Below are 64,369 nucleotides of genomic sequence, written 5' to 3' on the forward strand. Positions count from 1 at the left end.
AAAAAAAAAAAAACAAACAAAAAAAAAAACAAGCCTGTGTTTGATGCTCTGGGTCCCATAAAAACAAGTGTATAGGAACATGATTTTAACCCATGCTCTTGGGAAACAGACTCTGTGAGTTTGAGGTCAGCCTGGTCTACAAGCAAGTTCTAGGACAGCCAGGGCTGATACACAGAGAAACCCTGTCTTAAAAACCAAAACAAACAAACAGGTCAGAAGTTCAAGATCACCCTTGACAACATAATGAGTTCAAGGCCAGCTTAGGTCACGTGAAACTCTGCCTCAAACTAAATGGCCAAGGTGAGAGTCATTACGTAAAATCTATCCTGAGGTCATGGTTTAACCACGCATTCTGATCATTCTTGGTGCGCTGGGAGCGAAGCTTGAGAGAGAAAATTAAACAGAAGTATGCATACAGTGTGATCCCTAGTGTGTGTGAGAGAGTATATGTTTTTGTAATCTTACTGTCAGAAGAAGCAGGAAGAGCTCGGTGGCAGTGACACGCACCTCTGACCCCAGCACTACAGCAGAGGCAGGTCAATCTCTTGAGTTTGAGGCCTTGGTCTACCAGAGGTCTACAGAGGTCTACAGAGGTCTACCAGAGGTCTACAAGAGGCCTTCTCTGGCCTACAGAGCAAGTTCCAGGACAGCCAGGTATACCTGTCTTGAGCTGCTTTTTGGGGTCTTTTCCCACCCTTGTCCACCCCTTCCTGCCCTTTCAACTCCCTAGCCCTAGATAAGAGAGAAAAAAGGATAGAGAGGAAAGGGAAGAGATCCCTGAACAAAGTCAGGGGTGGGAAAGGGGCGACATTATGATTGCACTACTCCCTGCTGATTAGGGGCACCGAGTTCCTTGGGACGCGTTTGATAGTCATCATCAGGATATGTAATCTCTTCTTGTTTCTTTCTTTGTGCACAACTACTTAACAAATGAGGACCAACAGCAAACAACAATAAATAACAACCAAACCACAGCCTGTCAACCTCTCCGGGGCCCTAGCATTTATCTTCTCTCTAAACAGTCCAGACTGCAGGAGAGCTATCTGCAGCTGACAAAAGCTCGCCCCTGCTAGAGCTAAGTCATCGTCAGCTGCTGGGGACAATCCGAGGCAGCCCATTTCCTCACACCTGGGATTAAAATGAAAATATATTCTTACAAGATTTGTTTTGGAAGAAACCAAAATTCCGAAATTGTCACTTCAGCCAGGGCTACACAGAGAAACCCTGTCTCAAAAAACAAACAAACAAACAAAGAAAGCAAAAGACAAAACAAAACAAAAAAGAAGCAGGAAATGTAAAGATCAGTGTATACCTCTGACCACACAATGTACACAGAGTATATGTGTGTGTGTGTGTGTGTGTATGTGTGTGTGTATGTGTATGCATATACATATAAGTTTAAAGAAAAAAATAGTAGCTACTTGTGGACTGGGGTGTGTGTATGTGTTAGTTAAGTATGCAAATAAAATAAGTCACTGAGTAGTTTGTTTGTGTATCTGCAAAGGGAAAAAAATTGGAATTTTTTTTTCCAGATTTTGACAGGAACATGAGTATAATTTTCTTCTTCACACTTTATTTTGCAAAATTTCCAAAACTTGGAAATACCTGTTTTTAATAATTAGGAAGTTAGTTTCACTTTCATAAAATGGGGAAGTTCCTAGACCCATGAAGAAGGGAGAGTGGAATATGAAATACTATGAGGAAATATTTCTGGGTCACATGGACCCTGAGCCTTCACTGCTGGCCAAAGCCACAGACAGGGTAAATGTTGACCTCATCCTGCAGGTTGTCTCCCAGCCCTTCGTTGGGATACAGGACAAGCACCCTGCCCTCTACTCCCCAAAGTCTTACTCAGGACTCTGGATGGTTGTGACTACATCCTGAATCAGGTTGGATATTGCATCTGGGGAATTCCTACCAAAGTCAGAGTGCATTCTGAATGTCCAGAGGGGCATCAAATGCTTGCAAGGTATTTGTTAGAACTTATTTTTATTATTTCAATAAGAAAGAGAGAGTGTGGGGCTGGAGAGATGGCTCAGTGGTTAAGAGCACTGACTGCTCTTCCGAAGGTCCTGAGTTCAAGTCCCAGCAACCACATGGTGGCTCACAACCATCCATAATGAGATCTGACACCTTCTGGTGCATCTGAAGACAGCTACAGTGTACTTAGATATAATAATAAATAAATCTTAAAAAAGAAAGAAAGAAAGAAAGAAAGAAAGAAAGAAAGAAAGAAAGAAAGTGTGTGTGTATGTGTATATATGTATATATGTGTATGTGCATGTGTATGTATATGTATGTGTGTGTGCATATATGTGTATATGAATGTGTTTGCATGTGTATGTATACGTACGTATGTGTGTGCAGGTGTATGTGTGCATGTGTATGTGTGTGTAAGTGTGACTGGGTGAATGTGTGTATAGGTATGTACACATGAGCCCAGGTGTCAACAGAAGCCACAATTGGATCCTGCTGCAGTCTTAGTTGCAGACAGTTGTGAGCCACCTGTCCTGCTGAGGATCAAACTTCAGTCCTCTGAAAGAATAGTCCATTGGTCTTAACTCCCGAACCTATATACAGCCCGACAGGGTATTTTTATGGCAAAGACTGTTTTTAATATATGACATGTAGGTTAGAGTACGGCCGGTTTGGCACAACCTATAAGCTATTTCACCTTAACTACTCTGCAATGAAGCATATAATTCTATTTACACAGAGGACAATTAGGGGACAAAGTGGCATATAATTCCAGTTGGAGTAAACAGACAGTCCCTGTGGTTTTTCAGACAACTCAGAAAGACTAGGGATGTACTTAATTAGCTGCACAGTGTGGTGGATAGGACAGAGTAAACTTTGAAAACAAGAAACGAATGTTCGAGTCTTACGTAGTTCACTGGCTGTTTGATCTTGGGTAAATTACCTGACCTCCCTGAACCCCACTGTTTTCTGCCCTTGAAATGAGGATTCCCCAGAAGTAAGCTCCTGGTTAAATGGGAGCCCTCCCAAAGGCGACTTCAGCCATGGACAGCTTTCTTTGGCTGAAGTCTTGGGTAGGCTCGGATGAGCACATCCCAGGGAGACGACTAGGACCAGGAGCCAGCATCCTGCCCACTGCCTTTGCCTAAACTACAACTCAGAGAGAGCAGTCACATTCCAAGGAAACGGCTGGTAATCAACTTCCTCCTGGTTAAGGTTATAAATATCTTCTGATGTATGCTGACCCTGCCCAGGCTGGCTAAAGGTCTGCCCCACCCAGGCTAGAACTGGAGAAGATGTTTATTAAAATAATGCCAATCCATTTTGAATCTTATCAGTCGTGGAAAAATGTCCTGAAGATAAACTTGCTTAAACCTGTGACTGTTTTTATTTTTTAATTTTTTTTATAAGAAGGGGTGGGGGACAACTTTTGGAATGTAAATAAATAAAATAATTTAATAAGAAACAGAAGAAAAGGAAATGAAAAGCATAAATGTTCTTCTCAAACAAATAAAAATGATATGATGTCTTCTTAAGGTTGTAAACTTTATTTTGATTTGTGTGTTTTGATGTTGCTTTTCAGCAGGCATCATTGGTATCATGTATAACCAGGGACTGTACCCTCACACCAGCCTCCTTTTAATGTATTCCAGCTAGTCAGTGGGTTTTGCCGCAACGCCAGTATGAACCTATCAGCCCGCTCTTTTTCTACATCAGGGGCTCACACTCCTAAACCCAAACACTGAGGTTCTGAGAAGAGTTATCTCACAAGGCCCGAGGACCTGCCAACGGCGACATGCCATGCCGTGCCATTTTTAAAGTAGAGCACACCTGTGTGCATACCTGATAACTCAGGCAACATGTCCCCAGCTTCCAAGATTTACAAACTCAGATTTACATCAGGTTCTGCCTTAGGTGTTAATGGTTTAGTAGCAGCGTGGGTCTCAAGCATCTGTTTGTGGGAACAGACCCTTCATATTAGGCACTAATTTTAACATTGGGCATATAGCGCCCTGCGGTAGGATATACTATCTCTACAGTTTGAGGTCCCACGTAGTGACATCTCTTTATTTATTTACTTTTTTTTTTTTTTTGCCAGATTGCCATCAAATGACGACCCTCTGTTCTCATAAATCATCTGCCCACCTTAAACCAGGCAGATTGGGACTTTCAATCCCTGTGTATGGGCAAAGGTCTGTGCCTCTACTCACCCTGAAGAAGTTGTAGGTGCCAAATCTTCAGCTTCCATAAAGTCTTTAAATTGCGTGATCACAGTCTCAGAAAGGCAGATACCAACAGTTTAAAAGTCAGGAAAGTACAGAGACACGGGGAAGGGAAGGAGCCCTTTAATCCAGAGTGTGCTTGAAGCCTTATGAAGTCAAATAAGGTAGAAAATATCAATTATTAGATACCGATTGCTGATTTATTTAGTGATTTACTTAAAGCACTGTTTGCACTGCCATTTGCCAAGCATGGCTTCCCTTGCTACCTGAGAGAAATAGATGAAACAACGAGCCATTGCCCTTAACGACCTGCGGACCGCCACAGACGCTGCCGTAAAACCTCCCTTGATGGCTCGCTCCACTTTATGGTTTTAATGTACAGAACGAGAATGAAAACTGCACCCGTACTGAAGCTGTCCTGGCTTCGGCCCACCAGTGACATCTCCTCCCTTCCGCTCACTCACATGGGTGTCCAGAACGATTCCCACACTTTCACCAGCTAGTAACGAAAGCCACACCGTAATTAACAGCGTCTGCCTACGCTTTCCTCCCGTGCTAGCCGCAAACCTACATCACCAAAACCTCCACGTGCTGGTTAGTTTGTGGAAGGAACATCAACTGAGGAACCGCGTCTGTCCTATTGGCCAGTGGTCCTGACTGCATGTCATGTTCTTGAGTGTTGATTGAGGTAAGAGGCTCCAGCCCACTGTGGTGCCGCCGCCCCTGGGCCGGTGGTCCTGGGAAATACAAGGAAGAAGACTGAGGGAGCCCTAAGCAGCAAGCAATATTCTTCCATGACTTCTGCTTCAGTTCCCACCTACAGGTCTCTGCTTGAGTTCCTGCCATGATTTTCCTCAGCGATGGACTGTGATGTAGACGCATCACCCAAATAAGCCTTTTTTGTCGCCAGTTGGTGAGTGGTTTGTCACTTCAACAGAAATCAAACTAGAACACCCATAAACACGGACAGTGAGAATTAACTTCACAACATTGTCCTCTGATGTCTATACCAGCGAGGTGGTGTGTGTGTCCTACATAGATATCATGTGTGTGCACACAACAACAACAACAACAACAACAAAACAACAACATAATGTTAAGTATTTCTAAAGCTACTAAAACGTGATCTAACCGGTGGTACCCAATCTTTTTATTTTTTAAAACCTATCTTTGCATATACTACATGCATATACATGATTTACATGGGATAGCTCTTATGTGGCTTAAATGGGGGAAATTATAAGTAAATGATTTCATTGATTATCCAAACATAACCAAATGCTGTTTAATTCAGTGTATGTAAAGCTTATGAAAAAAGGCAAGCAGTCCTCCCTCTGCAGGCAAGCAGTCCTCCCTCTGCAGGCAAGCAGTCTTCCCTCTGCCTCCTACTTGCCCATCCACATGCGAGCTCTAGGCTATGCCTGTGGCCGTGCCTTCGCTCCGTCATTAGTGAACTCTAACTCTCTGTAACCAGAAGTCCAAATATATGCTGCTTTCTTTTATAAGTGTTCTTCGTCACTGTGTTGTCACAGCAACAGAAAAGTAACTGATGAGTGCTGTCTTAGGGTTTTACTGCTGTGAACAGACACCATGACCACTGCAAGTCTTACAAAGGACAACATTTAATTTTGGCTGGCTTACAAGTTCAGAGGTTTAGTCCATCATCATCAAGGTGGGAACATGGCAGCATCCAGGCAGGCATGGTGCAGGCAGAGCTGAGAGTTCTACATTTTCATCTGAAGGCTGCTAGAAAACTGGCTTCCAGGCAGCTAGAGTAAGGGTCTAAAGCCCATGCCCACAGTGACACAATTCCTCCAACAAGGCCACACCTCCAAATAGTGCCACTCCCTGGGACAAGCATATACAAACCATAACAAGTACAGTACAAGATATCTCTCAAAAGGGCCTATAGAAAGTCACCTATCCTCTTGAATAGGGGGAGTCATGGAGACCCACCAGGGACCTCTCACCAGTGTCTATCACAGAGGAAAATGCTCTCACTGCTTCTAAGGGAAGTCAGGGTCAGTGAGGTCTTGACTAATGTCACAGAGGCTAAGTGAGCCTTCTTCTGCTCCCAGGTGACATCTACTGGCCTTGACAGTAAAAACAAGTGGAAAAAATAGATCACTTTGGTCCCCTATTTGAAACACTAATTTTATTCTACAATCAGGTTTCTTTAAAGAGTTCTTTGTATCTTATTACAGTCTTCATAAAGTCACCAGTATTTTTTTTAAACAATCTAAGAGATCATACCCCAAAAGCAAGCTGTGAAGGATGACTGTCCTGAAACCAACAGGGCACAGTTTTTCTGGCTCTTGTCCTTTCTGAAGTTATCGACTGGCATAATATAATCATGTCACTCTGACTTGTACCCTATACAACAATCTTATCCGATTTATGTCTCGTAAAATCTCTAACAAGTTCAAAGTAAACTTCCCTCTGACACAGGGTTTCAAGCCAGCCCCTGTGACTGGAATCCAGTAAATAAAATAAGGGGAGAACTGGGCGTGGTGGCGCTCACCCTTAGTCCCAGCACTCAGAAGCTCCTCACGAGCTTTAGGCCAGCCTGATCTACAAAATGAGTTCCAGGACAGCCAGGGTTGGGTTAGTTTGTGTTAGGATTAGGTTATGTGTAGTTACCCACCATACCTGGCTGTCAATTCTCAACTATTCAACTTCTGACTCACACATCACACAGTAAACACGTCTGCCTATCTATGTACATACATGTGGTTTTTAGAATGAGTACAAGTCAAAAAGGCTACAGCACAGTTCAGAAGGTTCCAGAAGCAGGTGATGAGACAGAACCTCCACTGATAATGAACCGGCCCAGAGGGAGCTGCTGGGTCAGGCTTTGAGAGCCAATCTGTAGAGTCTGACAGGACGGAAAAGGCTGAACTACAGTTGACAACAGGAAGCAGCAGATTCAGGTCTGTGAGCGAACAGGTGGGTCAGCAGACAGGTCCAGTTGGCTGCGTCAATGGCAGGGAGCCAAGATGAGCTGAAGTTCCAGGGACATCAGGGTAGCCACTGCTTGCCATACACACCAGGTGTCAGATGGTAGATAAATGTGAAGCTAGGGCCATATCAATCTTGAGTGTCCATCATTTCATGGGGTAAAGGCAGGGGACTTTTAAGGTTTCCTTGATCCAGTTTGTCTGGTGTCTGTGCAGAAAAGAGCTCCCTACTCAAAGGGAACAGCAAATACATAATTCTGGAGCCAAAACAAACTAAAAAACAAGCAAAACAAAACCAAACCCAGAAGTAACTATGACCCGGAAACATAGATTTCATTCTCACCTAAATACAATGTTCCAACGTGAGAGCAGTTTAAGAGTTTTTAAGGTAACAGAACAAAGAAAGCAATCAAGGCATCCATGTTACAACCCAATACCAGCTCTCCCTCCTCTCCCAGTGCCCTTCATGCAAGTCCTTCCCCCCATTCCACCCCTCTGGGTGTCATCGCCCCAAAAAACACCCCCCAGGCATTCTGAAAATATATTGATTGGGAATAACAGGAAGGTGGGTACTGCAGGTGGAGGGAACCTCAATTCTGGGCTCCGATATTACCTCATAGTCTTTTTAGCCCTTCCAATTGGTAGAAGACAGGGTTTTTGTTAAATTGATACACTGGAGAGGTTTTTAATCTGTGTATCAAGATGTGAAATCTGGCACTGGCACATGGCTCTTTCTGGAGCCAAAGATAGCCCAAGAGAATTTTTACTCAGGCTTCTAGACCTAGAACTAACTGTGGCGTTCCAAATACTGCAGTCATCGAAGTTAGTTATAGACACAGCTTCTTTTCAGGGATTCTCATTCATACTGCTAAGTTCTTAGGCCTGATTTCCCTGATGTGATTTCAACGCACCCGAGTGTTCCTACTGTCTCAGTATACCCCCGTCGGGCCACGGGGCCTCGGAGCTGTGGGGCCATAGAGTTGTGGGGCCAGGGAGCTGTGGGAACAGGAGGAGCAGGCCTGGAGCAAGAGTGGGGCCGAGGTGTGTCCAAACCCCAGAAATCTCATCCTGAAATCACTCCCCACCTGCCTGCATGTCCTAGCACACATAGCCCTGTGTCCCAACCCTTGCCTCACCAGAGGAAGTCGCAGAGCCTGTAGCCAGGTTAAACTTCCTTTCTCCTTATAAGATCCTGTCCAGCAGCACCTGGAATTCCTCCTCATGCAAATGAGGCATCCCCAGCCCCTGGCACTAGCCAATGATGTACACTCACCCCCCCACCACATCCCCTACTCACCCCCAAGAGGTTTAAATAGCCTGTTACCCCCAATAAAGAAACCAATTCTCGCCTTTTGTGACTGGCAGTGAACGAGCGCGCAGTGCCATGAAGGCCTCGGGCACGCTTCGGGAGTACAAGGTGGTTGGGCGCTGCTTGCCAACCCCAAAATGCCACATGCCACCACTGTACCGGATGCGAATCTTTGCACCCAACCATGTGGTGGCCAAGTCCCGCTTCTGGTACTTTGTGTCACAGCTGAAGAAGATGAAGAAGTCATCCGGGGAGATTGTGTACTGCGGACTGGTGTTTGAGAAGTCACCCCTGCGCGTGAAGAACTTTGGCATCTGGCTGCGCTATGACTCCCGAAGTGGCACGCACAACATGTACCCGAGAGTACCGTGACCTGACCACTGCTGGTGCAGTCACACAGTGCTACCGAGACACGGGTGCCAGACACCGTGCCCGTGCCCACTCCATCCAGATCATGAAGGTGGAAGAGATTGCAGCTGGCAAGTGCCGCCGGCCAGCTGTCAAGCAGTTCCACGACTCCAAGATCAAATTCCCACTGCCCCACCGCGTGTTGCGGCGCCAGTATAAGCCACACTTCACCACCAAGAGGCCCAACACCTTCTTCTAGACACAGAGACCCACTGAATAAAAACTTGAGACTGTCAAAAAAAAAAAAAAAAAGAAAGAAAGAAAGAAAGAAAGAAAGAAAGAAACCAATTCTCTAAATCTATTTCTAGGTGTGTGTGTGTGTTATTTGCCTGTGCACTCACCACAGACCCACACCCACTAAGCTTCTCTCCCTAGTGCAATGAGCCTGGATAGGGGGAGAGTTGGCCATAAACCAGCACACCTCATGTCTTAGGGTTTTACTACTGTGAGCAGACACCATGACCAAGGCAAGTCTTATAAGGACAACATGAACTGGGGCTGGTTCAGAGGTTCTGTCCGGTATCATCAAGGTGGGAGCATGGCAGCATTCAGACAGGCACGGTGCAGGCAGAGCTGAGAGTTCTACATCTTCATCTGAAGGCTGCTAGTGGAATACTGACTTCCAGGCAGCGAGGTTAAAGGTCTTAAAGCCCAGGCCCACAGTGACATACCCACTCCAACAGGGCCCCATCCTCTCACCATGCCACTCCCTGGTCTGAGCATATACAAACCGTCACACCCCAATAGAGTTATATGGTGGCTCCCTCCCTCGCTACTCCCAGGAATAAGTCATTTACCAATCTATGGTGAACGGACTTTGCAGGCGTTTGATAGGTAGTGTCGTTTATGAGTGTACTCAAGAGTTGTCGTCATCCTGTTTCCTCAAAACAGGGTCAGAAGCTGCTTGTAAAACAAGCAAAACAAGCCTAGGGTCAGGCTCAGTTTGAAAAACTATTATCTGGTACAACATGGGTAACAGTCTGATGGTTATGCCAATCACAGCTCTCATGCATGTGAACCCATCTTCTGGCAAAGCTTGTGTTAGAACCGGTAATTTCATGTTAACTCTTACCCCAAACTACTGCCTTCTCCTTAACAGGAGCGCCATCAAATTCTAGGGAGCGAGCTGGGTGTGGTGGCGCACACCTTGAATCCCAAGAGGCAGAGGCAAGCATATCTGTTATAAGAGTCCATGATTTGCTGAAGAATGATACCCAGGACTCAAATAGTATGTAAACACAGAGTGTTTTATTCTGCAGAAGTCCAGCATGCTGGGGTCTCCCATTACCAAGATAGAAAGACAACTGAGCTTCCAGGCCTGATTTAAAGCACGTTAGAGAATTCCGGGGTAGGTGACCTCTGTGTTAATCTGTTGGGTCCATCTCTACAGACATTCCATTACTGGAGAGTGGGGGCTGTAAACTTGCTGAGGAAGTCTCGAAATTGCTGCTGACCCATTGTCCTTGCCTCAGGCCAGGTGGCTGGCAGCTTCTGAGGCCTGGAATTGCCCAGTTTTTGGAAACAGAGATTTAGGCCTAAACTCCTTAACTATCCATTTGAAGCCTGTCACAGAATCAACCTAGCCTTCTCACTGTGAGTCTGGGCCAGCCTGTTCTACACAGTGAATTATAGGCTAGTCAGGGCTACATAATAAAAGTAGGGTAAGTATTTTAGTTAGGGTTTGGTTTTTATTGCTGAAAAGAGACAACATGAACAAGGCAACTCTTATAAATGAAAACATTCAGTTGGGGCTGGCTTCCAGTGCCAGAGGTTCAGTCCATCATCCTCCCGGCAGGAAGCACGGTAGCGGTGCAGGCAGACTTGGTGCTGTACGGGCTGATTTTCCACATCACGATCCAAAGGCAGCCAGGAGACTTTCTTCCTCTGGATGGAACTTGATAACTAGGAGCTCTCAGAGCCCACCCCTATGGTGACACACTTCCTCCAACAAGGCCACACCTCCTAATAGTGCCACTCCCTGGGCCAAGCATATTCAACCCACCGCACTAAGTGAATATTTCCAAGAAAATATAAGAAGAAGAAAAAAGAAAGAAAATAAAGAGAAACGAGAGAGAAAGTCTCAGAAAGTGGAAAAGAATATGGGAGATAAAGTTATGAACACAGAGCCAAGGATTAAGAATGGACAGGAACCCCTAGTTGTGTGTGCTTCTGTTCTTCCTGTCCCCTCTCCTTTCTGCATGTAGGGAATCTGAGGTCTTTAATTCTATAGAAATCACTGGAGCACGTTGAGACTGCAGCCTTACTTAACACAAGAAAAGGACTGAAAAGAGAGGGTTTAAGATCATCCAAATGAGCAAAGATGTCTACTGTAAAATGAGCAAAGATGTCTGCTGTAAGGCTTTTGTGGGAGGGGAGGAGGCCTCTCACAGGATGAGGAAAGAGAGGAAGGAATCCCGTTCATGTGTGACTTAGAGGAGGGGAGGGGAGCTGTGAAGGCAGGGTGCATTTAGTTAAAGCGAATCCACACGTGGTTGGGAGATGTACGTCAGCTCAGTGTCTATGGGGCTGGTGATCTAAGGTCTGCCGACTTCCTTTGCAGAGTAATTAGCTCATCTCCTGGGACCCAGGTACTTACGGAGTCTATCAGAGAGTCACAGGCAGGCTCTTGGTCGTGTGTGTCTGTCTCTGTTCATAGTCATCAGGGGTCTCAGAATCAGCTCTGAGGATGGAGACAGAGAGAGACTGCAGATGGTTTCATCTGATCAGCCATCTGCGCTGGCATTTAGCATCGCTCTACTGAGACCCCAGTTCTTGGGAAGTCTGTTAGAGAGGGTACAGGTACACAGTCAGGGTCCCAGGGTCTTGTCTGGCCAGTAAGGCTGGAGGTGTAGGGGGCGCTGCAGGCAAGTGTGGCCTGGTTGGCCCTTAGCCTAAACCTAACAAAGCAAAGGGAACACCATGAAAACGTCTCATATAGAAGGATCTCGAAAGACTGAGAGGTTCTCAAGAAATCAGGCATGAGGCAGGGTACAGGCCTGTCTGACCCCAGTACTTGGAGCGCAGAGACGGAAGAAATGCAAGCTCAGACACAGCCTGGACTTCAAGGACAGACAGTGAGGTCCTGCCTCAGGATGATGATGAGGATGGTGATGATGGTGATGGTGGTGGTGGTGGTGATGATGACACAGAAACTTTTAATATAGTTTAAGCTTAGGCCTTTTTGGATTTCTGAGTTCCAGGACAGCCAGGGGTATACAGAGAAACCCTGTCTTGGGGAAAGAAAGAAAGAAAGAAAGAAAGAAAGAAAGAAAGAAAGAAAGAAAGAAAGAAAGAAAGAAAGAAAGAAAGAAAGAAAGAAAAAGAGGCCTTTTGCTGGGGCAGTGTCCTGGCTACTTAAACTTAACCAGACTCTTCTAGCTTGTGACCTGCCACGTGACTAGTTCTATGCTCACTGCTCTGCTCCAGTCAGTGCTCACTCCCTTCACCGATTTCTAAGCTGAGTCTGCTTTCTTCCCCCCCCCCCTCCATTTCTCTTCCCTGCTGTCCCTTTCTCTTGGCCCACCATTGTACTTCCTGTCCTAGCTATTGGCTGTGGGCTCTTTATTACAACCAGTCAGTAGCGAGACAACCCCTGTTACCTCTCTCTCTCTCTCTCTCTCTCTCTCTCTCTCTCTCCTTTTTTCTTTTTTCTCCCTGGGAGACACAGTGACTTTGGTAACAGGACATGAAAGTCAGAGTCGGGGAACAGTCCATTCAAACAATAATACCACACACACACACACACACACACACACACCCGCCGGGCGTGGTGGTGCACGCCTTTAGTCCCAGCACTCGGGAGACAGAGGAAACAGGCGGATTTCTGAGTTCGAGGCCAGCCTGGTCTACAAAGTGAGTTCCAGGACACCCAGGCCTATATAGAGAAACCCTGTTTCGAAAAAAACCCAAAATAATAATAATAATAATACCCCTATCTCAAGTCTGAATTGATGAGATAGTGTCAGTTTCTGTTGTCACTCTTGTAGGTATTTTGTGCCAGCTGTGGCATAGCATGGCCCAGAAGAGCAAGAAAGGAGGAGTGTCCATGAGGTGTGTGGAAGAAATAGCATCAGACTTCCTTTTCTTCTTCTTCTTCTTTTTTTTTTTTTTAAATCTTTTCAGAGCTGAGGACCGAACCCTGGGCCTTGGGCTTGCTAGGCAAGCGCTCTACCACTGAGCTAAATCCCCAACCCCGACGTCAAACTTATTTCAGAACACAAGAGAGTAGGAAGGAAGGTCCAGGAGACCTGGCTCTACTGGGAACGAGAGCTTAGCCCAGTCTTCTGGGGGCAGAGGGCTCTTAGCAGCAGCCCGTTCCTTCATAAGCCCAGAATCATTGCTTCCCAAGCTCATGGGCTGCACAGTAACCGCTGGAGCTGACCGTGTAGAGCCAGGGCAACCACAGCATTAGACACAGTAGACGGGCATGAGAAGCCTTGAGCTCAGGGAGATCGAGAGGTAGGTCGCATGGCTTCCTGGTGATCACTAAGAAGGGGTTAGCCTTGGTTCTGCACTTCCTCATCCGGATTACCTGTTAGTCCCCGATCAGCTGCTGCTCGCCCGCCCCGCGGCCAGCTTCTCTTCGGTCGGAGTGGGAACACTAGAACCGCTCCTGTTTTGTCTGTCCCATCAATCTTGCCCGTTTCCCCCACGACATACGTGCCTTCTCTCATCTCCCGAATTTACTGAGCGTTTCCTGTGAGAGTCTGCCAAGGACTTGCCCACCCCGGTGTCTTTGATTCTCTTTTAAGAAAAAGCAAAAAAAATTATGGAAGTAAAACTGGCTTTGACACAGGAACCGTCACAAAAAGTTTCCATTCCTGCCTGAACATAAATCACCGGTCCGCACGCTGCCTCGGGTTTGAACTTCCGCTGCTCTAATTTGGGAGAATACAGGTGTCGGCTCTCAGCGAAAATCTGCCATTCTCACCTGGGTCAGGAGACACCCCGGGTGTAATCAGACCCAGGGAGCAGAAATAGGAGCCGGTGGAAATTTCTTTGGGGAATTTTCATTTCAGCTCAGCTTATTCAACGGGCACCTAACAGGAGAGTTCTTTTAACCCAGGTGTTTACTACAAAATATGAGGAGCAGCTTGATCTTTTCAATTAAACCATAATCCTTGCCTTGGGGCATCACAATGACAGCATCTCAGGCCAGCTGCGCAAGAGGCTTGCTTTGTTCTGCAGCTACTGGGTACCTGGTAGTGACTCTTCAAAAGAGCTAAGTTAGGGAGGCTCTTGCTTTTCAAGGGGTCGCAGCTGGGTTCTGCAAGGATCTGGCTGCTGCAGGCCTCATGTAAGGTGAGCTTCAGTGGACTGACCAAGGACAGGAAGGCTCCTTTGAACAAGTATTAGTTATCTTTTTTCTTGTCCTTTTGACAAAATACCAGACACACACACACACACACACACACACACACACACACACACACACACGACAAAAGAAACCAAACAAACAAAAAAATAAACACACGTGAGCTTTCTTTTCTCCCCCAGTTTCAGGAGACACAGTGCATCTTGACAGAATAGCATAACCTTGTGTGGCAATGGGAAGTCACACTGCTTGGCCACATTGTATCTTATTGGGGTGGGCCATACCCCTCAGAGATCTGCCCCAAGTGAGCCACCTCAGAGCATCATGCTGATGCAAGACAGAAAGATAGGGGAGTGCAGTGCCGAGGGAGAAAAGGCTGAGAGGAAGGAGGTTCTGTGTCCCCCAGCCTGGTCTGTTTTTCCTGCTGACATAGGCAGATTTCAGACTACACTGTCAGGAGCCCACAAACGGGTTGGTGAGGTGGCTCAGCAGACACAGGCACTTGCTGAACCCCAGTTCAGTTTCTTGAACCAGAATGCTGGAAGGAGAGAACTGATCCCTACAGCTGTGTTCAGAGTTTCATGATGCGTGCATGCACTCCCCAGTAAATAAACAAATGTGTGTGTGTGTGTGTGTGTATATATATATATGTGTGTGTGTGTGTGTGTATATATATATATATATATATATAAATATATATATATGAACCTAATGGCCACAGAGACAGAATGTATATTCCAAATACAGCTTGTCAAAGGCAAAAATTATGCTCACCTAGGACCAGATGATTCATTCCCAAAGACACCCCAGCCTAGACTGTCGAGGACAGTAATTAGATAGTACTTATTTATGGCTAAAACGAAGTATAACCTTGAGTTTTTAGGATTCAAGTCTCTCTCCCCTAAATCAACCTTATGATTTTTGCTTACTAAGAAAATTCTTTCATTTTTAACATTGCTCCAAGTTCTCCTCTATGGGCAAATGTCAGAAAACAAAGGTGGAGGGGCCCCAGGGACCATCGGAGATGTAGCCTGAAAGCCCAAAACACCCATTGTAAAGGACTCAACCTCTGGGCCACTGAGGGGCTCAGGGGGTAAAGGGGTTTGCTGCTCTAAGCCTGATGATCTGACATCAACCCCTGGGAGCTACATCTTATAAGAAAACCCACCCACTGAAATTGTCCTCTGACCCCTGTACACAAGTATTGATGTGCAGTGCCATACAGGCACACACCATACACACCACATCACACACACACACACACACATATACACACCACATTATACCATACATACACACCACACACACCACACCATACATACCACTCACTCACACACCATATCACACACACACATACCACATCACACACACACAGACACACACACACATCATACTACTCGCCCCATATACACACACCACATACACACCACACACATAAATAAATGTAACTTAACTTAATTTTGTTGCAAAGCCAAGATATGCTGGCGCAGACCTTTAATCCCAGCACTCAGGAGGCAGAGGCAGGAGGATCTCTGTGAGTCTGAGGCCAGCCTGGTCTACATAGAAAGTCTACAGGACAGCCAGGGCTTCATAAAGAGACCCTATCTCAAACAACAACAACAACAACAACAACAACAACAACAACACATAAAAATTAGTCAACTTGCTTCTTGTTTAAATCTCCCTGAGATCCATTTCTTTGTTGCTTCGATGAATCTCAGTTTGGCCTGGGCAGAGGTCTCTAGAGAACTCCTTGTGCAGCTGCTGCCATGGTGACAGTGTCCCCCTTGGCTGGTGACAGTGTCCCCCTCCAAAGGTCCAATAGCTAGCACCATCTGCGGATCAAGTGTCCAAACACACAGTCTGTGGAGGGCAGTTCAGATCAGACCTTTAAAGGCTTTCGTGGCCTTAGCAGTGTTTGGAATATTTGAAGACGCACCGAAGTCTTTTTTGTTTGTTTTTGTTTTTCTTTTTTTGTTTTTTCGAGACAGGGTTTCTCTGTATAGCCCTGGCTGTCCTGGAACTCACTTTGTAGACCAGGCTGGCCTCGAACTCAGAAATCCACCTATCTCTGCCTCCCAAGTGCTGGGATTAAAGGTGTGCGCCACCACGCCCGACCAGTCTTTTTCCAAGCTACCCTTTGTCATCTCTCTACTCTTCTTTAAATTACTCTGGCTATTCAGAGCCAGAAATGGTAGCCTTGGGCTGGAGAGAGATGGCTCGGCAGTTAAGAGCACTGATTGCTCTTCCAGAGGCCCAGAGTTCAATTCCCAGCAACCACAAGGTGGTTCACAACCATCTGTAATGAGATTGGATGCCTTCTTTTGGTGTGTCTGAAGACAGCTATAGTGTACTCATACACATACAGTAAATAAATCTTTTGAAAAAAGAAATGGTAGCCTTGTAAAATGAGGCCTGGGGTGGGGGAGGTTGGGGGTGGGGGGAGGAGGGGGTCAGGGATTTTTTTTTTCCTCTGCTGGACTGCATTAGCATAGGAAGGCAATGCTATTGCTAGCCGTTGGAGTTCACATGTGGCGTAAAAGCGCTGGCCTGGAAAATGGATAGCAGTGACTTTTCTTATTACCGTGACCAAATTTTATTTGACAAGAAGCAACTTAAAAGGGGGAAGAGGGGTTGTCTGGCTGATGCTTAAAGGATGGATACAGCCCGTCATGGTGGGGCAGGCACAGTGACAGAGCATGGGGTGGCTGGTCACATCCTGTCCACAGCCAGGAAGCTGGGACTGGGCAGGAAGTAGGGTCATGCTACCCGACCTAAGAGCCTATCTCCAGTGGTTCACTTCCTCCAGCAAAGCTCCACCTCCTTAATGTTCCACAATCTTCCAGAACAGCACCGCCAAACAGGGGCAAGGGTTCAAACACACGAACCTACGGGAGACATTTACCATTCAAACGACAGCAGTAAGAAACAAGTTTGAGGAGTGCTGGTTAGAGTCGGGACGTCCCCATAGTCCCAGGCATCTGAATACTTGGTGTTACCCGTGTCAGCAGGTTTAGTTCCTGTGGCCCTTCTGGAGGAAGACTGCCCCCACGGGGCAAGCTGTGAGAATAAAAGACCTTATGTACTTTGGGTCATGCCTGGAGCTGCTGCAGATGTGAGGCCCAAGCGTCTGGTTTCTGCTGCCCGGACTGCTGCCCACAGCCACGCCCCCTCTGCCCCGCCCCCCCTGCCATTGTGGATTCTAACTTTCTGGAGCCAGAAACCAAAACACACTCCTTTTTCTATAAGTTGCCCCGGCAACTTGCTGCATATCCCAAGAGACAGACAAAACCGTCTATCTCTATGTTGTGTGTAACCCAGAAAGTCTTGGAGCTTTGTCAAGTCTGGTGGGACACACTGGCAGAGTCACAGCTGAGGAGGCCAGCCTCTGCTGCAGTGTACAATTGTGTGTGTGTGTGTGTGTGTGTGTGTGTGTTTGTGTGTGAGTGTGTGTGTGTGTGGCACTCCATCCACCGACTGGAGAGTGCTATTCACAGAAAGCACAGTGGTTAATCTCACACCTTGACGGGTAGTTGAGGTGACTATCTGGAGAGCTCTCCTCAGAGCAAATTGCTATCCTGACTCTCCCATTCTGCTTCCAAACGACAATATTCATCTCCAGATCTGGAACCCATCATCCATCTCGGCTACCTGCCTATTTTCGTTTTCGTTTTCTTTTTTTTTCTTTTTTTCTTTTGAGACAGGGTTTCTCTGTGTAGCCCTGGCTGCCTGGAACTCACTCTGTAGACCAGGCTGGCCTCGAACTCAGAAATCCGCCTGCCTCTTCCTCCCGAGTGCTGGGATTAAAGGTGTGCGCCACCAATGCCCGGCCTATTTTTGTTTTCTTTCTTTCTTTCTTTCTTTTTCTTTTCTTTTCTTTTCTTTTCTTCTCTTTTCTTTCTTTTATATTTTATTTATTTTTTTGAGACAGGGTTTCTCTGTGAGCCCTGGGTGTCCTGGAACTCACTCTGGAAACCAGCTGGCCTCAAACTCACAGAGATCTGCCTGCCTCCCTGTGCTGGGATTAAATATGTGACACCTCTCCCTCCCTGCCATGTGCCTCTTAACTTACATCCCACAAAAATCATCTCCAACATTAATTGTCCAGGGAACACATACCTCTTTCTCTAGAAGGTCTACACCATGTCCCCTCTAAAGTTCTGACCCCATTTAGACTTTTCAGTTCTTGTCATAATAAGAGGACAGTGTCCTACACCCCCACCCCCGCACTCCAGATCCTTAATTTTACAGTTTATTTCTAAAGGTCAAGGTCAGTCACAAGAACTTGTTGGTTCATGCTACAGGGTCTCCTTTCTATCCCATCCTCCCACCCCAAAGCCTTTGGTTCCCTGACATTCTGTGCAGTTCAGGTGGGAACAGGAAGTGGAGATAACATGCGGAAGGGTTCTGTCCCCGGCCATGATTTTCTACCTTTAAAATGGATTCTATCCCTACTGCTCATGCTTGTTGAATTACTCAGGGTTTTGATGTTAGCAGTGCGCATGACGCTGGTATAAAATAGGAAAGAGGAAGTCCCAGTCCCAGAGCATCACTGCTAGCGAGGGGGCTGCACAGAGAGGCCCCTGCCCTGGTGCAGCTGAGAGCAGAGCCCTGCCTGGGAACTCCCCACTGAGAATGACCTCAGCACTAAGGTGTGTCACGTGGGTCCCTGGCTGCGTCGGGCTGGGCTGCATTGGGTTCCTGCCGGAAGACTCAGCAAAGCCACTTAACGGAAAAGTGTTCTTGTTAGATTTATTTACGTTTTAAAGATTTTATTATTTTGTGTGTATGAGTGTTTTGCCTGCATCTCCATCTGTATATGTGCATCAGTGTGTGCCTGGAGCCTGATGAGGTCAGAAAGAGAGCATCCGATTCCCTGGTTACAGACTGCTGTGAGCCTACGGGTGGGCGAGGGGAATTGAACCCAGGTCCTCTACGAGAGCTGCAAGTGGTATAATGGCAACTCCCAGCCTTGTTAAGACTTAGCAAGCTTAGGCTTAGGCCAGGCTGAAAAGAACGCGAGGAGGACTAAAAAGGTCTTTCCCCCTCTCCACCCAGTTTGTTTTCTTCTTAAAGTATTCAAAACTTCTACAACAGCAGAGTTAGCGCATTGGTGGCAGGTGATAATCAGAGGCAGAAACAGGAATATGCTTGAGCCAGGCAGGAGTTTGAGGGCAGCCTGGGTGATACACTAAAACTCATATATATATGAAAAAGGATGAAAGTAGACTTTTTTTTTTTTTTTAAAAATCAACTTAGGCAGGCAGATAGATTTCTGTGAGTTTGAGGCCAGCCTGGTCTACAAAGTAAGTCAGGGTTATTACACAGAGAAACCCTGTCTCAAAAAAACAAAACAAAGTAAAACAAAAAACCAACTTAGGAAGCCAGGCAGTGGGGGCACAAGCTTTTAATCCCAGCACTTGGGAGGCAGAGGTTCGGGAGGGCCTTTGAGTTCCAGGCCAGCCTGCTCTACAGTGTGGGTTCCATGACAGCCAAGGCTACCCAGATAATCCTGTCTCCAAAACCCAACCCAACCCAACCCAACCCCAAAATTCAATGTATAGCCCGGAGAGACAGCTGATGTAAGCACCCCACATCAGGCAGCTTCCACCTCTAACTCCATCTCCGGGGCTCTGACGCCATCTTCTGGCCTCCCTGGGCACTGCAGTCACATGAGCAAAATCTCACACACACACACACACACACACACACACACACACACGCACACCGTGTGCATAGTTAAAATTTTAAAACATTATTTTCTGTGGTAGGGTTCAACTCGATATGTAGTCGAGCCTGACCTTGAACTCCAGACCCCTCTGCCTCCACTTGCCATGCACCGGAAGTGCAGGCAGCAATTTATGCTCTTATGTATCAGTTTAAAAATTAAGACACTTGACAATGAAATCAGATGTTTATGCACCCCACTATTTTTCTAATAAAACAACTTGACTTCAAAGAGTTCAATTTTCATTGTAAGAAGAGTGATTTCCCAATGTCGTTTATCTGGACAGAACAGATGACACCATTTCACAATTTGGAAGCTATCAGGACCCTAACCCCAACTTTAGAGTTTAGAGTCCAGATGTCAGGGCTAAACAGAAGTAACCCTTCTTCACTTTAAACTTCAGGGTAGGTTCAATGACTCATTATTGCTTTTTTTTTTTTTTTTTTCATCTACAGCATATTGGTTAATGTGAGTTCTTTGAGTACAACTAGCTATGAAGACACATCTTCATCTGCCCCTCCTCCCACAGGATTGAGGGTCGGAAATGCAGGTGATTATCAGAGCTGCCTTTGATACCAACATCCTTCTTTGCTGGGAGCCCTTTGAACTGACTTTGATATGCGGTAATTAAGAGGGATTCCCGCCGGGAGGAACAGCCGCTGTGGCCCTGCCTCTGGTCTCTTCCACTGAGTCCTTGTTTTGAACTATTGATCAAAGATTTGAAGGGATCTGTTGTAGCCTGTGTGGGGTAAGGAGGAAGGAAAAAGAGGGGCCACATCTGGTTATAAATAGTTTCAGAAGAGTATGCTGGTCAGACCTGGCCTGGCTCATTTAACACACCTTCCTTGGGCAGATTCTCTTTCAGAAAAGGCCTTTGTGGGCGACTTGCAGATTGTACCTAGGGCCACTCAGCAGCCCAGCCTTCGAAGACTCAAGGGATACTGGAGCTCCCGAGAGACCAGAGTGATTGAGGATGGTACTGGTGACCTTGCTAGGACTCAGCTGGTTCTGTTCACCCCTGGCAGCTCTGGTTCTGGACTTTAACAACATCAAGAGCTCTGCGGATGTGCAAGGCGCTGGGAAGGTAAGTGTGGCTAGATCACTGAGCCCATCCGCAAAGATAGCACTGTAGCAGCCAGGCAGGGTGCCCTCACCTCTAAGTGAAGTTATGTATGACTGCATGTGTGTACATACAATCCAGTTCTCTTGTCACTTACTATTAAAAGAGCACATACTGTAATCCCATCCCTCAGGAGGCGGGGGATGCTGAATTAAGGAGCTGTCAGTGAGTCAGAAGCCACAACCTCACTGCAGATGAAAAATCTCTTAAAAAGGCATGCAAAACAAAAGGGGATCATATGACTTTCTGGTCAGGGCTCTACATTTATCTACAAATTAGTACCAAATGAAAGCAGTACCTGTGCTAGGCCTTTGTGCTCAGCTGTCTTCCTTACACGTTGAGAAAGGCACAGATTTCTATCAGCAATGACAAAGACGGGGATTTGGGACTACACAGCAGGTGTGTAGGGGTTAGGACTTGAACACATTAGGACTCAACCCAGCACTGTAACCATCTATGTCAAGGGATTGTTCGAGGGGTCATTATCATCTATGGATACTATACATTACAGTATTCTCTGTAGTGCATACACTGTATAGATAATAAAGGCCAGTTGGGGAGCAGGGGCTGGAGTAACAATGGAACTTAAAATTGTCACCTGAAAGACACACATGAAGAATTTTGGTTTTACACGAAGAGTGTAGGAATATTAAATTTTGAGCTTTGAAGTAAAATTGGGGCTGGGGCATGGCTCATAACTGATTAAAGCCTAATTTCCAGACACAAGTTCCAGAATAGCCAAGGTCTTCTCACAGGTAGCGTCATGTCTCACAGGTAGCGTCATGTCTCACAGGTAGCNAGGTAGCGTCATGTCTCACAGGTAGCTTCATGTCTCACAGGTAGCAGCGTCATGTCTCACAGGTAGCTTCATGCATTCTTTTCGGGAGAAAACCAATTATGCTAAAAAAATTAAGATGGTGCCCAAAGCTGGCCCCGGCAATCCCACTGTCATTAGAGTTTGGTCTCCCAACCCCTTCCTTATAAAAGACCTCTTAGGTGTCATGAATTCCCCAGCCTGTGACAACTTTCCTTCCACAGGGCTCACTGTGTGCATCAGACAGGGACTGCAGCGAAGGGAAATTCTGCTTCGCGCTTCACGATGAACGGTCGTTCTGTGCCACGTGCCGCAGAGTTCGCAGGAGGTGTCAGAGGAGCACCGTGTGCTGCCCAGGAACGGTCTGTGTGAATGGTGAGCGACCTTGGACTCCAAGCCTCGGGGGCTGTAAGCTGATGGCATTGTTGGAGTGAGTCACACAGAATAGGACTGACTGTGGGAGCTAGGATGTTTTGGATCTGGATGAAGTAAATTTGTGTAGCTGTCATTTTTTTTTTTTTTTGGTGAAGCAAAATCATTTATAACCTGGCAACACCCTTGACCAGTGCCAGGGATAGAATGATTTTAAAGGTAGACTGGTTTGGATCTTTCCACATGGACTGAGATTTTATTAATCAATTATTTCTGGAATGTATTATAAAATGGGACATTGAAGTGCTGCCAAATTCTTGGGCACACCCATACTTGTCCCTCAGAGTCACTAACACTATCGGTTGTCTCCCAGATGTTTGCACTGCAGTGGAAGACACAAGGCCAGTGATGGACAGAAACACTGACGGCCAAGACGGCACCTATGCAGAAGGAACCACCAAATGGCCAGCGGAGGAGAACAGACCTCAGGGGAAGCCCAGTACGAAGAAATCACAAAGCAATAAGGGTAAGAGCATCATTCTGAGAGCATATGTTATTTTAAAAACAATTTTCTCCCCCCCCCCCAGCCCCATAGGCTGAGATTCACCTCCCTCACCCCATGTCTGTGAGCTTTTGGAGCAACTCATGGGGCCCCAGTGGCCAGGACAAGGCGAGACCCTAGTGACAGCTTAGGAAGAAAGCCTTCCAACCCAGGGCTTTCCTTGTGCTGGGGTTTAACAAACAGCACTTTCCCTTTTTATAGCCTCAGCATACAAAGCCCATTAAAATAGATGCATCCATTCACTCCAAACTTGTACAAAATACAAAACAGGTCTCTACAGTTCCGGCTGTCCTGGAACTCAGAGGTCCCACAGCCTCTGCTGGGATCAAAGGTGTTTGCCACATTTGGGGATTTATTTATTTATTTATACTTTTAAACAAAACCAAATAGGAATCTCAAGTTAAAGTCTTCTAATGACAGACTATTTGAAAGTGAAGAGGGACAACGGCCATTCTCGCTCACGTCATTGGGCTAGCTGGCCCCTTTATAAGCAGAAGACTCGATGTTCACTAAAAATTATATTAGTGAACTTTGCGGAGTGCAACTTTATTTCTCAGGGCAGGAAATAATTTCTTTTCTTGATGGCTTTGTTAGGTAGGGCTATAATTTCCCTTATTGTGTGAGACCTATTTGTCCTATTGGCTCTGCCATTTTATATATAGGCTCTATAGGTAGTAGTAGCCTTTATTCCTAGATCACCAATCTCAACTCATTAGCATAAGACACACCCCCACCCCACCCCCACCCCCCCTTAACCCATCTGCCGCCTCTAGAGCCTGTGCCTATCCTGTTACAGGACAGGAGGGCGAAAGTTGTCTTAGAACCTCTGACTGCGGCCCTGGACTTTGCTGCGCTCGCCATTTTTGGACAAAAATTTGCAAGCCGGTTCTACGAGAGGGACAAGTCTGCTCCAGGAGGGGGCACAAAGATACTGCCCAAGCCCCAGAAATCTTCCAGCGTTGTGACTGTGGGCCTGGACTAGCGTGCCGAAGTCAGGTGACCGGTAACCGACAACATTCAAGGCTAAGAGTATGCCAAAGAATATAAGCTGTAAAAACACGGGACTTGTCGTTGTGTTCACACAGAATCCCTGGCACTAATTTTATTATATTTGTTATTTTATTTTCTGAGACAGGGGTCTGTGTAGCCCTGGCTGGCCTTGCACTCATAAGAGACCCGCCTGCCTCTACCTCCTGGATGTTATTTTGGGAGGGGTAAGGGTTCTGAGACAGAGTCTCAGAGTAAGCTCTATAACCAGACTGGCCTCAAACTCACGATCCCGACCTCAAGCGAGTCTTGGGATTGCAGGCGAGCATATTACACCCAGCACATAAATAAAGCCCAATCTTCTAGCGACTGAAACAGACGGTGAGCATGTTGTACTATGAGGAGCCACTTTTGGCTTTGTGTCTACTGTCCACAATACTGACAGGACTCAGTGACTCAATCCGTTCAAATAAATCTTTTTTAAAAATTGAAATTGTATGTTTGTGTACAACATGATCTTTGCTACACAGTGGACTGCCTAGCAGACAAACTAATGAATGTTAGGTGCCATCGACCTGTGATTCATGTCAGGTGAAGAAGGGCGGCCACCGAGATAAGCACACACCTGCTCTTCTAGCTATCAGTATATGCTGCAGATGGGAAAAGAAAGTCCTTACAGTTATGAAGGCCCTTGTTTTCTCACCTCTCCCCCTTTTCTTTTTAGACAGGGTCTATGTAGCTCTGGGATCCTGGAATTCAGTATGTAGACCAGGCTGGCCTTGAACTCACAGATCTCTGCCTCCTAAGTCCTGGGATTAAGGATGTGCACCACCATGCCTGGCAGCCCCTAAAGAAACTGAACTGACTTCTAGAGGTAGCTCTGGGAGAGCCAGCTGATACGTAGAGGGTGACTGGGGGGAAAGCGGGGAGACTGGCTGCAATCTTACAATTGCAAAAACAGCGATACCCTGTCTCCTAAATTAAATCAATGAAATGGAATACAGATGCTTGAGTACCTATGAAATTAGAACCCACATATTTAATAAGGACCCAGTGGTGGAAGTGAAAATTGTTACACACTGTCGATCATGGCAGCTCTGCTGTCTCTGGTGAACCCATGGTACTGTGATCACATGCGTAACTAAATTTAAACACATTTGCTAAGACAATATTCAGTAATAGCTTAAGAAGTTTATTGACTATAGTACATGGTAAGCACAGAGAAGAAGCAATCACTTAAAAACACCAAAAACCCTTACATAGCAAAGGTTAAGAAATAAATTAGGACTCCTAGTGGGCTGTGCCTGGGGCGGGAGGGACATCATTCACTTCTATCCTTGGGCTCCCGGTAGCGCCATTGGATGTAATCAAAAATGTCCTGCTCGCTGTCCACAGGGAGGGGCTCCCCAGCGACTCCTATAAGGAGAGAACCAAAATCTTTTAGGAACCAGTTTGGGAACTGAGAGCTAACCTGATGGGCCTGAGGGGCTCCATCAGAGGTGCAGGGTGGCTCAGAATGCTAGGCCTAGGATCCATCCAGCTCAGGGAAAGTGAGCAAGCCACCTGGAAGGTCTTTCCTGCTCGCCTCCACTTGCTGACACCAGTCCGCATGACCCTTCTGTCTTATTGCCAGTGTAACAAACAGGTAGAGCCTGGGTATCCTGACCATGGCCAGGAGTCACCCTAGTTCATGGCCCTTTCTGCTGGATCTCATAAAACAAACTGTTTTAACAACTCAGTCTGTGGTTATCCTTAAGCTGGCAGTAAGGAATGACTTAGAAGTTTACCACAATTACGGACTCCTGCGTCAGGTGTGTGTGCATGGCTAAGCCAGCCTGGGCTACAGAGCAATACCCTGTCTCCTAAATTAAGTCAATGAAATGGAATACAGATGCTTGAGTACCTATGAAATTAGAACCCACATGTTTAATAAGGACCCAGTAAACTGTCTGAATGTTGAAATTTGAAAAGCAATTCTCCAATCAGCATGAGATATAAATCCTGTCTGTATGACTTTTAGGATAAAATTATAAAACTTTATTCTTCCAGTAGATACTACTGTAAACTACACAGTAGATTGTGAGATGTTAAACAAGATTTTTAAATTCTGAGTTTTAGAACATTTACTATATTCATTTAGTTTTGCATGTGGGGTGTGTGCATGCGCTTGTATAAATGCGGACATACGCATGTCACAGAGGGCACACGTGGAAGACAGAGGATGGCAGGAACCTGCTCTCCTTCCATTGTGAGGCCCAGGACCAGGCTTCAGATGAGTCCTTACCTGCTGAGCCGTCTCATCTATTCTTTAAATCTTACAACCTGACATGAAAATAATTACCCAGGAATTACTCTAATTTTTTAAATTTTGTTTTATTTTCTCCTGAGTGTGGGGGTGGTGGGGATAGCACCTAGGGCCTTATCACAGTCTAAGAACATGCTTTATTACTGATCTACAGTCTCAGGCACAAGATTTGGGTGATATTAAAAGAAATGATACCCAAGTTCTTCATTAGTCTTAGAGATACATCAAAACAAAACCCTTTAGTGAGTAAGATTTTTAAATGAGTATCGTAAGTAGGTTGGAAAGACTTAACCTCCCCCCCCCTATACACACACACACACACACACACACACACACACTTTGCTGAGGACCAAAGCTAGGGCCTTATGTATGCAAGACAAGTACCGTAGTAACTAAGCTATATCTCCAGCAACTTAACCAATTCTAACAGACTAGAAATAACTTTGCCTTACTGGCCATCAATTGAGGATTATAAAGACCTTTTGTTTCTGGTGTTTAAAAACATAAAGAAGCTACAATTAAATGGCAGGTGTCTTAGTTAGGGTTCCATTGCTGTGAACAGACACCATGACCAAGGTAATTTATAAAGGACAACATTTAATAGGGGCTGGCTTACAGGTTCAGAGGTTCAGTTCATTATCATCATGATGGGAAGCATGGCCCTGTCCTGGCAGGCATGGTGCTGGAGGAGCTGAGAGTTCTACATCTTGTTCCAAAGGCAAACAGGAGAAGACTGGTAAAGCCCACTCCACAGTGACACTCTTCCTCCAACAAGGCCACACGTCCTAATAGTACCACTCCTGGGCCAAGCATATTCAAACCATCTCAGCAGGATTACTAAAAGTCTTCTTAGAATTTGTCATCTTAAAATACCTTGTTTTTGAGAGGAAACTCATGTAGCCTAGGCTACTCCAAACTTACTGAGTAGCCAAGGCTAATCCTACTTCCAGACAGAAAGTGCAGGATTACAGGCACCATAGCACATGCTGAAACCCCAGCTAAAATGTCCTTGGAAACAACCTTCTTTCCAGATGTAAGGATGGCTGCTCAGGCTGTCACAGACGCTCACCAGTGACCCCCAGGGGGCAGTCACAGACACTCACCAGTGACCCCCAGGGGGCGGATGGTGTACTCATTGATTGTGAAGCCCTTTTCCAGGGCGTGCGCTCTCATGTTCTTATTAAAGATGTCACTCCCAGTGAAGTAGAGAACACCACAGTAGTACTGATCTTTGGGGATCAACCTTAGGGAAAAATATTTTATTACATATTTCAAGTTTGACAAATAAAGGTTTTCTAAAATCAGTAGACAAAACCCCCGAGGTATGTGCTCTAGTCACCCACAAAAAGCTGGGGTTAGGCTGAGTGTTCAATGGCTACCCTATCACCGTGGCTCAAAACTGGGGACTACAGCTGCTGGGAGCTGCTTTTCTAAACACACTGCCTACTAATTTGGACCCACAAGTAAAAGCAAGACTGCCTTTGTCTTGAGCTTTCTGCTATATTTTCACCATTGTCCCAAACCATTCCCTAACCTCTTGAGTCACCTGGGGTTCCAGAATGGGGGAAACCTCAAACAGTAGGGGTCACCCCTCTGACAAGGGACAACCACTGGTGAGGATGAAGCTGCACAGTGGAGCAGGAATAACCATCTCTCCGGAACCACTGGGCCAGTTTACAGGATGAGAGCCCAGACAGTCATAGACCTAGGGCCACAGCCTTCTGAGAACTGGGTAGCTGTGCACACCTCACTTCCCTTGGTCCCTGCTCCAATTCTTCCCCTATTTAGACCATAAGCTCAAGCCAGAGCCCAGAAAATGGGCCCAGGATGTGAGAAGCTTGTGTCTGTTCCTCCCAGTGTGGACACATGGAACCCAAGTCTGAGCTTCTGGCCATTGTCCTTGATGTATCAGGACCAGCAGCTGAGGTCAGGCTGATGGGGCTCCCAGAACCTGGGCGTTAACTCCACGTTCCAGCTCCACCCAGGATGCTTGGCTTTGCTCGAGGTGTGCATCTACTTATTACAACATGGAGCCATGCCGGCTATGGCCGTATTCTGGCAAGGAACAGATCTTGAGAAACTGATGGCTGTAGACATACAGTTCAGCCTAACACTGCATTTCACAGGAATTTATCATCCCTTAAAGTAAAAGGTGGCTCTGCATATCTATGTAGCCCTTAGTAGGGGAGCCAAGTGCACATTCACCAGTCTGAATCATACCTGATATCGATTCTCCTGTGTGGATATTCCTTTCCATCCTTCTCACTGGGAAGCTGGCAAACACCCTACATGGATATTTTAGAGAATGTTCAGAGAGCTTCAACTTAAGGCTTACTTTTCATCAAACGCTCAAGGTGAAGGCACTGAGCTAATCCCAGCAGGCCTGGGATTCTGCATACTTTTAGCATAGAACCACCTCTCAGCTCTGTATGAAGACGAGGCTGTGTGCCTGCAGTCACTGCACTGCTCTGAGCTGTGTGGAGCTATGGCTCTCAGATTGCCTTGCCCTGGCTGACTCCCTTCTGAGTACAATTGCAGAGGCAGCTCCTCTGCACTCTGAGAGACCAGCCACTGTCCAGCAGCAGCCATGGGGGGAGACTAAGAACTAAGAACTTATTCTTACACATGAAAAAGTGTCACCTAAAACCTATCAAAGCAGATCAGAACACAGGGTACATGGATTATTAAAACTGTGCCAGGAAAACTAGGCCCGAGACAAATCAATATCTTCAACCTGAATGCTCCACTTATAAAAGGTCCCAGTGTTGTAACGTCCAGACCCACTGACGCTTGGCATCTCCACTGGGCACGTGTCAAAGGATGCACAGCCTGGGCACTCCCAATGTTTTCACTGTGTGTATGATACACTCAAATTACCTACATGTTCACCTGCCCACCCTTCCAGACCTGGTCCTGACCTTGCCGTGAGTGTCCTGGTGCTTCTGCAGCTCAGCGTGACCCCACGACTACTCAGTCCTGAATGCTTCCAGCAACTCTCCAACTGGTCTGTTAGCATTTTATCTGACAGCTGGGGAGCTGAGGCTGTCTGTGTAGTTTGTAAACTTATTACTATTATTCAGTGGATCCTGATGCTGCAGAGAGACACGCTTCAGATACAATGTCCCTGTCAGGATGTGCAGCCTCCACCTGCTCAGTGTATTCCCCATAACTGAAGAGCCATGTGAGGGCAAGTAAGGACCATGCTTCTAGGACTTGGCCTTGGAAGGCTCTAAAGTAGAGATGAGTCAAGGAAAGCACCAAGCAGAGACAGAGAACAAAACAAACAGGAAGAAACAAACTGAATAAAATCGTGATTATGCACAGAGCAAACAAATTGGGACAGCTGCCAGTAATATTCACAGATAACAAGATAATTGGATTTATCAAGCAGGCAGAATATCACAGATGAGGAATATTCAAGAATGGTTTAGTATGATATAAAAGTAGAAGACTTTGAAGAAAGCTTAGAAATAGAGAAAACAAAGCAAACAAGACAATTAAAAGAGGAGATGATTGGGACGTTGTCTATGTGTCCGAGTCTTTGCCGAAGTTCTAGTGTTTGTTAAGATTCACTTTATTTTAATTGTGTGTGGGAAGGCCTCAAGCCTGGGAATTATTCACAGGTGATGACTTAGGGCTAGTGACATGACATAGGTAATGCAGAGGCAGTGGGAAAATGGGCATTTGTTTGCTTAGTACATCAAGTGAGATGTGAAGTAGCTCTGCTTTCTCAGCACCTCTATAGTGTGTATATGGGTGTACACATTGACTTTAGGTGTCCACAGAGACGAGAGGCCTGAGACAACCCATCCCTTAGTGTTACAGGCAGCTGCGGACACCTTCCGCACTCTCAGTCACTGACCTCTCTCTCCAGCCACTGCTTCTGTAGTTTTGTGAGTTAAATTTTATCAGTTTTTCCCTTTCCAAAAATAGGCAATATTTCTGAACTGGACAATTACTCATCCTCCACATGTAAAAAGCTACAAAATTCACCATAGTACTTCAAAAATTTTAAAATCGTGTGTGTGTGTGTGTGTGTGTGTATGTACATGTGCACAAGAGGAAATGCCCACAGAGGTCAGAGGTGTGGGCCCCTGACACTGGCGGTATAGGCAGTTGTGAGCCACCTGCTGTAGGGGTAGGGATTTAACTTGGGTCTTCTGGATGAGAAGCACACACGTTTAAGTGCTGAGCCATCTCGCCAGCCTCAATCCTCAAAGTGTTTTCAATTGTAACTGCCTACTGTCATATTCTAAGCTAATGTGTCACTGAAAGCCACTCAGTCTTACTCAGCAAAACAGAAAAGTCTGATCTAAACTGGGCGTTTTCTTTAGCTGTTCCTCCAGCTTAATGAAACACTTGCTTTCATGATGTGAACCGTATCTCCCTGGCATCAACAAGTTCTGCCTCAAATTTACCTCCAGGTGGTCCAGTTATGGTCGTTCCCAGCTGGACTTATCAGGAGGGCTCAGCTGCAGCCCTGGGTGCCTGGACTCACAGGCCTGCCATTTGTGGTCAGAGACTGGGTTTCAACTACACTGTTCTACTAATTTTCCTTTCTGATGTGCTAATGTTGAAGAATTCCTCTGTGTTCCTGTAGAATTCTTAGATGACATGGATGTTTGTTTCATGTTGAGTCTCTAAAGTGAACTCTTTCATTTCCTCAGAACAGTCAAGGTACCTTGTGTGGCCACTTGAATGGACCAATGATAGATGAAGCTAACAGACATCCAAGAGATGCCGAGGAAAAGGGGGTTGGTTCAAGTATTACATTTGCATAAAGAACAGCTGAACAACCTAAAGGCCATGGAGAGACAGCGTGGCGGCTGACAGCACTTGCTGCTCTTCCAGGAGCAACCGGCTTTTGTCATCAGCACCACGTGGTGTTTACAACCATCTGCAGCTCCAGTTCCAGGGGACTGGACACCCTCTTCTGACCTCCATAAGCACCAGGTATGCACGTGGTACATATGCATACATGCAGGCAAAGCACACACATAAAATAAAAGAAATAACCTAGATTAGGAAGCAAAGGCTATTTCATCTTAGACTCCCAGAGCATCACCCTGTTACAGAAGGAGGTCCAGATAGGCTGAAGCAGAGCCCAGAGGAGATCAGTGCTTGCTGCCCTGCTTTTTGTGGTGTGTTCACCTTGCTTTCTTACAGAACTCGAGCCAACCAGCCCAGGGGTGGCACCACCCACATAATCAGCAATCAAGAAAACACCCACAAGCTTGCCTATGGACCAATCCTATGAAAGCATTTTCTCAATTAAGATTCCTGATTCCCAGCGAGTTCCAGGGTAGCCTTGTCTACAGAGCAGAACAGCCAGGACTAGAGACCCTGTCCTTAAAAAACAAAACAAAACCACCTCTCTTCTGAGATATGTCCAGGCTAATTAATTTTGTTAATATGTCATATTAACAAAAGCCAAGCCGCACAGCTGGCCTGGAACTTAGTATGTAGCCTAGGATGGCCCCAAACTGGCAATTCTCCTGCATCAGTTTCTCTACTGCTGGGATTACAGGCATGAGCCACTGTAGTGATGAGCTCTGACCTGTAAAAGAAGCATAAAGGAGTCTGTGGCCCCTTATAAGGAACTGGCGGGTGGCGTGCAGGCTGCGGGGGAGAGCTGTCGCACTGAGCTGTGACTCTGACTGATACTACTGACCTGAGAACTGTGGCACACGTGCCTGGTGGGCCGCTGAGTGACACTCTAAGTGAACATGATGTGTCTTGAACTGTGTAAGTGTTTATGCTGGAGAGTCAGGGCAGCTGTCGGCCTAGGGTAGAGAAGTTTTGAGCTAGGGTAGGGTTAAGGTTCAGGGAGCAGAGGAAGGAGGCAGAAGAGGCAGAGGAAGGGGTAGCATCTTGTGCAATGCTGTTTTCCAGGCAGGACATGGCTACTGCGCTCTACAACTCTCAGCAGCTAAGAGCATCTGGGTGCCAGAGTGGGCCATCACTATTCTGTCCTCAAGGGAGGATGGGCTTACAAGGCCCCACCTCTCCCTGAGGATTTACAGGCTGCTAGAGAAGAGAAGCTGAGGAGGCTCAATCCCTCCTTAGGATCTACACGATGTTAATGGTGGTGAAAGGGGGTTCTCTTTTTTCTTTAGTGGTTTAGACACCGCTAAGTGGCCCATGCATGTACAAATGACCCTCACTCATGCAGACAACTCTATGCACTGGGCCACCAAATAGGAGCAAGGAAGATATGTATACAGAAGAGGGACTCGTCGGGAAGAGAAAGGAGATCACAAGAGGAAAGGGGACAACTCTGGCTACATTACACACATACACAAAAATGTCATAGCATCTTATATACACGCATACAAATGTTAGAATGGAACTCATTATTGTAGTTAATATATGCTTAACAAAAGGCTAAAGGACCTGGAGAGACAGTCAGTAGGTAAAATGGCTGCCATGCAAGCATTAGGACCTGGGATTGAACCTCACACCCATGTAAAAACAGCTGAGCAGCTGTCACCCTCCCGTGTCCACCTAAACTATGCAGCTGTCACCCAGCCGTGCCCACCTAAACGGCACACCTAAGCGACACTCCCTGAGTCCGGGGCTCTGGAAATCACCATTGTTCTACTTTACCATGAAGCACTTTGTCTTTCTCAGTCACTGCCTTGCACCTTAGCTAACAGGCTTTCCTTTGTCATGTGACACGGGAAGTGCACATGGAGAAAAACAAACCCAAATGAAGTCACCAGAATAAAGGCAAGCCAAGCAAAAATGTGATTGTCATTAGCTTTCCTGCTCTCTTCAGCAGAGACTTATCTGTTTTTAATACAGTTGCTGCCTTTTTTTCTTTAGATATGGTCTGACTCTGTGGTCTGGTGTGACCTGGAGTTCACTATGTAGCCCAGGCAGGGCTTGAACTCACAGCAACCTTCCTGCTTCAACCTTCCTGCTGGGTTAACATCTCAGGCCAAAGGCCACAGAACTGACAGTTGAGCAGAGTGGATTTTACAAAGTCTCTGCAAGCGCCCTTTTGTAGGCTCCCTGCACAAGGTTTTCCCTAGTGCATCCTATTGTCAACCTAAATCCCCGCTCTCCCTCTGTAACCACTGTAACAGATTACTAATCAGGCTTGGCGATACTTTTCTTCAATTTTCTTTTCTTTTCTTTCCTTCCTTCCTTCCTTCCTTCTGTTCTTCTTTCTTTTTTTTTTTTTTTTTGAGATGGGTTTTTCCACCTGGAACTAATCAGGCATTTCGAACCCCACTCATTAAAAGTCTTTTGAGTCAGAGAATATGAAACCATTTGCTATTTTAGGAAAGAATTTACTTCGTGCCTGTTATTATGAATAGTTTTAAAGAGTGAATTCTGCCTAATTATTTTGGTGATTCAAATTATTAACAAAGTGTTTACAAGAAAATCCTTTAGTAAACTATTCTGAGGGTAGCTCTGCCCGTGGAGACATGACTATCACTTTCCCAGCTCCTGGAGCTCTGCGAGTCCTTTTGTACTGTTGTCTGAGGCAGGGCTCTCAGGAGCTCTGGCTGTCCTGGCACTTTGCCTGTGCCCCACGCTCTGCCCTGCAGACACCTCATGAAGTAGTGACCACAAATGAACACTTACCATGAACTTTGTTTCACCCTTTGACAGAGTATCTGTAATGAAATGGACTTTTTGTAACTGTTCCACAACACGATGTAACAACTTTGGCTGCATAATCATGATTAGGAAATAGAAAAAGAATACTGTTACAACAATAAAAAAACTTTTTTGGGTATTTTTTGGTGTTGGAAAGTGAACCTAGGGCCTTAGTCTCTGCCACTAAGCTATGTCCCCTACACCGGTTTCTTTTTTTTCTTCCTTTCTTTGAGAAGGTCTATCCAGGCTGTGTTAGGAATACATAGACCAGAATAATCTGCTGCCATACCATCATGCCCTGTCTTATGCAGTGCTAGGGACCTACCCCAGGGTCTTGTGAATGCTACACATTCAAACATTCTACCCGAGTTACGTCCCGAGTCCCATGCTGTTTCCTTTAAAAAAGAGAAGTTACTTGGGACTGGAAAGATGGCTCAGTGGTTACGAACACTTACTGCTCCTCCAGACGACCCCAGCTCAATTTCTAGCATTCACGTTAGGTGGCTCACAACTGACTGTAGCTGCATTTCTAGGGAACCAACACCTCTGGTCTCTGAGAGCACCCGTGCTTACACATACACTCCTACACAGACACAAGTGCATCATTAAAGACAAATCTCCAAAATTACTTACTCATTTAATGTCTGTATGTGCATACCAACCTGTGCATGCTGTAGGTTATAACCACGGAACAGGGCTTCAGAGCCTCTCATGCTGGGGTCTCTCAGCTCTACTCGGCATTCTCCAAGGAAACTGCACTGCGAGCTTCCACTGACTGTCCTGTCTCTACTTCCCACCTTCCCACAGGAATGCTGGGATCACAGATGCATACCAGCCACCACAGCTGGCTTTTAGAGTGGGCTTTAGGTATTCAACTCAGGCTGCCAGGCTTAAGTCATTTTCCCAAGTCTCCTCTTTCATGTGTTGATTATATTTCTCCTCTAGTAGAAAAAGCATCAAACTGAACTGTTCTCTCTCTCTCTCTCTCTCTCTCTCTCTCTCTCTCTCTCTCTCTCTTTCCCTCTCCCTCCTTCCCCCCCCCTCACCCTATCAGGCCTGGGATTCATTTTGTAGAGTGGGCTAACATTGAACTCATGCTAAACCTCCCAAGTGCAAGTGATGAGATCTCACGTACCCACCATGTCTGACCATCAAATGAAATGATTTATTTTTCTTAGAAACTACTTATGTGGGGCTGGAGAGACAGCTGCTCTTCCAGAGGTCCTGAGTTCAACTTCCAGCAACCACAGGTGGCTCATAAGCATCTACAGTGAGACCCTGTACTCTTTCCTGACCTGCAAGCATACATTTGGGCAGAATGTTGTATTCATTATAAATAAATAAATCTTAAAAAAAAAACACCTACTTATGCTTTCAATGATAATAAACTTCATTTGGCCTCATCAAAGCAAAGAATTAGCTCTTTTTGAAAAGCAAAAATATTCTAAAATTTAAAGATCTGCCTTTATATGTTTTTAACAAGTTTTACAGTAGTTATTTGCATTTATTTATTTAGTGTGTAAGTGTACACACATGTGTACACATGCAGAGGCAGAGAAACAACTTGAGAGCGTTAGATCTCTCCCCCCACCATGTGGGTGTAGGGACTGAACCTGAGTGACAAGCAACGTCACTTGATGAGCCATCTCTCTGGCCCTTCTGTAACAGATAAAAAATTCTCTAAATGAAAATGTGTATTTTATGCTAAGTATTTCTGAAATTGATAGTAAATAATTCTGAAAATATCTTCTTCGATCTCATCTCTTTAGATGTTAGGATATGCTCAAAAAACTGAATCCTTCTCTTTGCCTCTCACAGGACAGTCAGTCCAGGGGATCAGCAGGATGACATTTAGGGGACACCAGTGTATCCACTGCTGTGCGAAGAATTCTGCACATGGCTCATGTGACATCAGACAGATGTAAGTGTTGCACTACAAAACCAGGCAGTCACAGTAAGAAACCAAGTATGGTAAACCCTGGGGACAGGAGAGAGATATGGATTTCCTGATCTTCTATTTTAGTGGACAAGACCATGGAAGGATGCAGGGACGTCCCTCTTGACGTTTTACCCAACATCCTCTCTAAACACAATCTTTGGCTATGTTTAAGATAAACTCCGAATTAGTATAGATTCCTTTAAAAAAAAAAAAAATCAGAACTAAAGCTGATGGAAACACATATGAAAACTGTAACAACTTCCTAACCCTGAGGTTAGGCATGAAGTACTACATACAACTTTCTGACAGTCACTGTGCATCTCCCCGAGAGCTCTCATCACTCTTCCTTCCTGTGGGCGCTCACGCTAGAAGTTATGAGTTTTTATTTGTAATACATATGTGGTTTTATCAATACAGGTATCTGTAAAAGAAATGTGGTACTGTTTGTGGCATATTTTTATCTACAGACGCTGGCTTATCATGGAAAACAGTAAGAGAACACACAGAGCTTCACATTTCAAGGGTGGGCTCTTGTTCCCATGCCTACCCGTCACTGAAGAGATCTCCTTTCACGTTAGCTATTCATCCTTCTCACTTTACATGGTGTGAGGAGCATCAGCAGATTCCACTCCCAGAGATTCATTCACTCATTTGTTCCCTCACTTATGTTTAATTTGCAATAATACTCTGTGTGTGTGTGTCTGCATGTGTCTATATATAAAGATTAAAGTAAATTTCAGGGTTAGGGTTATAGCTTAGTGGTAGAGTCCCTGCATGAGGCCCCAAGTTCAATCGCCAGCACCACAAACAAACAAAATCTACGTAGTGAAAATATCCAACTATCAATTAGAAAACGATACTCCTGAGTAAGACGGATTGGTTATCCATCCTGAGGTACCTGTTTGCTTGATTCTGATGTGAAGTTTGGGTGAGTCAGCAGAACATCCATGTCTCCACTGGACTCTGCCCCTATGATAAAAAAGAACATATACTGAATTCTCTATGCAAACCTACTAATTAGGGCAACCTAAAATGATATCTAAGACACAGGCACAAGGGCCCTACCTCCAACAGGGTAACTTTCTACTACATTGTAACTGGTATCTAAAATGAGTTAAAAAGACTTCCATTGTCTGTCCAATCACTCAGGTGCAATGACAGAGACAACAGAATATGGGATAAACATGACCAAGTAGACTTAATGAATACTATGGGTCTTAGGAAGCCTGGGAGGTGACACTAATCACATCTTTTTAATCCAACTCTGTCACCCACTAGGTAACTTTAACATCAAACCATGAATAATAGAGAATGAAGTATGTTACCTCTTCTGAAACTGCCACAGACTGTAGCAATGTACTCAGAATCCACTTTTTTAATTTCATTAAGTACAATATCCTAATAGGAAAAAAGTCAAGTCAGTATTCTAACAAGAGCTGGCTTTCTCATGCTACAGAGAGCATCATGTATATACTCTTACCTGCATCTGCAGCATCTCCTCACGAGGAATTCTCTTTTCAAAGTCCTCAAAGTATCTAGAAAGACATAACAAGTGTTAAGAGATTTCTGTACAATTTTAATGTTTAAAAACTGCCTACCATATCAAGCATAGAAGGAAATCACTTATCAAAAATTAAGACTAGAATTCAGTTAGAAGACAACAAGAAAGCCAGGGCACGTGGTGGAGCCATTGTTTAATTGATCCAAACTGCATCCTTTGTAAAATTTCAGATCTTAAATTCATTTCCACATAAACTTTATATTCACATAAGAATAAAGAGATGGGGATCAGAATGCAACTTAGTTGGGAGGTAGAGTTTTTGCCTAGCATGCACAAAGCCCTGGATAAGCCAGACCTGGTGACATACGCCTGTAATCACAGCACTTAGGAGGTGCTCATCCTTCTAAAGAAACAAACACATAAACAACCCAGGCTACAGTAAAACAGACATCATTGCTGCATGTTTTCAAAGGAGACTGCCCTCTACTGATAAAGTTAAAGGTTTACAGATCAAGGCACCTGAACCCAGGAAGAAGGCTCTGGTGTGCTACTGTCTTGAGGAAAGCTAGATGCTAATGAATCTATATGTGGTTTTATTTTATTTCCTTTCTAAATAACATACAGCATCAAAAAGCTACATGGGATTTTAAATGTTTACAGCATGACAATGATAAATGTGGATATGGGTATATTTACCCTGATTTAAAACATTATACAATGTATACATGTAACAATGTTATACAATGTATACATGTTGAAAATTATACAAGTTTTCAAGAGTTTTGTATTTAAAACATTATCCTCCAATATGGCTGAACCTAAGGATAACAAGACACAGAGTGAATAAACTGGTCTTGAAAGATGTGTGGAGCATGCAGACCAGGAAAATCTGGAGCAGGAGAGAGACTATTGGTTCCTAAGCTTGGGAAGGTGTGAAGGTTACATGAGGAAGAGAATACCAGGCTCCTTTAGTGTAGGAAAAATGTCCTAAAACTGACTGGAATCGTGGCTGCACATACATTAAAGTTGTCCAATTGTGTGTTTTACACAGGTTAACTGCATAACGTATAAACTATATCTCAGGAAGCTTGATAGGACAGTATTGCAGCATGAAATAATGTCTACACATATGCCTAAGAATGACAGTGCATGTATTCAGAACAGTTCTGAGTGCACAGGCTCTTCAGGAGACTTTATAAATTCCCTTAACACTCAGGTTCTCCAAGGACTACAGAAATGAAAGAAAACATAAGGCACCAATAGGAAAAAAATGTAATCTAGACCAATTCACCAAGATTATATAACTCCAGAGACACAGAGTGCTAGTGCACTAACACTGTAACACGTGCTACACAAAATCACTGTTGATGCTAGTGTACTTACTGTACTTTCATTTACAGACTTGAGATCTTTCTTACATTCATGCCCATATTAAACTTTGCATGCCTCATGTTCACAGACCATGGGTAAGTTCCTGAAGAGCTACTTGTGCTGGGTATAGACTGCAAGCCTGTAATCTGAGATCTTGGAGGGCCAGGCAAGAGAATCACAAGTCTGAGACTATCCTGGGCTACACGAGGAATTCAAGGTGAAACAATATCCCAAATAACAGCCACTCCCCAAAGACCTGCACCTAAACTCTATCTGATATACTCAGTTCTCACTTGTCCATTTTTTTAAAGGAAATTCACCTATAAAAGAGAATAAAAGGAGTTCTCAAAGAAAGGAAAGCATGAGCAAGCAGCTACAGTGCAACGGTAAAACGTGATCACAGGCACAGCGCTCACAAACCTGCACCAAGCTCAGTGCTTGTGAATAAAAATGGCTGTGTTAGCTACGTCTCAAGGTTACCAAAGAATGTCTACACAGCATATGTGAAAACTACTGAAAAAAGAGGCCATGCATCTGAAAGAGAGTAAGGAGGGATGTATCTGAGGAGTTGGAGGAAGGAAAGGGGAGGGAGGAATAGTCTCATATTGTAATCTCAAAAACAGGAAAAAACCAAAACAAAAACAAAAACAAAAAAACCCACAACCCCCAAAACTTTTACATCTGAAGTATCAAAATTGGCTATCTTACTTCAGTCCAATTCGTTGATGATGGTTCAATTTATCTTCATTTTTCCTGAGATCTGAATAGGAGATAAAGTTGAGGTGCTTAAATTGAATATATTTTAGAAAAAGATATTAAACCCAGTTAGCTTTTCTACAAACTATCCTGAAGAAAAAGATATCAAAATGATTTTCAAAATACAATGACTAAAAAAACACCACAGAGACTCAGAACTAGTAACAACTTTTCAAGTCAACATTGCGAACACCTGACTTTAAGATAATTTTTATATAATGACTCAAAATTTCAATTAGAGGGTCATGAAAAAGTATATAAACAAACCAGGAATTACAGGCACTTTTACTGGCTAGTTAAAAACACCTTTAACATATCTAATGTAGCTCACTACAATGTTTATGGCAGTAATAGAAGCCATAGCTTCTTAAAAGTTTTATAATTGACTTTTTATTGAGACAGGGTCTCACAACATAGTCCTGGCTGGCCTTGAACTCAGAGATGAGCCTGCCTAGACTCATTCTTCTTAGACATTTGTTAACTTCCCTGTTCAGTTAGCATTGAGTATGAGTTTGTGAAGGAACTGCACTAATAGAGAGTAAGGTATTATCCTCATCTTTTAATCTGGAAAAAATTTAACATTAACATGTCTTTCTAGGCAAGAATGTAGTAGCAACTTTCGCTAAAGAAAAAAACAAAACAATTAAGCTTCAAATGTAATTTGTTTAATAACCAGTATATTAAGAGATACATAAATGCCCTCTGAAGAAATGGAAGAAAATATGCATTTTTTGATAAAAGCATATATACTACCTCCTAGAGAAAATACTATTTAATATATCTGAAATGAAATGGAAACAACTGGGCTGGAGAGATGGCTCAGTGGTTAAGAGCACTGATTGCTCTTTCTGAGGTCCTGAGTTCAATTCCCAGCAACCACATGGTGGCTCACAACCATCTGTAATGGAATCCAGTGCCCTCTTCTGGTGTGTCTGAAGACAGCAACAGTGTACTCATATACATAAAATAAATAAATCTTAAAAAAATGGAAATAACTATATACAGTCACCATTATATTACATATCTCAATTATGAAACATAAAAAAGAGAATAGGAGGTTCTAGCATCACCAGGTGAGTAACTTCGTTCTTGACCCTTTTGGCCAATCATCTCACTCGGATAAACTGTATATGATACAGGCAAAAAATACAGTCCCCTTGAGATATAGGTAGTTTATTTTCTGGCTAGTTGACAAGTACTACTACTAAGGGCAGTGTCCCACAAGTGCCAGGTACCATGTTGAAGTGCCCACTGCTGCTCACTACTCTAAGTACTCTAAGACAATACTATGTCAAATCCTGTGAGTCAATACATACCACGTGGCCCAGACACTGAGGGACTAAGCAAACCCACTGCAATGAGGTTTTGGAAGCAACATGCAAAACTCGGTCAGTTTCCAAAACCTGTCCACCTGGTCTGTCTGGGTTACTTAGAGGTAGCCGAACCCACAAATATTTCATCCTATGCTAAGTGGGGTACAATACAAATTCCACGGTATGTGACAACGAATCCATATGCATTCTTGGAAAGTGAGGAGATACATTACATTTAAAGGATGCTTAGGTTAGGTTAGAGGAAATGTACTAAAATTATTTGGTTTAGGTTCTAATTCACCCTCCATTTCTTTGAAAGCAAACATTCCTCCAACAGCTTTTAAATCTCTAACAGAAACATTCTGTCACATATACTATTTAGCTTTCAGTCTAAAATGTTACTGTCTAAAACATGAAGAAACAAATGCAATTTAAACCCAAAATTTCCAAATAATCACAACTTTATTGTCTTTAAGCTGAGAAGTCTGGCATGTGCGGTTTGAGCTTTTTGAGAAGCTAACTTTCAAAGCAGGACTGTCCCCCCCGCCCCCTACTTCAGACCCAAGTATAGTATCTCAAAGTGTCCCTAAAGATCCTCTTAATTCTGACAAGTGTACCACCACTGCCTTGACTATCAACTAGAAGGTAAACGGGGGCAGGGACTACTGTTTATCCCACGATATGAAAGTGCCTCCAGCGGGAGAGAGAAGCCAGCAGCTCAGCCATGAGAAGCTCATCCTTGTAGAAAAAGCTCACCCAGGAATTCCAGCTGAGAGCTTCAACTCCTCCAGTCAGCTCTGCAGGATACTGTGAGCACCGAATCTGATGATGCTATCTTAAGGCTGTATTTGTTCTTTTACCCAGGAAACTCTCCAGAGAGGACACTGACCTACTCAGGACTCACTCCATTGAGAACTCTGCCTGGCTATCTTAAGGGAGCTTCCTTCCCCATTTGATTTGGGTTAGATGTTCCGAGTGCTGGATCTGATGATGTTTGTTATCTATCTGCTATTTACTCTGTCCATGGTTTGCTATATGTATGCCGACTCAAAATACAAATGAGGCTATTATAGCTCATTCTCTAGATTGGATACCACAAAGTAACTTCCTGGTCATCTTAATTTTTTTTGTCACAAACCTAAAAATATCTAAGACAGGAAGGCTGACCTTACTCTAGATCTGCTCTCTATGATGTAGTTGTGAAAACACCTTTATTTGCATTTACATTTATTTGAACAGGATTTCCAAGATGGCCTTCCTGGAGATTTTAACTTGGACTTAGTGACTTATATCACATTTACCTTCTAATGTCTTAATTCCTTCATCTACAAACTTCCTTGCAGCAGATGGCCTGTAACAACAACAACAAGTAAAAAACACCGTCTCGATAGCAGGGGAAAACCAAAGTCTTTGTGATAATCGGTATGTCTTCTATTGTCAGGTATAGAGTTAAAAATCAGCTCAACAGGAACTGCTGGATGCTGCATGGTAACTTTGCTAATGCCCATTTTACCCAAAGAGTGTTTGAATCTTCAGTCAATCAGTGGACGACCATGACCTTGAACATAAAAAGACACCTAAGCAGCTAGCTGTCATAAAACTCATTCAGACCTGAGAGCACTGGAACACTCATTAATTTGACTGAGATTCATTGAGGTCCTAGTACATCCCACATGCACTGCTGAAAAGGCTACAAAGACAAGACACTTCTAATGCCAGTATGTAGAGAGACACAACAGATACACATATAAACAAGCACAATGCCAGGTAGATGCATACAGTGTGATATCAGAGTAGCTATGTCTCACTTTAGACTGGACAGGAAGTAGACACCTGTGAGATGCTAAAACTGACATACGGATGAAGAAGGTCAGCTATTTGAGAGACCAAAGGAAAACCATTTCAGGTAGAGAAACAATTCATGATGGTTCCATGGATAAGTATGAGCTTGGCTTGTTCAAGAAGAAAATTAGTAATGCTGAATGCCTTAGGGTCATATAAAATACCACAGATCAGTACACTGGAGCCACAAGCTATAACATTCCTTAAGCCATGGAGGCAAATTTGGGTCTTCCTCAAGCACAATGAATAGCTATTAGAAATGAGTAAAAGCCAATCATAAAACCTGCTTTAGGCTTATAGATTATCACTGCACTTACTGCTCAACAATAAAGTGATGTGTTATGGAAAGCAATTTAACTGGCAGGAGCAACAGGGACAGCACCCACCCATATTCCTGAAGCACTCACACTGTGTCAAATTTCAGTATTATACAGTCAGAACAGAGACCAGCAGGAATGCGCAAGTACACACACACACACACACACACACACACACACACACACGGTGGTTTGGGAGACTCTGCAAACATCATACTATATGTGGTACAGAAACTGACACTGATGTTAGGAGCTAATTCATCAAGGAAGAAACAACACTGAACAGGAGTCAGAGTCCTGAAAAAGGACTTCAGCTGTTAATATATTAACTAAAGGACTTCAGAAGAGTACTATACCAAGCGCTCTCTAAATTCCCTTCAAATAGACATTTTACAGTAGCCTTGAATCTCTGTGGAGTCACGCTACTTTCCAATTTCCTATGTTTAAAACTTTAATAAAGGTCACTCGATGGGACCTCTGCAGGTATGTTCTGTCCCATAAGATGACAGAAGAACAGAGCACCACAGACCTAACATGTCACCACTAACCTCTCATGTGCCCAGTGCTCAAGAAGCTCCCTTTGTGGCTAGCCTAAAATTAATATTAAGAAAAAGATTTATAAACCCAAGTTTTAAAAATGGCTGAGTTCTTGTTCAAGTTCACAAGGCGCTGTAAAGAAAATACTTAGGCATGCTCAGAGCAGCACATACAGTCTGAATAAAACGACAGACATACAAGTAAGTGCTGGAGTTTGGAGGAGGAGGAGAGCCAACAGTAGGAGGGAGGGAGGGAGGGAGGGAGGGAAGGGCAAGCCTGGAAAGGAACCAGCAGGCACTCTAGTTTGGCTGACATAAAAAGAAGACTACTTTACAGTCGTGTCTGTTAGGAAACAGTTCTTACCCAATGCCAGTAACTCGAGTCAGGAAATTGATGGATGAACTTGTATCATCTTGACGAATCTTTATGAAAAAGAAAAATCATATAATCATTTAAGAATGCTTTGTGAACTGAAATTATTAGAAATACACCAGTATGCTAAAAATAAAGCAAAAAAGTATTCGTGTTTGGAGAGAACACAGGGCCTGAGTGGTTAGGGTGGTAACAGAGTAGCTACAGACTTCTCATTTCTAATTTACTCAACACATGGGATTTGGGGTTGTTTTTATACATATGTTGTAGAATAACAAGATCTAGCTAATTATAAATGCATCACCTCATATACTTTTGTAGTACCACCGTTTAATACCCACAGTTTTCAATTTTCCAATACTTTTAAAAGGTCTCCTCATAAAAGACCAGAAATGATATCATTAAAGCAAACAAAAATCATAAAAGATGCTCAGGAAAGTTTATACACAGACATAGACACATGAATGATAATAATGACTTTTTCTCATCAAAATTTGCAATCACTGTGGATGGTACAGTGAGAGGAACTCTGCCCCAGAGCAGTCGTGTCCTCAAGCCACACCCAGAAGTGGGCGAAGAGGCTTTTCTCTGGTGACAGCCTCACTATGCTGCCCAGGGCCTTCCTTGCCTCAATAACACCATAAGGGCCAATCATGGTTTCTCCTCCCGAGACTCACTAAAACGAGTTACTTCAATCACTCTGCTCTAGGCCACAAGGAAGGATAAGAAACCAAGTTAAAATGTTACCTTTTCCAGTTTACGCAATTTTCCAGTTGCTAAAAATTCATCAATCTTTTCAGCAATTTTTGTTCCTACTCCTGGCTATACAAAAAATTAAAAATAAAGAAGACATATAAATACAATGCTTACCAAATCCCAAGAGATAAACACTGAGGAGTAAGAAACAAGTGATTACTGGACACGTTTTGAAGCAAAGGTACAGAAAACTGAACCCACGGAAGAAGCTCCCCAGAACAAAATGCTTAAAGGATCGACAGAAAAACTAGTAAGTAACTTTACATTACTCTTGGCTGGAAATGTACATCAATAGGAATGTGGCTGCCTGGCTCATGAGAGGTCCGGGACATGCTCCCAATACCCACCCCCCTTACTTGTATTAAGGGAAACTGAGAAAACTGGGTTGGCAACATGGCTGTGTGGGTTAGGGTACTTGTTGCCAGGCCCTGGGTTTAGTCCCTAGAATCCAAAGAGTGGAAGGAGAGAACTGGTTCCTGCAAGTTGTTCTCTGACCTTCACATGGGCACCACTGCATGCATGTATTCATACATATCCCAAATAAATGAATGCAAACAATTTGTAAGTGACAAAGAAAGGAAACTGTGAAAATAAAGTTACACACACAGTATCAAGATCACTTAGTCTCATGGCCCTGAAAATTAAATACAAACATCACCTGTACTCACTCACACCCTCTAACATTTGCTTGTATTATTTAACTGAGACTGTCTTTTAGAACAAGAGTCATTCATGGCAGCTTTATAATTAGGTCAAATATTTGAAAATTAATTTAAGGTTCACCAGTAAGATATGTTCAATGAACATAATATGCAGTCATGAGAAACACTGCAATATGTATTGGTAAAAGAAATTAAGTGTGTTAAGTAAAAAATACATATACGAGATGGCTCAACAGTTAAGGTCATTTATTGCTCTGGCAGAGGACTGGGCTCAGTGCCTAGCACTACACAGTGGCTCACAATTGTGTAACTTCGGTTCCAGGGAATGCCATGAGCTCCTCTGGCCTCCACAGGCACATGGTGCACATAAACCACACAGCCAAACACACATATATGTAACAAAAATTTCTTTTTAATTAAAAAAATTAGAAGTGCCGAGCAGTGGTGGTCCACACCTTTAATCCTAGCACTAGGTAGACTGATCTCTGAGTTCTAGGACAGTCAGGGTTACACAGAGAGACCAGTAACTATATAAATAAATATTAAAAAGTTTAAAAATCAAAAGTAACCACACCATTAAAACACAATCCTAGCTTTCACCCTGGAGTCCCTGCAGTACCTGCACCTCTAAGTTCCATCTAGTACTGACTACTAGACCCCTCCCACAGAACCCCAGCAGACTGGCACAGCCAACACGGCCTACCTTAAAGTAACTAAGATCTTACCTTCTTCTTCAGCTACAGAAACCACACTTCAAAAATTCAATAGCTAGAGGAGGTTCCTGGCTGCAATACTGGATAGTATTCTTCTCAAAGGTAAAACATGAAAGAATAAGGTCCTGTCTTTGTACTGCATTTCCCCAGTACTTGCTAAAAGTTATAAACTAACAAATTCTTATAACTTAGTAGCTCCACTGGTCTTCTAAGGAAAAAAATCTTTGAAGTGAAAATACTGGGTCAAAAGATACACACTCCTTGGAGCCACCTTCAGTCCTACCCTACTGAGGCTGAAGCAGGGGATCTCTATGAGTTCCTGGCCACCTAAGGCTACATAATGAGATCTTGTCTGAAAAGACAAGGTGGGGGATGGTATATACACATTCTGCCAAATGATCCTTCAGAAAGACTGCCAGCAAATATTCCTCCAGCAATAAACATTTCTGCCCACATGCATTATTGATAATTTGACAGGCACTACGTAGTATCTTGGCTCAGTCTAACTTTATTGATGAAGCCTCGTGTTTACTGGTCCTCTTTATTATTTATTTGTGAGAGTACATGCAGACATGCCACAGCATGCACGCGGAAAGTCACTTTTCTCCTTTTCCCATGTGGTTCCAAGGACTGAAGTCAGGCTCAGCAAGCAGGCTTGGCAGCAAGCTTTTATCTACTGAACCATCTGGCCAGGCCTGTTTAAACCTCAGGTATGCACACTAATATGACATGACCCAGTTTCTTTCTTTCTCCCTACCCCCTCCAAAGACAGGGCTCACTACATGTTCATTAGCTTACCAATTTCTTGGCTTCTGCTCCACTCTTGATTTTGTGTGGGTACTTAGCTATCACGGATGCTGCTTTTCTATAAAAATAAATACATAGGAAGAAAAAGAAACAATCGAAAATCCAGCAAATGCTTATTTTCTCTTAAACTGAAATTTACATACTACCAAATATCCCACATTAAAGCTTTACAAAGATAGATGGTTTCCTACTGTGTAGAACTGACCAATGGATATTCAGGGACTTGGAATAGCAGACTGGAAACTGGTGAGAAAGACGTCTGGGGAAGACAACAGGGACTGAGACTCACCAAGCTGCCCTTGCTACAGCTACTCCTGAGTGCCAGATCTGCCGACAGCAGAGACCGACACTAAGCCCCAGATGTGCCACCATATTTCCCAGTGTGACCTGCCAGAGACTTCATGTAGGTTGACTATACTGGGCTGCTTCCTATGTGGAAAGGACAACACTTTGTCCTTACTGGAGTAGGTTCTTATTCTGGTTATGGATTTGCCTTTCCAGCATGTAATGCTTCTGCCAAAGCCACAATTTGTGGATTGTTTCTGACCAAGGAACTCACTTCATAGCCAGAGAAGTGCAACAGTGGGCCCACATTCATGGGCTCCATTGGCCTTACCATGTTCCCTACTATCCTGATGCAGCTGGTCTGACAGAAAGATTGAATGGCCTTTTGAAGATACAGTTACAGCACCAGTTAAGTGGCAGCAGCCTAGTGGCTATTCCTGATTCTCCAGAAGGTGGTATATGCTTTGAATCATCATCCAACACATGATGTATTTTCAGAAAGCATCTTCACCAAATGGTGCTGAGAAAACTGGATGCCCTCAAGTAGTAGAATGAAAATAGGACCATATCTATCACCTTGAACAAAAAACCAACTCAAAAGGCTCAGAGACAGGAACCTGAAACCTATAATACTGAAACTGCTAGAAGAATACATAGGCCAGAGAAGTGCCATGACATACAGGTTTAGGAAAGAACTCTCTAAATATAACTCCATTTGACCAAGAATTAAGACCAACAATTAACAAATGGGACTTCGTAAGACCAAACACATCTGCATAGCTAAAGAGACAACCAACCACATAAAGAGGAAGCTCTCCAACTGGAAGAGACTCTTTGCCAGCTACACATCAGACAGAGGATAAATACGCAGAACTAAAACACTAGAGAATCAAAACACAAACAAGCCAATGAGTTATTTAAAAAAAAAAAGGGTCAGGGATCTGAACAGAATTCCAAAGAAGATAAAAATGGCCGATAAAGGGCTGGTGAGATAGCTCAGCGGTTAAGAGCACTGACTGTTCTTCCAGAGGTCCTGAGTTCAACTCGCAGCAACCAGATAGTATCTCAGAACTATCTGTAATAATGGGATCCGATGCCCTCTTCTGATGTGTCTGAAGACAGCTGCAGTGTATTCATATACATAAAACAAATAAATACATCTTTTAAAAAAATGGCTAATAAATAAATCATCCCTGGCAAGTAGGGAAATGCAAATCACAACAACTTTGAGATCTCACCTTACTCTAGTCAGAATGACAACTGTTGTACAAGATGTAGGGGGCAGGGAACCTCATTGACTGTTGGTGAGACTGCAAACTGGTGCAACCACTCAGGGAATTAGTCTGGAAAATTCTCAAAAAGCTAAAAGGAAATCTACCACACGACAACTCAGTTATATTACTCTTTAGTATATGCCCGAGGACTGACATCCACAGACACTGCTCAGCCATGTTCACTGTTGCTCTATCACAATAGCCAGGAAATGGAAACAACCAAGATGTCCTTCAGTCTTCAAATAAGTAGCAAAAATGTGGAATTCTATTCAGCTATAAGGAAAACTCAGCCGGATGTGATGNTTCAGACCTTTAATCCCAGCACTTGGGAGGCAGACACAGGAGTATCTCTTTGAGTTCAAGGCCAGTGTGGTCTACATAGTGAGTTCCAGGACAACCATGGGTACAAAGAAAGACCCTGCCTCAAAAAAAAAAATACAAATGAATCCACAAACTTTGCAGGTCAATGGAGCTAGAAAAAGGTCATATCGAGTAATCCAAACCCAGAAAGATAAAGATGGCAGCTCCAAATCTTTAGATGTGAGTACACAGCTCAAAGTAACTGTAAAAACCAGGAAGTACCATGGGACCTTAGAGAGGATAGGAGCTTCAGGGAGCAATAGAGAGAGAACAGCCTGGTTCAAGTGACTCAGTGGGGTGAGGAATGAGAGAAAGGCGGGGCTATAATTACGGAATGGGGAGAGAGAATATAGAAGGATGAAGGTAAAATAATAGTACGGATGTCTTCCTTAAAAAAAAAAAAACAACAAAAAAAAACAAACCTACAATAAACCTAAGTCTGTGTATAATACATACATAGTTTAAACTCTGAGCTAACAATGCTCCTCCAAGAACCAAAGAACACCCAAGCAAACATCCAACACTAGGCAGGAGAAGCCCTCTTCTGAGTTGTTGGCCAGGGATGTCCTAGTATGTTGTGTATGTTCCCAAACATACAGGCTACTGCTAACGCCTTTGGTGGCACCCTAAAAGCCACCAAAGAAGTAGAAGATAAGTTCCTGTTGCTGAAGAAATAATGCATTTCAGAGGCCTTTGAGCTAGAACTGACCTGAACTGTCCCTTCTCTGAGGACTAGCTTTCATGGTGTCAGAAGGCACCAGGCAAGCTTCCAAAGGAGAGAATCCACCAACAGACCTACACAGCTCTGACCCCTATGACGCACAATGACCTGCACGGTATGCTAACTCTAAGGGTGCGGTGGGGACACATACATCTCAGTGGCAACTGACAGCTCTCTAATTGGACTTAAGACTCACTCATCAAGAGGGAAGTCATCAGAGCTGGTACCAGCAACCTAGACAACTACCCAGGGCTGGCAAAGTCATAGGTCTTAGAGAAGAATCTACAACCACCGATTTCCCAAAGCAGCACAGTCTCCAGCTACAGTCTAAATGGTCATCCTTACACCCACAGACAAGTGTAGCTATCACATACATACCCACAGATAAATACAGCCTTCATCCCTCATCAAGAAAACTGCTCTTTGCAACAGAGTTCATTATAGAAAACCAAAACCAATCAAAACACAGAGTTATGGAGCCAAGTTAAATGGATACGTCTATAAAATAACTCCTAAGCCTAGGGCCCAGGGAACACTGTCGAGAGGGAATGGGGAGACTGTGAGAGTCAGGATCAGGGAAATCGCAGTGAGGCTGTGCTGCCCAGTAATGTCAGAAGCTATGCTCATAAGGTCTCACCAACGTGACTGCCCAGACATGAGCTGAACAAGGAAGGATGTGACAGACACACCACAGAGGTCTGGACCTCGACCCTACACAAAGAACTACAGGAAACTCAGGAGTGCTGAGAGCTGAGAAACAGTCTTCCCTAACACACCAACTGATCATCCTTGAAAACATACAGGTAGCATTGTACAGTTGGAGCAGATTGTATTTATGTATTTAGGAAAATGTATGTATCTATACATATATAAATATATATAATAACAATTAATGAAAAAAGGAGGTTATGAATTTGAGAGATCAAGGAAGGTTATATATGGAAGTGTTTGAAGGGAGGAAAAGGGGAAATGACATAATTATAATCCCTAAAATAATCTAATAATAATAATAATAATAATAATAATAGTAACAACGACTCCGAATGAGGAGATCCAGGCATGGAACAGACTATTGGAGAACACTAACTGTAAAGAAGTAAGGGCTGGTTTGGGGAAAGCGAGGATAGTTTACTTTTACTTTTCGAGGCTGAGGGGCTTTGGGATGTTTATAGGTTAAGTGGCTGACTGTGGGAATAACAGCCAGGAGAAGGTGCCCGCTGAGGTTTGTAGTGATGGGCAATCGGTTTTCAGGAAGGTGACGGGATCTGTTACAGCGCAACCAGAAGGAAAGGCGATTTCCTGAACTACATCTATCTCACAGTTCAGATCTCGTCTACTGTTGTCTATTATGCTTTTTAAAGCCACGCCGTATTTCCAGTCGATTCAAGATGAATGGTGGGAATATATGCATCATACACCTATTTTCCGACAGAACTGTAAACTCTCCTGAATTAACCCTATAAGGCCCTGCCAAAATCCTGTATAGGTTAAAAAAAGTGCCACTTGGCTTTGAACCACTGGGCATCGGCCCTCCATCCCTGCTAAGTGACAGCAAACTAGGATGTCCTGGAACGCCGGCTAACAACGTACAACAACGTACCTGTACGCATTGTACTTGTGGATCGCCTGGCTCACGTTCTTCTCAAAGTTTGCGAGTTCTGAAAAGACAACAAAGGGCTCGAGGACACAGGTACACACCGCGGGTCCCGGGAGGACACAAGTACACACCGCCGGTCCTCCACCGGCGGCCGCGACGGACGCTGCCCGGCATTGCGACTGCGACCCGGGGCGCGGGGGGAGAGGCGAGGCCCGGCTGAGGAGAGGGGCCGGAGGGCGGCCCGGGACTCACCTACGAGCATGTCCGTGATGCCGCCGTTGAGGGTCTCCTGCGGCGCCTTGCGTTTGCTCATGGCGCCGGGGACCCACACCTGGGTCTTACCGGTGGAACAATGGCGGCGCCTGACAGGGCACAGCGCGGTGACGTCACGCGCCGGCTACGGGGCGGGGCTAGCGGGTGCCGGGGCGGGGAATCCCTGAGCCGAGGGGAGCGAGGATGGTCAGGGTTACCTCCTGGTGGGTTAGCCTGAGAGATCGCATCTGCTCTCCTAGTCGGAGAACAGTGTGACTTAGAGCCCGAGATGCACACGGAGGTGGACGTTGGCTGCTGTGGGCAGTAGCTGTGGAACGCACGGCCTGTACTGTATGTGAGGAGTGCTGGCGCCAGTTCTGCCGTCAGAATCCAAGAGCTGCTCTGTGCTTTTGGACACCATGTAAAACATGGAATGGGTTTGTTTGTTTCGGTATCCATGCCTCTTGTGGGAGAAGCTAAAGCTAGGAAAAGACCCCAAAAAAGAAGTGTCTGACTTAACTAAACAGCAATGGAACCCTCATATTCTATATGTGAGAGACCCTTACAATTTCCTTGAACTGAAATATAGCGCTTGCGGCACTTATAAGTGTTCCTCATGGGGTCCATTGCAAACGCAGCAATTCGTTTGGGCATAAAGTTAAATTGTTATTATGATACACACTAGTGTGGGTGAGTCTGAAAAGAGTATAGAAGGAGAAAGGGAAGTCAATGACGGTCTTGTCTTCCACCTTAGATATTATTTGGGGACATACACTTTTACATTTCTACTCCAGTCTTATCTTCTAAAATTTCTACTCTTGTTTCTGTTTTGTTCTGTCTGAGATAGAGTATCTACGTAGCCCAGGTTGTCCTAGAACTATGAAGAGCAGGCTGGCCTCAGACTCACAGAAATCCTCTGCCTTAGCCTCCTGGGTGCTGGGGATAAGTATGCAACACCAGGTCCAGCAATGCATTGTTGTTTTAGGCGAATGAGTTATTTTTATTAGCAAGGACAGGGCACTGCTTTCGGTACTGGATGTACAGTAGTGATAAGTCAAGTCTTGTGCCCATGTCCTTGGCAGGGTGTGATAGAGTGGCCTAAGAGCAAGTCAAGAATGAGTGATTCACTGTGAGAGGACAAGCTCAGCAGAAATGGGCCTCAGCTCCCCCACAACACTGCACGGATAAACAAAACAAGGCAAGGAAATGGGGCAGCCCTCGGGAGGGGAGAGATGGGCTCTATTTAGACAGAACAGTTGGAAAACACCTCTCAGAAGGTCCTCGTGCACAGAGACATAATGAAGAGGAAGAGGACTTGGGGGACAACTGGAGGAGAAGCGGCCAGGCCCACCAACAAAGCTGCCACTAAAAAGTTCTGCACCAGTTGGAACAAGTTCACTAGGACAGATCTGAGGACTGTGGTAAAGCTAGAAAAGCGACTGTGTATCCTTACATAATATTATGTTGTAAGTCCATCCATTTTCTTGAAAAGTCTGTGATTTCCTTTTTCTTTAGAGATGAATATCCATATATATATTATTGTTTTATTGTTTGATATATATATATATATATATATATATATATATTTATATATATATATATCAGATGTCCATTATCTATTTATTTGTTGATAGGTATCTAGGTTTGTTTCATTTCCTTGCTATAGTCAATGAAGCAGCAAAAAAATAATTAAATAAATAAAAATTTGTGTGTGCAAATATCGGCAGGTAGGGTGTGTAAGTAGTCTTTGGGTATATGCCCAGAAGTGAATACTGGGCCATTCAGTAGTGAGTACTATTTTGATTTTTTTTTTTTGAAGTGCCTCTGAACTGATTTCCATAATGGTTGTTCATCAGTTTGCACCTCCACTAGCAGTGAATAAGAGTTCCTCTTTCCCCACATCCTCACCAACATTTGTTATAAGATTCCTTGATGACTGCTGTTGTGACTGTGGTGAAGTGGGTATATCAAAGTATTAATGTCCATGTTCCTGATGACTAGGGATTTTGGACATTTTTTGAGATATGTATTGGTTTTGTTTTTTTTTTTTAAAAACAAAAACCTGTTTCTTCAGTTCAAAAGACAACGTGTTCATTGGCAGCTTGATTTCCTTGGAATTCAATTTCTGTACTTCTTTGTAAATCCTGCATACTAGCCCCTTGTCTGAAGTCTAGCTGGTTTAAGGATTTTTTTTCCCTTATTTAGGCTGTTGTCTTTGCTGATAGTTTCTCTTGCCGTGTCAAAACATTTTAACTTCATGTAGCCCCATCTGTTGACGCCCGAGACTAGTTCCTAGGCATTAAAACTCTGCTCAGAAGGTTTTTACCCACGCCAGTATCCTAGAGAGTATTTCCTCTATTTTCATCCAGAAGTTCCAGTGTTTCAAGTTTTAAATTAAGGTCTTCCATCCATCTTGAATTCTTTTCTGTACAAGATCAGAGATGAGCACCTAATTTTGTTCTGAGTGGAAATCGTGTTGAACAGGCTCTTACTGTTTTGACTGCATGTCTGTGATTAAGAAACAAAAATCAGGCCAGTGCCTGATTTAATGACTTTAATCCCAGTACTTGGGAGGCAGGGACATAAAAAAACAAAACAAAAACAAAAGCTGTTGTGGTCGAAGGAGGTTCGGGTCCATCCTAAACTAGCATCCAGATGTGGAGGCAGTATGCATGTGGTAGTGATTTTGGAGACAAAAAAAGATGCAAGACTAAGTGCGCCACAGATTGTTTCTCCGTAGTTTCAGAAAGCTGCCGAGGGCAGGCAATGTGTAGCACAGCCAGAGTCTCTGCAGGGCCGTTGCATAAAGTTGTAAAGGAGAAGTCTGGGTTGTTTTGGAGACTCCGAGATGTTAAGATTCCAGAGCCGTGAGATGCTTGCCAAGAAGAGCAAAACATACGTGGAGCAGAACCAACCCAAGTGAGTAATGTCTCTTCTAGGAAGGAAGGCTGGAGGGGCCAAGTCATCTAAGCCTTAGAGATTCGTGCCCCAGACAACAAACAGAGCCAACAAGGACTTGGTGTTTGCCCTGCTAGGGTCAGTCCTGTTTTGGTCCAGCCTTTCCACATTACTCCCCTATTCTTCCCTTTTGTAATGGGAATGCATATTCTGTACCATTCTATGCTTTGGGTGTGTAAAGACCATGGGAAATATTGAAGTTGGTCAAACTACATTTTGCACCATGAGATGTCCATGTGTCTTGAGGGCTAGGAACTGGATGTGGTAGTTTGCGTGAGGAATGTTCCCCCCTAGACTCATGTATCTGTAAACGCTTGGTCTCCAGTTGGTGGTGCAGTTGGTATGTGTGAGAGTGCATGTTTGTGTGTGTGTGTGGTACCTTTAGAAGGTGCAGGTTTGAAGGTTTATAGTCTTGTCCCACTTCCTCCCTGATCTCCCCCTACTCTGCTTTCCTGTGTATGGAAGAAGAATGTGATCACCCAGCCTCCTGCTCCTGCCATCAGGCCACGCCTTCCCCGTGTTCTAGGTCCAGAGATGGGAAACCTTTTTAAAAAGTTACTTGCATTTATCTTTTGTGTGGGGGTGTTTTGCCTGGCGCCAGCAGAGACCAGAAGATGGCATCTGATCCTCTGGAACTGGACTTAATGATGGTCATGAGAGTTCGTGTGGGTGCGGAGAATCAAACACAGGTGCTGTAATGGCTGAATTCATGTCCCCTGGCTGGACAAGGGGAAATGTTGTCCTCCCTCAATCAAGATGATGATGTCTACATCCTAAGTTCTAGAATGTGAGGATGTCACATCATGTGGCAAAATACACGATTGTATTAAAATCTTGAGATGGGGGGAGGGACTTAATTTATTCCAGATTTCCCAGACTGGCCCTAAATCAAATGAAAAAAAAATCTTATACATCAAACAAGGACAAATCTGAAAGAGGAGACTACAGGAGTGACCACGAAGGGCTGGCTGTGAAGTCCTTCACAGCTCGTATTTGAATATGGTAGCTATTTGGTAGTGCTGTTTGGGGAGATAGTATAACTCTGGGAACAGGGTACCTATCTTAGGGCTGAAAAAAATGGGGTTCGAAGGTTACAGGTGTCACTTCTGGCTCAACTGCTCTGCTTCTTGACTGTCATGTTATGACAAACATAACCAGACAAACATAATCCTGCTCCTACCTCTCATTTTCACCGGCTCAGTCAGGGGCTAGTCCTTTGCCCTGATGGAACATTCCTTAGCTATGAGAAAAATAAGTGATCCCTAAGAGAGAGACCCTGGCGCCATAGAAACAGGAAGAGGCCAGCAAAGGCTCTCTCCACACCTTTTGGGGAAGTACAATCATGATGACATTTAGATTTCAATTCCTTAAATTTCTGCTTTAGCTCTGTCATTTGTTACATTTAGAGAGAGATTTTCTTTAGGACTTATTTTTTTTTTTTTTTTTGGTGGGGAGTCCACTAGTTGCCTTTGAACAGGCCCCTAGGGAACTCACCATCCCCATCAATGCTCAGACCCCTGCACAGTCTGCCTTTCTCTCTGCTTGCTTTATACACAATTTCCCAGGATTTTACCTACAGTAGAGGGGGGAAAGTATCTATTTCACTGTGCTGGATAGCTTTATGTCAACTAGCTAGAACCTTACTTGAGAAGATGTGTTTATAAGATCCAGCTGTAGGACATTTTCTTAATTAGTGATCGATGGGGAGGGCCCTGGGGGAGGGCCCAGCCCATTGTGGGTGGTGCCATCCCTGGGCTGGTGGTCCTGGGTTCTATAAGAAAGCAGGCTAAGAAAGCCATGGGGAGCAAGCCAGTGAGGAGCATCCTTCCATGGCCTCTGCATCAGCTCCTGCGTTCAGGTTCCCACCCTGCTTGAGTTCCTGTCCTGACTTCCTTTGATGATAAACTGTGATGTGGATGTGTAAGCCAAATAAACCTTTTCCTCCCCAACTTGCTTTTTGGTCACAGTGTTTAATCACGGCAATAGAACATTCATCTTTTGGGGAAGCAGAAGTAACCCTTGAATTTCACTGACATAATTTACAGTGCTCTAATGACAAACTTTCCAAACCACTGCTTTGGGTTAATATCATTTTTCTTGCATAAAGTTTTCCCGTGCCTTCCAACAGCTTGTTAAACCACAGCTCTCTCAGGTCAGCCTGGTCTCACCCCATCCTTTCTGGTCTTAGTTCCCATTATGCCCTTTCCAGGATTTCTAAACACTGAGCACACATGAAGGGAAGGACTCTATGGTCAATGACATGACTCATGGGTGAATTTACGCTGAGCTTAAGCCAGCATCTTTATTGTCAGAGTCTTCAGATAGTTTACCAGTATCAATCTCTAAGAAACAATCAAAGCATGCAGCACCTCTGAACTCATTTGACCATCGATGCTTCATACTGTCTCTGCAGTGACCACTCTGACATTTCTCTGTTCCAACGTCATGTATTCTCTAATCAAATATACCTGCCTACGATAACCTGAGCCTGTTTTGCTTTTACACACACACATGCACACAAACACACAAGTTTTGTGTGATGCTAAAATGGCTCATGATCTAGACACACTATTCGATTTTACAAAGTTTCCCATGATGTTGAGTTTTGAGCTCAGAAGTACTAGTGATGGTATACTGTGGAAATACACCTTTGAGCCCAGATACATATCTGAGTAATGTTACAAAAAATAGAAACTATTTATAAAATGAACCAGTTTAATAATGCTGCTAGCTAATTTAAGAGGCAGCAATATCCACACACACACCTGACAGGTACCCAGGAGTGGCAGTTTTCAGTAGGGTAGTAGTTGGCATAAGACCTTCAACTTCCTTTTTTCTCCATGACAATTGATTCTAGCTAATCTTTGGGACTCAAGATATGTAGATGCATTTCTGTTCTGCCTGGCTCTGTAAGTCACTCTGTGGCTTAAAGGACCAGAAACAGCAGGGAGTTTGGCATCGCCATCACTATAGCATAGTCAAAGGTCGTTTGCCGCAGCGACCAGCACAGAAGGTAGAAACATTTACCAGGGGAGAAGTGAAGAGGAAGAGGGATATAGGACCATCAAACTTCTGATTAAATGTCTAAGAGAGCTGGATCCAGATGACGTACCAACTGTAAGGAGAGGAGATGTGGGCAGGGCAGGGCGAGTCTCCCTCCCCCAGGAGTCCAAAGCAGACAGGCTGTCTACCGTCTGGGAAACACTCAAGATAGACACTTGTCATTTCTCTGTGCCGCTTTCTTTGTACAGCAGCTATGAAGTGTCACTGCTGCAAGTGCTTGTGACTGCATTGTTGTGCTTCAGTGGTAGAGGACGTCCAGTGTGTAGACAGGGCCAGCCTAGGCTGCTGCGGGCAAGCATCTCAGCTGCTGGCAGTGAGATGTCCACCTGGAGATACCAGAACATCGTCATATGCAGCGCCACGGGCCAGCTCATGGGCACCTCAGTCACAGGCCTGTTCCAGGCTACACCTTTCTTCATCCTCCATCTGTAGCCAGCTCCAGTCTAGAGTCTGAAAGTCAACAGGCACATTAAATACTCAAGTGGCGGGGCCATCGTTCCTCTTCAGGAGGCAAGCAACACAATCTAGAAGTATGTTTAAGCCTTATCTGCATCAGTCCTGGTACTACAGGGCACCCTTAAGCAGCCAAATGAGTTATAGATGCAAATATGCAGCAGATTTCCTTTGGACTAGCTGAAGTTCTTGGAACTCTGTGCCTGTGGAATGTGGATGGTCATTTTAGTATGACCTGTAGCACAGAGCTCTCATTTATATACTCATTGTAGATAGGTGGGAATCAAATCAGTTATCCATTTCCATGCCAACCAGGAGGCTGCCCTTTTCTCTGGCTAAAGTGCAAGCAAGTAGTGAGATGGAAGACACAGCACCAGGAAACAAGTGAGAAGCAGCAGGAGTTAGGGAGGCTCGCCGAAGAAAGACCAGTGAGCAGGTTAGCGAGGATGGCAACTGAAGGCGGTTTCTTCTGACTCCCCAAAGTTAGACGCAAGGGTAGTTAGTGGATGCTTGCGTTAGCAGGAAAAGGCCACTCAGACACCAACAACTGTTTAAGCTCTGTCTGAAGGTGCCTGGGTCATGCCTAGATTTTCTTCAGGTCAGTTTCTCTGACACTGCTGCTGCTTGTGGCTAAAGTGAGTCCTTGAGCCACACACAGGCTGTGACAGGTTTGTCTTTTGTCACTGAGCCCAGCACAGTGCCCAACACGTACGGATGTTCTGCAATGGTCCCAAGGATAGGGAAGGGGCCTTTGATATGGCTGTCACCTTGTCAGGATTAAGTGTCATAAGGGATTAAGATAATGACTGCACGCGGCATTCCTAAGCATGAAATAAATAGGAAAACCTGAAAACCGCAGGGACAACCATGAGTCTCTGCTGAGCCAAGGCTGATGACAAACTGCATTTCCTCGTTTGCTGCAGAGAGGAAGGGACGGACAAGCTGGGCTCCCGCAGGCGGTTACCGTGAAGCTGTGGTCTTGCTCCTTTACTGTGTCTTGCAGCGCACTTTCTAGCCGGGAGCAGAGGGCGTGGGCTTCGGCCACCAGTTCTTCACTGAGGACAATGATCAGATTACCACAACAAGGTCGTCAGGATCTCACCAGGGTTAGTATACTGCTGTAAAATACGCTAAAGACCTACTTACACCGTTCTAAAACAACACAGAAATTACTCATGTCTTCAAGCACCGCATCATTGACTAAATACTCCACAGGTGCCCAAATCCCACGAGAGATAACGTTGCTGAAAATATGGGTCAGTAAACAGATCTTCACATAATAAAAGGCTTTAAAAAGGGATTTATTTTTATTTTGTGTGTGTGTGTGTGTGTGTGTGTGTGTGTGTGTGTGTGTTTGTCTGCATGTCTGACTGTGCACCATGCACATGCAGTGCCCATGGATGACGAGAGAGGGCACTGGATCCCTGGGACTGGGGTTAGAGCTCTTATGAATTGCCACGAGGATGCTGGGAGCAGAACTCAGGTCCTCTGCCACAGCGGCCAGTGCTCTCAGCTGCTGTGCTGTCCTAGCTCCAGGATTTCCTTTTGATTGATATATAACCAAATCCCCATCCAAAGTGCCAATGCCTAAAGATGTTCCATCGCCTGTTTTCTAAAGTTGGGTTTTTTTGTTTGTTTGCTTTTTTTGTTTGTTTGTGTTTGTTTGTTGGCAGTGTTGGAAGTGCTCTACCCCTGAGAGATAGCCCCAAATCACAGTGTTTAAAATGGAAATAAAACAATAGATCAAGAAATGTAGGAACTTCCACAGTGTACAGTTCTGGGAATGTAGTGCATCTAAACTGGTTTTTCTATCATGGATTTGTCTATGCCCTGGGGCAAGCCAAATCAAACTGGGTCCTCTTCCAACCAGAGTCTTGTGAAACAGAGAGATAAGACATTCCCCCCTTCCCACGCTCACAGGCTAACCTTTCTGAACTCGGGGGCTGTCACTGGAGGAAAAGTGCCAGTGCCTCAATTTCCTTTCTCCTTCAAATGTGACATTCTGTGTGGGGAATAACTAAGGGCACATACACAGGGCTCCTGGCCAGGCTAAAGGCTCACTCTCAGCTCTGGAGAGCATAGAGAGGTTCATGACCAGGTGTCTGGCCTCCAGAAACTGGCAAGAGATGGGAGGGGTAATTAAGACTCCATAGAAACATATAATTAAATACCAAAGACTATATACTCCCTAGGATCAAAAATAGGATTTTTAAGAAACATTATTGTTATGTAATTTACATTAGAAATCTTGGCCGTTTGTAAGATACAACAGACTAATCCAAGAACCACACTGAGGTGTTCATAAACACTTAAATGTTTAAATATGATCTAGACTGGAGAACAAACCCACTGTTACTGGCCAAATGACTTGGTCAGAACGTCACTCTAGGTCAACAGAGGACTTGGCTAGAAGTTAATTACAGAGTCAGGAAGCGAAAGAGAAGCTAAAAGCCTTGCCAGGGAAGAGAAAAGGCCTGAGAGAGGGCTCAGCAGGTAAAGGCGCTTGCTGTCACACCCGGTGACCTGAGTTCACACCCCAGGACTCACAGGGCAGAAGAAGGGAACAACCTCCACCAGTTGTCCTCTGACCTTGACAACGCGCCGTGGCACATCCTCCCACACACAGCAATTAAAAAGAAGAAAGGAAAAGAGAGAGGTGAGCAAGGATGGAGGGAGGCACTGGGGGTGAAGAGATCCGTGGTTCTCAGCCTTCCTCATGCTGGGACCCTTTGATACAGCTCCTCATGTGGTGGGGACCCCCAACTGTAAAGTTATGTTCGCTGCTACTTTGCAGCTGCAATGTTACTATTGTTATGAATCATAATATAAATATCTGATATGAAGGATATCTGATAGTGACCCACAGGTTGAGAACCAGTGCCCTAGATGGAGATCCCTGGGAGGGAGAAAGCCAGGGGCTCAGATATGACAAAGAGGGCACACCCTGAAGTGGGTTTTAAAGAACAATTAGCATCCATGTACAGCAGGACTAACAATTTCAGTGTTCTCATTAGGCAACTGGTAATCCAACTCTTGGACAGGGAAATTAGTGGGCACATGACAAGACACTGTAAAAAAACATGTCTGTGTCCACAGGTAAACACTGATAAACACAAAAAGGGACGCACAGACAAGACCCTAGGGCCTTGGGAGGTGACTGGTGACAAGTACGCACATCCACTCCCAGTCTCCCTGCGTGCCCTTGAACGTGATGATTGGCCCCGCCAAGCACAGCTTACCTTTTCTTGTCTGATTCAGGTAAGCTGTCACAGGCACTGGAAGGCTGGGACATTAGCTGACCAGGGTGACTGAGTCGAGACACATTCATGCTGTCTGGGCTTCCACTCACCGGACCTCGGACTTTGCTCTGAATGATGATAATAGGAAGTCAAGCATACTGTGGAATCAGTGGGTACAGAGAGGGTTCAGTGGCTACTGTGCATGCTGCTCTTGCAGAGAGCCTAAGTTTGGGTTCCCAGCCACCCACTGTGGGTGGCTCACAAATGCCTAGAACTCCAGCTCCTGGGAGACCCAGTGCCTCTGGCCCTCAGACAACTGCACTCATGTGCACACACCCACACATGGACACACGCACATACTCACAATCAAAGATAACATAAATCCAAAGGAGAGGAAGGTGTTTACACTCTTTTTCCAAGTAGGAAGAAAGATACACAAAGAGATTATAATGACTGCACTACCTGTGGTAGCTGAGAAAAACGCTGAGGTGTCTGGGTGACTGGGGTTGCTACAGCTGTCCTCCTCCAGCTAGAGGCCCAGGCAGTGGCTACTGGCCACCTCCTCATGCCTGCAGCCAGTTCCTTAGCACCTCTAGCTACTTCTCCAGTGACCCCACCCCCACCCTGGGCTAACCATCAAGGGTCATCTTCAACAAGCAAGCAGGTCTGTACTGTTCTTCACCCATCTGCTGCACCACCTATGGGGAGAGCCTGACACCAGCTTCCTCTGTTTCTACCCTAGGCATGCAAGCTTAATCCATATGGACGGGCTTCCATGGCTAGGCTAGTTTTACCAGCAGACAGCACGCACTCTTCAGATCACTCGAACTCACTGTGCGGGAGCCTTTTGGGTTGCTCCCTCACTTCCGAGGAAGCTGGGGTTCCTGTCCTGAATCCACACGCCACCACTCCTGCACACCACAGAGTTTTATACTTCTTTAGCAGGCTAGAGTGCTCTCTTTCAAGTCCCACACTGGGTTACAGTAGATGCCAGACCCAGCTCCCCATGTACCACGGCTCTCACACTGCTGGACACTCATGAGTGCAGGTGACAGACAAGCCAGTGTGTGTTATCTCGATTTCCACTCCCCCTCCTTGCTTACAGGAGGGAATATCCCCTACCTCCCTCCCCCAGGCAAATCCACCAATGATGCCCTGGAGTCTGACTTCCCTGAGTCCTCTAGAGTGAGCACAAGTGTAAGCATGCTGTTGTGAGTCCCTCAGGGCACTGCCTCCTCCCCTCTGGCCTATGGAGCTGCTCTAATCTTAGAATCTTCACAAAGCACCATTTTTGTTTCCTGCTTCTGTAATAAGCCATCTCCTTTTCTTGTTCTTTTCGGGGTAATTTTGTTATCTGAGGCAGGTCTTACTTACTACATAGTCCAAGCTAGCCTTGAACTTCCTGTTTCAGACTCCTAAGTGCTGGGATCACAGTGTGTGCTACCATGCCACCTCCTTATCTGCCCACTAACACCTTGATAGGTGTCACGACATCGAGTAGGCTGGCCTAAACTCATCATCCTCCTGTCTCAGCAAGTGCTACGATGATAAGTGTGCAACCTTCTGCTTAGCTGTGTGTGTGTGTGTGTGTGTGTGTGTGTGTGTGTGTGTGTATGTGTGTGTGTGTTGCTAGCGTCTGAGCCCAAGGTCTTCTACACGGGGTAAACATCTTTCTGCTGAGACGCATCTCTAGCCCTGAATGTCTTACACGACACATTCAGATGAGACACTGATGTCAACTGAAGACTCAGATACAGGTGAGGAGTCCTGAGCCACTGAAGCTGGAGAGGGGGGTGGGGGTGGGAGTGCGGGTGGGGGTGGCTTTGCCCTGGATCCATCAGAGGGGATACCATTTTGCTGACAACTGGATTCTTAACTTCTGGTCTCTGAAGCTCTGAAAGAACAATGTCTGCTGACTGGAGCTACTTGGGGTACGTACAGTAGGCACGTGGGTAAGTAAAAACACCTCACATAAACCCTCCCTTCAGGAAGCCTGCCTGCCCACTCCAGATCACAGCTCAGTGCTGACAGAGCAGCCAAAGCCGAGGGCCTGCCTGTGCCCTGGAGGGCGGTGGCAGCACGTGGGGGAGGAGACCTGAGAGGCCGGAGTAAGTCACTCACACAGGCGATCTTCAGGAGGTTCCAGAGCTCCTTCTGCCGCTTCTCCTGGAGCCGGACCACGGTCTTCTCATCCTCGTTCATAAGGCTCACCACCTCTTCTACTTTGGGCAGCAACTCTAGTGCCTTCTGCTTACAAACCACGGTCTTACTGTTAGGAAAGAAAGAGCCACACTCCCGAGAGCTCTGGGCCAGCATAGCACTGTTCCCAATTATGATGGGTTCTTCACTGTGCTGGCAAGTCAGAGCAGAGCGAGGGCATCCGTCTGCTCCTTGGCTCTGCTTGACTCTGCATCCTGTCCTGGAGTGGGAGAGGGAGTGCCTACCTGAGCTGTGTATAAATCACCCGCACTTTCTTCTCAAAGCTTTGGATTGCCTGAAGCAGCAGCCGTACCATCTCCTGGCTGTCGCCTTCTGTCCTTTGGTCTGCAGAAGGAAGTGGCATAGTCCCTCCTACTGGCCTCAGGGTAGACCAGTGTCTCAAAGACAAGACAAATCAGGGCTGGGGTCAGAAGCACTTACCTCTTGGCTTCTCCCTGAGTCTTCGATAGAGCTCCCTCGCTTGTTCCTCTCTGCAAGAGAGAAGGCCAGAGTCAAGGCACACCAAGGACACTGACAGCGCCAGCCTGCTAATTCTTGCCAGCAGATCACTACTTTTTAGACTACTGGTCATATGTTCTCAGTGGGGAAAAACCTGCCAGTTTTGGAAATATTTATAAAACCCAAATGCCCCAACGAGAACAGCCTTAAAGATTATACTCTGCTTAGCTACAAGAATGATTCAAGGTCACTCTTGGTCACCATTTCTGGACCCAACCAAGAAAATAATTGCTCTCCAAAGCCTAAGTCCAAAGCTAGACATGAAGGCCTATTTCCTCCTCTAACACAGGTAGGCTGGCAACAGCCTCAGGAGGCTCTAACTCATCTTGGTTGCACACAGAGGAAGCTGAGGTAGTAGGATTTCTGTGAATCTGAAGCATGTCTTGACTCCCTAGTGAGCACCAGGTCTGTCAATGCTATGGAGTGAGACCCTGTTTTGGAACAAAGAACACCTGCACACACAGACATCCATATACACATGCCCATAAAGTGAAGATTCTCATTTGGAAACTTGAAGAGAGTCAAAGGTTAGTATATAAGAGACAATGGAGAACAAATAATTCTTTGTTTTCAGATTTCTCACCCTAAGAATTCTAGTAAGGGCATCAGGTGACAGGGCCCTTAAACTGACCCACCTGCCTGGAGCCCTCTGTCAGCACAGAGCTGCATGTTAGGGTCTCCAGGCAGGGTGGATCTGCTTGGTGCCCTGGTTCCTCTTGGACACAGTGCCAAACTCTGGGACTCAGCGGGCTCCTCCCTCTGTTCTACTTCCTGCTCTGGGAGCCACACCTAGAATGCTGGGCTGGCTGAGCAGGGATGTCTGCTGCCTCAGACACGTGTGTGTGTGTGTGTGTGTGTGTGTGTGTGTGTGTGTGTGTGT

The 64,369-nt window shown here is 44.9% G+C and overlaps 3 protein-coding genes and 1 pseudogene across 4 annotated transcripts in view; 2 read left to right on the top strand and 2 right to left on the bottom strand.

The window, feature by feature from the left end:
* The first annotated feature begins 8,526 nt into the window (after nucleotides 1-8,526).
* Nucleotides 8,527-9,107, top strand: LOC110336808 (annotated as a pseudogene).
* Nucleotides 9,108-20,749: 11,642 nt separating this feature from the next.
* Dkk4 (dickkopf WNT signaling pathway inhibitor 4) lies at nucleotides 20,750-24,263 on the top strand. Its single transcript, XM_021219895.1, has 4 exons — nucleotides 20,750-20,999; nucleotides 22,074-22,224; nucleotides 22,595-22,747; nucleotides 23,580-24,263. Exons 1-4 carry the CDS (start codon nucleotides 20,889-20,891, stop codon nucleotides 23,828-23,830), a joined length of 666 nt encoding a protein of 221 aa, XP_021075554.1. The 5' UTR covers nucleotides 20,750-20,888; the 3' UTR covers nucleotides 23,831-24,263.
* Nucleotides 24,264-24,939: 676 nt separating this feature from the next.
* Nucleotides 24,940-51,176, bottom strand: Polb (DNA polymerase beta). 2 transcript variants are annotated; one of them, XM_021219005.1, is made up of 14 exons: nucleotides 51,059-51,176; nucleotides 50,810-50,867; nucleotides 46,561-46,627; nucleotides 44,379-44,453; nucleotides 43,623-43,681; nucleotides 41,865-41,914; nucleotides 39,203-39,254; nucleotides 37,103-37,157; nucleotides 36,948-37,020; nucleotides 36,521-36,591; nucleotides 33,669-33,755; nucleotides 28,296-28,360; nucleotides 27,179-27,318; nucleotides 24,940-25,186 (listed from the first exon to the last, which is right to left on the bottom strand). In XM_021219005.1, the coding sequence occupies exons 1-14, from the start codon at nucleotides 51,117-51,119 to the stop codon at nucleotides 25,092-25,094; spliced, it is 1,008 nt and encodes a 335-aa protein (XP_021074664.1). In that variant the 5' UTR covers nucleotides 51,120-51,176; the 3' UTR covers nucleotides 24,940-25,091. The 2 variants fall into 2 exon arrangements, with proteins under 2 accessions (XP_021074664.1, XP_029387798.1); XM_029531938.1 differs by lacking the exon at nucleotides 24,940-25,186 and having other exon boundaries at nucleotides 27,233-27,318; nucleotides 33,669-33,700; nucleotides 51,059-51,171.
* A 5,112-nt stretch (nucleotides 51,177-56,288) lies between these two features.
* The window catches only part of Ikbkb (inhibitor of nuclear factor kappa B kinase subunit beta), a 45,983-nt gene continuing 37,902 nt past the window's right edge, over nucleotides 56,289-64,369 (bottom strand). Inside the window, exons 17-22 of the mRNA XM_021218627.1 lie at nucleotides 63,412-63,461; nucleotides 63,216-63,315; nucleotides 62,893-63,040; nucleotides 60,772-60,899; nucleotides 58,497-58,587; nucleotides 56,289-57,529 (exon numbers count right to left, since the gene is read on the bottom strand). Of these exons, the coding sequence (XP_021074286.1) occupies nucleotides 57,461-57,529; nucleotides 58,497-58,587; nucleotides 60,772-60,899; nucleotides 62,893-63,040; nucleotides 63,216-63,315; nucleotides 63,412-63,461 (586 nt within the window). The 3' untranslated portion in view covers nucleotides 56,289-57,460. The remainder of the gene's footprint in view (nucleotides 57,530-58,496; nucleotides 58,588-60,771; nucleotides 60,900-62,892; nucleotides 63,041-63,215; nucleotides 63,316-63,411; nucleotides 63,462-64,369) is intronic.

The sequence above is a fragment of the Mus pahari genome, chromosome 19 (assembly GCF_900095145.1).
Source record: "Mus pahari chromosome 19, PAHARI_EIJ_v1.1, whole genome shotgun sequence".
Lineage (NCBI taxonomy): Eukaryota > Metazoa > Chordata > Mammalia > Rodentia > Muridae > Mus > Mus pahari.

Excerpts from the sequence above, each read along its gene's own strand:
- Dkk4 (XM_021219895.1), top strand. The coding sequence starts at position 20,889 with ATGGTACTGGTGACCTTGCTAGGACTCAGCTGGTTCTGTTCACCCCTG. Across the intron at positions 21,000-22,073 it reads ATGTGCAAGGCGCTGGGAAG|GGCTCACTGTGTGCATCAGA; the intron begins GTAAGTGTGGCT and ends TTCCTTCCACAG. Across the intron at positions 22,225-22,594 it reads AGGAACGGTCTGTGTGAATG|ATGTTTGCACTGCAGTGGAA; the intron begins GTGAGCGACCTT and ends GTTGTCTCCCAG.
- Polb (XM_021219005.1), bottom strand. The coding sequence starts at position 51,119 with ATGAGCAAACGCAAGGCGCCGCAGGAGACCCTCAACGGCGGCATCACG. Across the intron at positions 28,361-33,668 it reads AGGGTGAAACAAAGTTCATG|GGTGTTTGCCAGCTTCCCAG; the intron begins GTAAGTGTTCAT and ends ATATCCATGTAG. Across the intron at positions 27,319-28,295 it reads CACAGGAGAATCGATATCAG|GTTGATCCCCAAAGATCAGT; the intron begins GTATGATTCAGA and ends TTTTTCCCTAAG.